General features: G+C 39.0%; 1 protein-coding gene and 1 pseudogene across 4 annotated transcripts; one reads left to right on the plus strand and one right to left on the minus strand.

Moving 5' to 3' along the window:
• Positions 1 to 1618: 1618 nt before the first annotated feature.
• Positions 1619 to 40455, minus strand: DHRS3 (dehydrogenase/reductase 3). 4 transcript variants are annotated; one of them, XM_050909315.1, is made up of 7 exons: positions 40422 to 40455; positions 28567 to 29055; positions 6258 to 6401; positions 5856 to 5975; positions 4861 to 5099; positions 3700 to 3825; positions 1619 to 2477 (listed from the first exon to the last, which is right to left on the minus strand). In XM_050909315.1, the coding sequence occupies exons 2-7, from the start codon at positions 28759 to 28761 to the stop codon at positions 2393 to 2395; spliced, it is 909 nt and encodes a 302-aa protein (XP_050765272.1). In that variant the 5' UTR covers positions 28762 to 29055; positions 40422 to 40455; the 3' UTR covers positions 1619 to 2392. The 4 variants fall into 4 exon arrangements, with proteins under 4 accessions (XP_050765272.1, XP_050765275.1, XP_050765274.1 ...); XM_050909318.1 differs by lacking the exons at positions 28567 to 29055; positions 40422 to 40455 and adding an exon at positions 8993 to 9011; XM_050909317.1 differs by lacking the exons at positions 28567 to 29055; positions 40422 to 40455 and adding an exon at positions 7440 to 7554.
• Positions 38004 to 46640, plus strand: LOC127024922 (arylacetamide deacetylase-like 4; annotated as a pseudogene).
• Positions 46641 to 50684: the final 4044 nt, after the last annotated feature.

Here is a 50684-nt window from a genome sequence, read left to right on the forward strand (position 1 = left end):
GGATGTTATCAATGAATAGAATCTCAGCATAAAGGTTTAAATTAAGGGGAACACTGCAGGGTGCCCTCTTTCACCAGTTCTGTTTGGTCTTGCATCTACAAGCCTGGCGTGCCTGACTGTGATTAATGAGAAACTAGAAAGGATTAGAGTGCATAAGAGGAGGTACATATAATCATCTCTTCCCCTCCCAAGCGTCTCTTGATAAATGTGGTACCTTCAGCACTCCTGGCAGATCCTGGAAGGGTTCTCCCCTCATTGCACTTGTGTTTTCAATGAACTGGGTTTCTTCTCAAAAAACTGACAAAAAATAAAGCTGAAAGCATCTATTAGGGTGGGCGTCAAAATCAGAGATCAAAGTTTCTTTTCATCCTCTCCAGAGAGCCTCAGACATCTAGGAATTCAAAACAAAACTCCATTGTAAGAAACCTTTTCAAAGCTGGCACAGTGCTACAGCTTATATGTTCTGCACTCAGAAGGAAAGCACTGACCCAGATAGGAGAGCTCCTCAAAATACCCGTGCAGGCAGAGGGGCTTGCATCCATGGCACTTTTGGCAATATCTTCCTCTTGAACTGCTCAAGAAGAGATATATCTACTGATTTGCAGTAAGGTTCAGGCCTTCAGATTTTAACATTCACGTCATTGCACCTAAGTAGTTGGTCTCCATTCTACATGGCAGAACCAAAGGAATATTTCAAATGCAGCTCACAGCTTTTCTGCTGTAACTCAGATCTCTTTTAGGAAATGATATGTGTCGGCATATGGTTTTTTTCCTCTTCTAAATTTTTGTATAGAACTTCTTGGTTTATGAACAAATACTGCTTTTCCTTTCTATAGCATGTTCCATTTGAATTTGCTGAGCTTTTGACAAATATTTAGGTAGTCAAACTTACAACTTTTGAGGTAGGGAAACACTAGAAATATCTGCTTTGCAGGTCAGGGTGCACCTTGAAATCATGCAGGTTGCCCCAGGTCACACAGAACATCCATGGAAAAGCTCGAAATTCAAGTCAGGAGCCCTAAATTCACTCCTTTACTTAAACCATGTGGCCTTCATTGAGGCGCTTCATTCGGGTGTTCCCCAGTTAGGCTTGCTACTTTCCTGTATTGCAATTATATTAATTCTTCTTTTAGTAGTGTTCCAATACGTTTCAACTACATTACTATGCCTAGTGCCACACACTGCATCTGGCATAGGAATGCAGTGTTGCTCTTACTAGGCTGTCAAAGAGAATATATCATTACAAAAATAAATAATGTCTAGCTGCTTCTGGCATTTCAGTCCAAGCAGTATTTATCACTTTTGGCTGATCAGTGCCTGATTCAATGCCCCTAAAAAACAATGGGTATATTCCCAGTTGAATTCAACGTGCATTTAATCAGGTCTTTGCTAACTGTGCTTCCAAACTTCACATTTCGTGAGCACTACAGTACTGTCTCTTCTATTTTTAGAGCATTATTCCACTTACTTCACTGTGCAGATTGATACAATGGATTTTCCTCTGCATGGATTATGTCAGTGAACGTATGTTTGTACAAGCAGGCTCTAGTTTTAGTTCTAGATTTAGTTCATCCCGAATGTGATGCTGCCTACATGCGTGGCAATCTGGGATTAATGCTGAAAATATATATATATTTTATCATAAATGAACAAAAATATTCAGAAAGACAAATTTCATATATGAGTTCAGTGACAGAAAGAATCTTCCACTATTCAAACTGTCTGCTCTTCTGACTGAGCATTCCTCTCCAGCCTTCACAGGTGAAGTAAGACAGCTTTCTTGGGCCTAGCACAGTCCTTCCAGACAGAAGTCCTGGGTGGCCTTTAACAAAGAAACTATTGCTCCACAGTTTGCTCCTTCCCTGATGTGAGTTGGGAACAGCTTCATCAAGGGATGTAAAGTGAAGAAAGGGAAGGAAGCTTCCATTAAATGTCCATAACTTTTAGTTCTTCAAAGTATTTTTTAAGTTCCCCATTCAAAAAGCTGAAATGAAACCAGTAGCAGTTTGCAATTGCAGTTCCTCTGAAGAGAGGGGGTAAAGTATGTATGGGGTGTGATGTGCTGCCTCTCAGCTGAGACAGCCTACAGACACTTTAGAACCAAAAATTACATCTTAAAACTATGAGTAGATTTAACAATTGAACTCTAAAGAATTAAACATCATATAAGCATTTCACGCTTTTTGTTTTTCTTTCCAAGGGTCCATAGTCTAGTCATTCAATCCTGTGCAAAGGTCATGTTACTATGGATATGACCTGCAAGAAATGTGTTGCCTCAGAGCAGCGCAAGTCATGTGAACAGGCGAAAAGCCAAGCCTGCTGATTCACAGTCTTGTCAGGATTTTCATGCTTGTGTTGGTTTCACTGAAGAATAGTCCTTGCACCATCAAGTCTATGTTCGTCCTTTAAAAGTGTTCATGCAGGTGTAGCTCCCAGAAAACTTGTGGATTTCTTCAAGTGCTGCCTGAGGGAGAATGCTGCAGGAGAAGCAGAAAGTAAATAAGCAGACCAGACAAACCTCTTAGTCTATTCTAATAAGAGGATGTGTAAATATGTATTTATGTACACACATACGTAAGTATACTTATTCTCAAAAATCAGCTAGTGGGAGCACACAGACAAAACACGTGTCAGTATCCTGCTGTAAGTAGGCCTAAAGGGAAAAAGTTACATCAAGTTGCTCTTTCTCTACAGAAATATTTATCCAAAAAGGACTGTAAAAACTGTAACTTGGAAGATGCCATCATGTTTTATTCCTCCCAAATATTGTGCAGAATCTTGTACTCTGAAATACACACATTTAAACTGAGTTCTCTGGTTAGCTTGCCATCTATTTGTGCTAGGCATGTGGCCTCCTTATCATAAAGTATGGATATAGATCTAATTTCCTGACAGCTACTGTGATGGAAAATAAATGGTTAGTTCTTACAATAAAGGAAAAGGAGAACAGCCCTTTTTCAGTCTGTAGAATTTCTGGGAACTTTTGAGAGTATCCCAAATTTTACATTCAGAGCAAAGCATTTATTGTGAATTATTTTTTCGTGTTTGAAATGCATTATTGTAATTATTTTCCACAGAAATCTCATGGCCTTGTTTCAGTTCCTGATGGAAGCAGGTTTTCCAAAGGCTTTAGTGCAAAGTCTCATGGAAACACAATTTTAAATGTCCTTTCTCTTTAGTTGTTTCAGGATACAAAGTTATGACTTTCTTTCCTTAGGGACTTTAAAATTCCTGCCCTAATCACACACAAAAATATTTTTTCAATAGTTTCATTGCTTTAACACAAGGAATGCTCTCTAAATACAGCTGCGATGTATATACCTTATTGTACAGAAATCCTTTACAATATAAAGCCTGAAGTCCAAAGAGCGGCTTACTAAATCAAAATCAACTACATGCATATGTTAATTGTTAAGAAATTTCCTAGATACAAATACCAGTTAGACCTCAGGAATCCAAATTTTGGGAGTGAAACTGGTTTCATAAAGGGGTTATACCCAGAGGAAACATCTACAGAGGGAATCTCAGAAAGTTTTCTCCCTTTTGCTTCTATGACTTTAATGGGAAGGGATGAACCAATCTGATCCTGGATATCAGCTTACAGCCAGACTGAGGTTTGCCTTGGTGGACAGACACAGAGGACTGTAAGCCAGTCATGCCTAACTGGCTAGGCTATTGCTGGGCGAAGGGAATACTTACCTTTTCAGGATGACAAGAACATGCATTGTCCATGGAAGGAGCAGGAAGGCTTGATTCATCTGAACAGCTTCTACTGTCCTCCTAGCCACTGTCTCTGGCTTGAGAGGAGGAAAAAGATTAGGGAACCTGAATAAATAAAGTAAAAAAATAAAATAATTATTTGTTGACCAAACTCCTTCTTTAAGATATCACTGTCCAAGTCCTGTTACTCACTAAGCTATCGCTGGTTACTGGCATTCAAACATGCCCCAAAGCAGGCTGGAAGAAGCAGAAAGTTCCAGTTCCAGCCAGAAAGCTGGAAAGCAGAAAGCCCAGTTCCAACCAGTACTACTGGGTTAGCTAAACGGTTAAGAATGTACATATTGGTGCCTTTAGGGAGAAGTGGCAGCGTGTATTCAGAACCTCGATTCAGGGATTTCCTTAAACAGTATGCAAACCAATACCAAAATGCTGTCTTTTCAGTGTTGGTGGTTTTCCTCTTCCTCTCTGTTACTCTTTGCTTGATTCAAATTCTTGACAGGTGAAAGAAAAATATTTTCCCCTGTTGCTTTTAATACCAAACATAAGGCTTTTCCCAGCTCCAGCAAGAGCTTGACACTGCATATTTTCTTGACTAAGAGAGCACAAACTATATTAATAGGTTATTTGGTCCATTGTAAAAGATTAATTTGGTCAGCTGTTAGTCTTTGAATTTAGCTTGTTCTCTTAGAGGTAAAAAGGAGGTACTGATAGGCCTACTTCAGTAAGTGGCTGTCATTCCTTTCAGTGGGCAAGAATGAAGTATTTCAACGAGTAAAGAAGGAATTTGTACTGTTAATTCTCAAGTAATTTGTAGACTGCTCCTTTTGAAAGACCTCAATTTTCAGATTGCCTCCCCTCCCTTTCTGGTAGCTGCATATGGCCCAAGTACACTCAGGGAAAAATAGCTTTCAGTTTTCTCTGTAGAAGCAAATGTCTCACTCAGTACAGGCAGGCTGTATGAATATGTGAGCAAACTGAGGGAACCAGTCTGATGAGTCCCAGGTGGCCTAGAGTGACCCTCTGTTCCCAGGCAGCCAAATGAGACATCAAATTCTCTTTACTAAATGAAGCATTAATTAGGAGTGTATTCTGATGATTCATTTAAAATGAGATGCTTTATTCTAGTTCCCCTGGACTGACCTGATTCTCATGCCCTGAAACATCTCTGTGCTCGTGTGGAAGGGCAGGACTGTTGTGGCATTCACTCCAGGACAGTCTAGCAGCCCCAAGGTCAGGCTCTCCATAAAGGCAAAGGACGAGGCTTTGGAGGTGCAATAGTCAATGGCACCAGGGATGGCTGACAAGGCCAGGACAGAGTTCAGGCAAACAATGTGTCCATTCTGCAACTCCAGCATCCTTGGCAGGAATGCTTTGGCGGTCTGAAGAACAACAGTGTTTTTTTTTAAAAAAAAAAAAAAAAAAGAAAGGTTTGCTCAGCAGAGATACAACAAAAACAATAGTCACTGAAAAAAATAAGGTGACACAGAGACAACAAGCCCAATTGTGCTGTTCATTATGCTAGGAAAGGAGTGGGAGAGTACCTTGTTGCTTTGTCGTTTTCTGAAAGATTCTAAACAGGCAAAGTTTGTGTAGAAACAAAACAAAATCTTTCCTAGCACATAAGTAAGCAGTACCCACAGATAAAGGCCATGAACAGAATGCTTTGTATGTTTAAGAACTTGTAGAGGATAAAGTCTTCAACAAAGTGATGAAATCACAAGAAGCTCTTTTTTTATTACTATTATCTAATTCAAAATTGAATGAGTTTCATACTAGCTTCCTTTCCTGAGCAATGTAGTCTTATGCCCCTCTGATGTCCCACACACATCACTGTACAGAAAACCATCCCCTGTGAGCTCAGGCTTTCTCAAAAGACATCAAATGTTTTACTGGAAATCACAGAACGGGGATACAAGAGCATCAAATACTGTGTTACTACGGGAAGAATTAAATTTTTTTAGACTTCTTTCCTCTGGCCTTTGCCCCTCACATTGTTTTTTCTGTCTCCTTTTCATGTCAGACAGATTTTACCAAGCATCATTTAGAAAGACCTAGTAGCAGCCAAGTGTTACTGGCTGTAATCTGTCACTCTCATTCCCAATTCTGAATACATGTGATACAAGAGCTTATCTTACCCAGAACTGTCCTAGGGTGTTTATATGTTGTGATTTGAGCAGTGCATCATCATCGCTGTCCATCAGGCTCTTACCATGGACCACAGCAGCATTGTTCACCAGGATAGTGATATCACCCACCTGCAAAAAAAGCAAACGACTTGTTAGAACTAATATCCCTCCTCACGAATCAGCAGTCACCATTATATCTGAGTATCTATTATTGCCTAAATACACTATTATTTTCATAGCTTTTGACATTCTTGCCTATGGGCCTTGTAATCCTTCTGGATCACTTAAAACAGGTAGCTAGACTTTGTACGACATAATGTGAATGGTCCCAATTTGCCAATATTTTTTTTCTCATCAAATATGAGTCGTTACTAAATTCTGCCCACAAACAGTGTTTCCACAGACACTAACCTTTTCCCGCACAGCTTTGGCTTGCCGATAGACCTCCTCTCGATTTCCTACATCACAAATGAAATAATGGCATTCTGTCCCCATCATCCTGATTTCCTCTGTGGTCTCCTTCAGGCATTTCTCAGTTCGACCCCACAGGATGATCTGCAGCAAGAAACTTTTGTTAGAGTCAAACTGCTTCTGCTTCAAATCTAAAATAATTAAAACATGCTTCTAACTTCAACAATTTGATGAATATCTTTGATGTGTTTTCACTGCCAGCCCTGTTGCATTGTTTCATTTAAGACTAACAATGATTTTCTATTACATGGGGATGGGACTTGAGTATCGTGGTGGTAGCTGTATCCCACTGCTGATACTCTATTTACAGGTTCTTTACAAGCAACACAATAGCTAACACAAAAAGTCAGGTCTTTAGCCTAACATGACAAATATATGAAACACTTGGCAAATTTTCTGTATCGTGAAATTTCAAATCTATCCCTCCTTTTGCTATACACACACAGAGAAAGATAAATTTATTCTAAAATCACAGACCTTCCTGTATATCTGGTATGTCATCTACTTCTTGTTCTACATTTGGAGATAGTATCTGCTCTGCAGTAAAACATATTTTTTCAGCATATCATATGTAACTATTTGCAGTGGTGTTTGCAGGCTGGTGTCCTAGGTGCATTTCAAACAAGAGGTTCATCCTAATACAGACATTTAAAGTGAGACATTTCAAGCATGAATCTTTTTTTGCAGCTAATACGTGCAAGATTTCACTTGCGACTCCTATTTAACACAGTAAAAATGATACAATACTTCTTGTACAAAGAACAGTTCTGAGTATCTGTGGAAACAAAACACTCAAATCATATAGTATGGATTTGATATATAATGAAGACATAACCAGCGCAACCCTATCTGTATTTCTACACCATCATGGAGGTCAGATATAGAAATAACTTGAAAAGTTACCAGGTTCATTAACTTCCATTGTGGGGCTTTATCCAGTATGATTTTTCCTAGTGAGACAACAATATTAGTCTCAAGTATGATGGTGCTTCCACCACTGTCTTTCAAACATTAATCTACAGCTAAACAGATTTAACCAAAATATTTTTTTCTTACTATATAATCTTATTTTCTATTTCTTTTAAGGCTACTGGAAGGAATATAATTTCATCTCTCTGTTACCTAAGACATCTATGTATGAATCAATCTATCCTTTCTGCTCTTCAAGCTAAGTCTTCTCAGCATTCATCATGTTATAAACGGTGAGTCACTTGCCATTCTGCAAAAAATAAATTACTGAATGGAGTATGTTACTGAAATCAGCTGACTGTTCTGTGAGTCAAACGGCAAGATCCAAAAGAGAAAGAAGAAAAGGTTGCTACTGCTCACAATTGCACGTGTGACCATTGATAATGCAAAGTTACTATTTAGTACTAAAAAATAAATGAGGACATTCACATAGTCAAAAGCAGGTTTACTCTGATCAGGGGACTGGGAAAATGGGCTTTGAAAATGGAAACAGCTTTGTTGCTCTCAGAACGGTGCTATTTCCAAGCAGTGGGCTGATCACCTGTGATCCAGGATTACACTTGCTTCCCATACCACTGTGTATTGAGTATGAATCTGACTGGTATATTGATTTTTTAATGGTTAAAAATAAACACACTTAAACTTTAAAGATTTTAATAATCTTTCAGTTTTCCAAAAGTTGAAAGAACAGGGGAAAAAAGTCTAAATCATATCACTCAATTAACTTAGTAACAGCAAGATAAACATAAAAATTTATGACCTGTGGTATTCCCTCCCCACAACAAACCTCTTGCAGAGAGCTTTAACATGCTTATTTTTAAGGACTAGTTAAGCTTATCTCATAACTGGTACTAAAACTAATCTCTGGCAGGGTCAAAGAGCTCTTCCAGTGCGACTAAGCAAGGCTAAAATGCAGAAGTACCTGGGTCCTCAACCATTTCCTAAATGAGTTAAATTTACAATTAATCCCATTTATAAATCACTGGCACATCTGTCAACATAAACACACACAGACTGATAGACTTATATTCTCAAAATCACCAAAGGACTAATGAGTTGGTTAACCAGAAACTTCAGAGCACATATAAATATGCCAGAGCCATTTCATGGGAAATCTTATCTCAGGGGAAGTAATTTTCAAGGAAAAAGCTACGACCAGACTTAAAAACTGTAAGAAAGCATATGGCTAAAAATGTGGCTTGCGTATTGGCCTGTCTTCGAAAGTCTCAGCATATCACCCTTGGCGATCAGGCTTTGGCATCTACACAAAGCTTGTAAAACTGATGGCTCTTTACTCGCTTCTGAACTCAGAGCTAGACTGGGTGATGTTTCTTATGCCTACTCTGCAGACTTTAAGGAAAATCAAGAGCATGTGAGAAATTTCACAAGCTTTCAGGAAATATTTACAAAATACTGTTCAACTATAAGCATACACACTTACTTGCTCTCTCTTTCACAACCTACAACTCTGTGGAAAGGGGAGAAAAAAACACTACAAAATGTCAACCGTCAGCATCAAGTTTGATGCCCACAGAGTTTGCATTGATGTGAACTTCAACCTCTTAGCAGGACTGGATCAGTCAAATGCAAACACTAAAAAATTAACTGACAAGTTCAAGAGTGATGGAAGGTAGGAGAGGAAGAGGAGAGAAAGAGAAATAAGGTGTCAGACAAGGGGAGTAAGGCAAGAAACTGACCTCACATACCTAGCACGCCAGGGTTTCACACTGCTATTGCAAAATAAAAAGTAGATCCCTCACTCTTCACTTTAATCTGTTTCAAACATCCATACAGCCTCCTATTCCCAAGAGTTGCCACTGATGCATTGAACGTCAGGAAATATACATGGAAGAACAGTTAAGCAAAGGACGACCTGTCAAAGGAACATCTGTCTGTGATGCAACTCTTGGACATAACATTTTTTATGCCCCAACAGTTACTTTGGGACCTTTAATATCCTACAGGCAAGTCTTGCAAGGTGACCCCGTTAAAATCTGGGCCATCTGGGGAAGACAGAATTTGCTGGTTATCCTGCTGACAGCATTAACTTCAGTACTGATTTTTTTCCATGGGAAGTTTTCGTGTCCTTGATACTGTTCACACTCAGGTGAAGGCTTCAGCCTGCATAAGAGAAAAGCAGTAAATAAAAGACCATTCTTTTGTGAGAGGTGAAAGTTCCCTAACGACACAGTGGGAAGCGAGGTTTCCTGCCGTCATTTCTGCTACTTTTTACAGATGGATAAAACTCAAAACTCAATACAACATGCTTTTGGTCCAAATTCAAGCTTGACTGCTCCTACAAGATCATATGAGACTTTCAATTTCTCTCTTACATCTGGCCAAATTAAATTGGCACGGCCTTCCCTCTGGCCTCCTAGGATGTCAGATCTTACAAAGAGACAAGACTTTTAGTTGCTGCATTAGCCTCACAGTTGAGGCTTCTGTTGCTCCTGAACTCTACCTTTACAGAGGGCTTTGGCTTAGTGTTTCTATGTAGGCAATACTTCTCTCTTCTTTTCTTGCTTGCAGCAGTTTCACCAATGTTGTTCTAGGTCCTTACTCTACTACTGTCTCCTGAGATTTTCTACAAACCTACTCATCAGTCCTCTGCTCTCCCGAAGTCACCTCCTTCTGCAACATCTGCAATTTGACAATTTGCTGCTTGGCACTCATATGGTTGTGTTATGTGCAACATTCTCACTAAACCATTCAACTAGACAGCTCAAGAGTCAGGGATAATCATGCATGTTCTCCATGCTCCTGAACAAAAACTTTTGCTCACTGTTGAACTGATGAATGCTTGTGGGCCTGGGCCTGTGTTTTGCTGATGCCCGGTGAGCTCCAGTTAGCCTAAAGCTGCGCAGTTGGCACTTCACTTCCCTTTACATGCAAGCAAGCACGTAAGGAACTCTCATTTTATTCTTTGCCTAGTCAACATCAAGAAAGGCATCGTTTAGCTTTATCCTGCCCTAATTAGGATTTGAGGGCTCTGCATTTGTAAGGAGTCTAGATCTGCAGTTTAGGAAATGGTCCATTTTATTAGGAAGCACAATTTTCAAAATGTAGACAGGGGTCTCAGAGTCTGGTCTGTGTCCCCTTTCCTTTTTAAGTTTAATTCTAAATTGGCAGTAAGTGTGTCCCAACTGGAGGCTAAGTCCTGGAGAGAATGACTCTTACAGACACAGAAGTTCCTGTCTGGGACAGAGGAAAATGCAGAGGAATAAAGGAGAAAAGAGACACGGTGTTTCTTATTACACAGCCTGTCAGGATGTTGCACAGCCACCCATTCACAGTAATTTAATGGTGGATAGAGGAATATTTAATTTGTGTTTTGGATAAGTTCTTGGACAGACAATTTTCCGTCCTGGAAAGAATCCAGCCCCTATTTCTTCTCCCCCTTCATCTCTCGTCATCCTCTCCTGCCTGCCCCTCCCTACTGCACTAGACACGCTCTCCTTTCAAAAAGTTACTGACCAGAAAATTGCGGAGGGCAACAGCCCAGTGAGGCGGCTAATCCCCGCTGCGGCAGGCCCGCTCCTGGAGGCTTCCTGCCCTGTGGTTACCTCTGGGTGACCCCAGTGGTTGGCAGTCAGGGAGGCAGGTGGAATGTTAAAGCAATCGCTTATGCTCCAGGCTGCTAGCGAGAGGCGATGAGAGTCCGGCGGCAGCAGGGTAGGAGTCTTCCTACCATTGGACATAGGAAAGAATAGATTTATGATGACAGAGGAACTTAACACGCCCTCCTCTTAATTAACTTTAAAGTAGGCAAAGGCTGTGACATCACAGCTTGGTGCAGATTTTCCCAGGACTTATTCAGCAGCAGATTTTTGCAAAACAAACCTTATCTCTAGATCTTCTCCCCTCTGGCAAGTCACAGAACTCCTTATCTGGCCTTAGGAAAATCATTTCAGCTAGAGCGGCAGGCTCAGTAGACACTGCATCCTCCACTCCCAGAGGACTCGTTTAACTCTGGACTTAATCTGCTAATGAGACATGCCCTGAGGTCGGAGGGGAGTCAAAAGGAAGGTTTTAGCTGCTGTTGTACTAAGGCAAGACTTTCTAACAGAGGCCTGCACTGGCTACTTGCCGAAAGCCCCAAACCTCACTGCAGGTTTAAATCCTGATTTTCACTGTAACACAAGTGAGTAAGAGTTAGGCTTTTGACCGCCACAAAATCAGATAAAGCCACTAATTTATATAAACTGGTCTAGATTGAGGCTGCTACCAACCATAATACACACACATGATCTATGTTTCTAGAGTCTTAGGTGTATTATTGGTGCAGGAGATGAGGTTGGAGCTAATTTTACATCATTTACAAGGCTATTTAACTTGTTTGGCCCAATTTTATTGCTAGCACAATTCAAGAACAGCAGCAAAGGAATGTTGTCCTTTTACGTCATCAATTAATTTGGCACTGTATCTTCAGCAAACCCACTATGCTAGACTTTGTCCCTCCGGTGAACTAGATGAGTATTGGAAAGGTGTCCCACAACAAAAGCATTTCTCAGATTGAACATGTGCCATTTCTTGACACTCCCCTTGGATTATCTGGGTTGTATTTTAGTACACAATTGTTCACTCTTAGTCTTTTCCAACACAACAATGTGCATTGTGATTAGCAGATACAACTTCCATTCCAAAAGTTTCTGCATTTTACAATTCATGAAGCAATTCTGTGTACCAATCTGAAGACACTGAAAGATTAAAGTGTTGCAGAGAGACACGAAAAGTGCCCTTCCTGCCTGATCTCATTATTGCTGCCTCCACAAATCAACCACAACTCCTCGCCACAGATCAGCAGAGATAGGAAGTAGCTGGTAGGTCAACACATTTCATTCCCCCTTTCAACCTCCTTCCTAGTCCAGTGAAACAAAAGTTGCTCTGTTTGAGTTGGTATCTGTAATTGCACAGACTGCTACCTTTGTTCAAACAGAGAAAGCCTTTCTGCACCCAATACTGAAAGTTCCTGCATACTTTTAGGAAGTACAAAGTGTAGATAATCCACTGAAGTATGTCAGTCTTATCCCCATATATTTACAAAGCCTAGTAGTACTAACTCACAGTTGGTCCTCCGAAGAAATGCATTTCAGTGTATCCCATAATCCTGGCAGAGTTTTGCGTATCATGAGAACAGGAGGCTAAATCCTACAGCCTCAAAAGTGTTCATGGATTTTGCTTGTCAATGGCATAAGGGTTTTCTCCTCCACCCCTTCCCCTGTCTTGCCCCCAGGGCAAAGTCAGACAAGTTCTTTCAGGAGTTCTTCATGGGAGAGGCATGCTAAAGACAGATTACTGGAAGAGTGAAAGGTGTGGCCGTTCAGTGTGAAAAGCCAATCTTTGCTTTAGAAAGGAAAAAAGAACCTTTTGATGCCTGAAGTAGGTCAAAATACTTAACCCAGCCCCTTAGTGACACTTATATAAAAGTAAGCAAACAAAGCAGGCCAGTGGCAAAATTTTCTCAGTTCCCACAGTGGAAAGTGAGTATCAAAGCTGCAAGGGACAACTATAAGATTACAGGTAAGCATGGGAGAATCAAGAGAGTAAGCCCATTTACCTATTTTACACACAAGCTTTTCTAGATTAGTATTTAGAAGTTGTAAAGACATTAGACTGTAAGAATTTAATTTAAACTTAATCCTGCCACCATGGTAAACACAAAACACAGACTTTATAATAAACTGGTTTGAGTTAAGGCCAGGAGTAATATACAGTAATGAGATTAAAAGTTAGGTTTAAAGTGACTTCAGAAGGAGACTAAAAGTGAATTCCAATTCCTTTAGTCTATAGTCAGAACTTTTATTACTTTATATGTTGACTTTGCACTCAATGGGTTAACATTATTCACCTAAACCACAGTCAATTCAAATTGTACCTCAGTCACCCCTTTTTTCCTCTGAAGGAAACAAAACAACACCTAAAAAATCATAAAGAAGTATGTAAACACCTGTCTTCTATTCAATAGAGGCCTTCCTTGGACAGAAAATTTGTAATTTTCTGTCTGCACACAGGCATTTAAGACCAGCTCCCTCTAAAGAAGTGAACAAATGCCTACTGTTCTCACAGTCAGGACTATTTAAGGACAGGTGGCCCCATGCTGACTTTTTTCCAGTGGTTTTTCCAATTGCTTTCGTCTGCAACATGAACTGCGACTCCAGACTGCCTTGGGAGCAACACTTTTCAGCTCTGTTGTACAGAACAGTTGAGGAAGGGGAAGGGTTAGGGTTGTTTCCAAGAAGAGGTCACGCAGGAGTCAGCCTTTACAATCCTATTAACGCTGGGACAGGGTCAAATGGAGTGCACGTTCCAACAAAAGCACCAAGTGGCCACAAGCTGTCACCCTGCAAAGGTTCATGGAAGCATTTGTGGGGGAAAAAACGACAGATTTTTAATGGTGAATGTCTGCCACACCATGTGTTAGAACCGGCCTCTGCTCCAGGGAATCAAAGCACACAAATATCCAGCAATAAAATTCTCTGGCTGAAAAGCAGAGAGAAGTGGCATATCTGGGGGGTGGGGAGAAGGGTAAGTTTTTTTAAAGTTATGTATTTGAGGTAAGGCTTTGTAGATATCTACCAACAGAAATATAATACTCCATCCTGTAAAAATAACTAGTGTACCACTGCCTCCATTTGCTTGGCATGCCATCCCTATAATCCAGATTCATATAAAAACGTCCACAGAGATCTCAGGAAATTGTGGGGAGGGTAAATATGCAGGTGCAGAAAGTCCTTTTGTACTGCAAGCACAGCAGACAGGATGAAGGGATAGAATAACATTTCAAAGGGAAAAAAGAAATTACTGGATCTGCTTGACAGAAATGCCATGGTCCAACAGAGCATTTCAACATAGTTGAAGGTTTGCTGTTTGCATGCCTTCCTTCCAAAATTATTATTTTTACTTATTGCATATACCTCTCAGGGTAAAGAGTTCTTAACATGTGGCAGGTTAAATGTTCATGTAATATAGTTAAACATTTACTATGACAGAAAGTTATGTTGACACTCAACGGTAAGAGTGTTTGTTTTTGTAAAGCTAAAAACAATCAGAAGTTTAGATTACAGGGTAATGTTGGAAGGAAGGGACATGTGAAATGAAAAACGTGGATCCAACACAGTATTATTTCCATCACCTGACTGGGTGAACGTAACTCCTAAAATTGGCTGGGTCAACCAACAGTTAACTGAAAAGTCTGCTACTTCCTAACTAACAAAGTGGAAAAATCAGACCTAACATAAATCTATGGAAAAGAAGAATTAAAGAGCTACAAACTGGGTGCCAATAGAACTGGATTATTTTTTAGTGTTTGCCTTTATATTTATGAGATGAATTCTGTAACAGAGTGCTTAATCTTGAAATGCTGAGCGGTTTTAACTTCTAGTGGAGAAGGCTGGCCACTGCATCACCACCTTTGAGACAGCACTCAGAGACTCCTAGGGCTAGACCCCTGTATAGCTTACAAAAGTATCAATTATGCTGGATTACCAGTTTAGAGTAAAAAATTGTCAGCTTTAATTCAGAACATCTTCAGTTTTGCTTTAAGCTAAATCATTATGAGTACTTCATCAGCACTTTACTTATTTTGGGGAATATATAAAATTCCACTACAAGCTCTATAAAAAACAATAACTACAATTTTATCAATCAGATGCTATACTCAAAGGTAACCTAATTAGCCTTCTGATGCTGGACTGGTTCTGAACTTTGGCAGTAATCTATGATCACTGCTATATGAACTGGAGCTAAGTTTACTCCACATTGTTAATGCAGATCTGTGATATGTCATTATAGTCCTGTTACCAGTCAAGGGGACTTCACATTTTGCTGTACTGTCACATTAGCAGAATCAAAAAATAAGGTGGACAAAATGGTAAATATATTAGAAGCTCTGAGGAATGAGGAAAGCCACAAGGAATGTTTACAAGCCAGAGGAAGACACAGGCAGAGGGACAACCCCAACTCTTGTAGGAACATCACAGAAAAAGAAGACAAGGGGAAGTGTTTAAATTTGTTAAACTGGAAGGCGGCTCGCAACAAAAACAGACATGGAAACCTAAGGATGAATAACGTTTCTAACGCTGTCATTACAAACTACCCTCCAGAAAGGCCTAAAATATGCTCCAGATCATCCACGTGCATAATATGATGCAGCTCTTGACTGAAAAAATAATTTCTCCCATGAGGCTACTGAAGAAGTACTGAGAGTTAAAATAGCCTACATTGAATTCGTATATAAACTGAATGCTAGCAACAGCTCCAGACAAGCTCTCCTACAAGCCTCCTTGCTTTGCCTCCAGAAAGAGAATTGCTACCATTTTAAAACCATCTAAAGTTGTCAAAAGGAGCTTTTCTTGTAAGTATTTTAGTCAAAGAAATAAAGGATACTGCTTAGAAGAAAGCTTCAATATTTAAATGCTTAACTGGTTTCCTATCTTTTTATGTACATTTCAAAATGTCATTTTTTGATCGTGGCTGTTGCTATGCAACAGGGCAGAATTTCTAAAATCTATTCATCTGTTGTACAAATGACAGTTTTCAGGACATATTTAACTCTCTCAGCCTTTAAGTGAAAGGAGGAGGATGGGAATCGGAGGATTGTAAGCTCCCAGAGCATGCATCCCCCAAAGGGGTACAGCATGGCTAAAAAGGGTCTTTCACTGGTTATACCAATTTTTTCAATACACTGTTAAGATGAAGTAGCTACCCTGCTTATAAAAAATGTGAAAAACAGCACAGCTCTAGTTAAATAAAACGGTATCTAAATGTAGAAACAAAAGTTATGATCATTACTTTTATCCAGAAATGATCAAAGCAATTCTAATCAGATTCTGCTACAATGATACTTATTTAAACTAGAGGGGCTGGTCAGGCAATCACAAATCAAGCTCTAGCACATTAGTAAGTTACAGCTCCCTGGAAGTTACCATCCTTTGGATGTGACTGCCTATCACATCCATGCTTTTTAGGCCACTGCAATGCAAAATGAAGTTAATTCACTTCAACATGAACAGAAAATCAATTAAGCTATCACAGAACATGAGATAAGCTTTACTTTCCAGTAAAATAAACTATATAAAGTAACCTGGTCAGTAACTAAGATTTAGCTGAGGGGGCAGTAATATAATATTGAGGCACAATAATTCCTTAATGTGTTCAAAGTCAGTAGCAAGCACAGCTCTATGCCATAAGGGTTTTCTACCTACCAGTAGACTGCAGAGCATTGGCGATCTGTAAACTACTTCTATGAAGTGTGTGACATTTAGCCCTAAAAACCAGGCCCATTTTTGGCTGACTCACATTCACTGTAGAACAATCTTTGCTTCCACTGAAAAATATTCATAGGTACACAAAAAGACAAAACCAATTGAACTAACTGACATGATTTGCAGGAGTGCTGACTGACAGCAATCTCCACATGCATCAGTGGGAAATCTGTAATGTATTGTCATCATTGAAGTTGCACTTAGAAGCCTAGATCCTGAAACAAATAATGCGACTTGGCCTAAATCTGTGACTCAAAAGCAAACCAAAAGTATTTTAACTCTTTTTACTGATTCTAGTGGCTAAAGAAGCCATTCTGACTTCATGTGTTGCAGAACAGTTCATCCCAATTATACTGACTCCCTTTGAGATGGATCTTTTTTTCAATCTATAACCAGCATTCTCATTATTTAGGTGCACTAACAATTTCAATGACAACATGAAATACTGTTCTCGTAATATAATTTCAATAGTTAAGAATTTTCTATCTTTTATTTTCCCTTTTAACTCAGTCAGGAAGAGAAACTAAAATCACTTTATAGAAGATGCTTTTCTAAATTACTGATTTTGCAAAAATGCTGGACTAAAATAAGATAATGACAGTGGTCAAACCCATCAGCATAGCACTTCCTCTGTGTGAGCCGTAAACAAGTGTAATGATGTCATTAGGAGCTGGCTGACCCGCTGATGAACTCTGGGCTGTAAAGGAGATGCAAGGTGCCAGATCACTACGCACACGCACTTACCCACACACATACACACACGTGTGCATACATACACACACGTCCTTACAGCACAAAAGGTGTCATAGAGCGATCTGCAACAGTTGCACATCATCATCTAGGGCAATGAAACCCTGAAAAAACCCTTTGATGGCTAAACGTTTTGCTTTTAAAGAGGCAAACCTCTTGCTTCCATAAAGCACACATTCAAATATAAACACAACATAGACAATAGTCTCTAAGGGGCCTGGATTAAAATCAAATAACAAGCAACACAAAGAACACTCTACAGCATTGCACAATCAGCATATCTCAAACCCAGAATCAAACAACTCAGTTCAGTGAGACAGGACTCCCGTGTTTCCCAAGAGTCTTGGAAATGTTCTTACATCATTTCTGACAGCTCACTGTGGTCAGAGCCAGCCCTGTTCTATTACCACTTTGGGAAAGAAGTACTTGTACCAGCTGGATGTCTTTAATATTCTACTTGGAAGCACGACCTCTTCTCTTTAAGGCAGTAAGCTGAGTTTTGTCCTCACTGGTAGGTTTTTTTTTAGGAGGTAGGGCACAGGGAATTTGAGTTTGTAGGCAACATAAAACCAAGTTGCTGAAAGTGGATGTCAGGATTTCCCATTCCCTCTCCAAACCACCACAGCCAAGTCTGGCCCAGCGAATGATCTGGCGAGACAAGGTGTCTCTGTTTACTACCAGCAAGGAGATTAAAATGACAGATCTAAGACAAACACTAATTTAATCTTCATGTAGAAAATTATCTGATTGTCCACTGTTATTGTTGATCCGTTCTTTTTAAGGGCATGGAAAGGTGAACTGCGCAGTGTCTTTACAACAACATCTTCCATTCCCATTAATTTATTTTAAGTGTAGTATATTGGAGGTTTTTCTTAAGGTCCAGTTAAAAGATTATCTAACAATTTCTGCTTTCAGTTAAAGTGGTGCAAGTTTGTCCACTCCTCAGATATGAAGAAAATCTTGAAAATGTATCTTGGGTCCACTCAGTGATTCAAAGGACAAACAGAATGAAAAGTTATAATTACTTAAAATATCATGCTTTTTTGAGTGGTAACTCCCGATTTCTTAACGTAGGCCTAGGTATACAGGAGACATTTGCTGCTCAGTGAAGCTTCTAAGAAACACTGAAATAAGGTTTTGTTCAGTGTCTGAAGTTTTCACTTTCTGACACAAGTCAGCACTCATAGAAACTTAGGAGCAGTTTCAGTCCAGGACTTACTGGGAAAGAGAACATACCTAAAAGGCAAACACTACCTATTGATACAACTGGTGCAAGCTGATATCTGGGCTGACCAAGAGAAGGAACGCTGACTGAATGAGAAGTCAAGCTTGAACTCCATTTGCACCTATTTTAAATGGATGTTTCATTTAGATAAGGGATAAAATATATTAGCCAGGTCATACCAACTGCCACCCCACCTTTATATAGACTCTTTCTAACCTGTGGCTAAAAATATGTCATACTACAGGATAATCACAGCCTAGAATCTTTCCAGGCATCATTTTTATACCACGTCAAAGTATGTATAATTTCATGTTGTTTAAATGTACTCAGAGGTACAACTGCCACTGAGAGCCACATTTATCTCACAGTCGCATATGTAACACATAACTGATTTCAGCAGAGCTGCATTTGTGCTTTCAAACACTATTTTATTGCCGTAAATGGAGCACTGACACATTTGCTCAGGCAGTGTTAGACAACAGAAATCCCTATGTTAATCAAAACAAGTAAGCTCTGTAGCACTGTATTCAATAAATTGTAATTAAGAAGGTGGCAACATAAGCGTGGCTGCCCACAAAATCCTTTTGTAATTATGCATAGTTTATGGCTAAGCTAATAGGATGAACAATTTAAATTAGTTACAAACTCTGCCAAGGTACCCATCTATTCCCAAGCCTATTAATTAGAATCAATTTAATCCCCACTGGGATAAAGGTCAAACAACATGTATTTGACCCTTTTCTACTGGCGTCAGTGTTATCAGCCAATGGATCTGGCAGTGCCTGGGTCTGACTTGTTTGACTCTTCAGCATGTTGACATGACGCTTTGAAGAACAGAGTCTGGGCCCAGCTAAAAAGATCTCTCTAATAATTTCTGCTTTATATTCCTGATAAGCACACAGGTTTAAAAATTCCAGAGTTTGTTCTCTCTCGGTGGTCAGCTCTTGAGACTGTTCTTCTCTGTCTTTAAGATTTTTCCTTTTCAGACTCCCTTTCCTACACAATACCTTAAAGCAGCAATGGTATTAGATTTGTATCTTCAATTCAGTCCAGAAATCAAAGTGAAAAATGAACATTAAAAACTAACCGATATTTGTTAATGGATTTTAAAACAAACACTCAAAATCAATAATCATTTGCTGACATTTCCAAACTGTCCAGAAGGAAAGATACTGAATTTCTACACACTTGTCCAATTCTATGGGAAGGAAATAAAGAGAACTGTTGTCTTTTTTTGTTCTCCCCATAGTTCTTGTATAAGTAACTGGCTACTTCTGTGGAGCTCATCATCATCCTCTATTTGTCCTAGTTCTCTTCTTGGAAAAATTGTCATAATACTTTCATACCTCTCAGGTTACTGTAAGGCTAAGTTCCTGGTCTTGGCTATGGTAGTATGAAGTAAAATCAGCTAGTTCTTGATATACTAACTTTGTGTATGTTCTCTTTGAATGTTGCCGATCTGTTTGAGGAATGTAATTCAGTCTATTCAGAGTTTTCGAAGTTCCTCCTTCATATTTTTACTATCCACTGCATAGTATCACCCTATCAAGACAGCTTTAAATAAACCTTTGATTCCTTCTAAACTTTTTAGTCAGAATGCTTAGAAATGCATGCAGGGCTTATGGTCCCTCTTAAAGCAAATTGCTGTGCCAGACTAATTAGACATTAGCTCAACAGCATGTTTAATTCATTTTATAATGCAGTAAAAACTACCTATATATGTCAGTGCTTGAGATTAAAATAGTTCTACAAACCTGAGACAACTTTTTCCTAGCCTGTGCCAGACTCATGACATAAATGCAACAGAAATACACAGCAGCACATTTACAAGTCACTGTAGGTGATGAAACCATGCAAATAAAATAGGGATGAATCACTTCAGATAAGTAAGGTGAAACATCATAGACCAAAACCATCTTGTGAGCCATGAAATTCAGAAAAGCAACCTTTTTCCTTTCTTTGGTACAAATAAGACTAAGATCACAGAAACACAGAATGGTTGAGGCTGGATGGGACCTCTGGAGGTCATCTGGGCCAACCCCCCTGCTCAAGATCATATACCTAGTCTACTGCTTTGACCAGGTCAACTCTCATTTTGAATTTCGCTGCCTCCTCTTCAAGCTTTCCAGATCTAAGCTTCTGTATTCACTTTCAAGGCCGCTATCCCCACGTTACTGATCACCTTTCATTTCGCATCAGATCTCCTATTGCAGCCTTTACCTCCCAGCATTAATTTTTCAAAAAAACCTTTGTGTTTTCTGCCACACTGTCTGCACCTCTGTAAACGTTCCCCAAAACTCTTTAGTGTTGCTCTTCAAATCCCACCTTTAAACCTCCATTGCTGTGATGCCTTTCCAAAAACTTAAAAATGGCTAAATGAGTGGTGCTGAAATCACTTGCTTTACAATCCCCATCAGGACAGACTTCTGTGTTTGTATTCAGCTATTGCCTTCTGTTTGACATCTACTTTGTAAACCCTGAAGTAGGCATTGTCTTTTTCTGTTGTCCTTATACAGCACATTTAGCATCTTTATGCTAAATAATTTATGGTGCATGAGTGGGTTTCTGAGGCACTACAACAACATTAATATATAACCTCATCTTTAAAACTTACCTGAAGATTTCTTACAGCATTGACACAGTCCTTGTATTTTGTGGGAAGCCTCATTTAACTGTCTTGATGCCAGTCTTTAAGCATTTTAAAAAGTGCTGGATTTTGGTGTGCCAACACAGCACAGTCTCACTGGGACAATATTTTCACATGACATCACTGTATCCTGATGTGAGATGACAAGCCTGTTACTCTGCAAGTTCCACTTCTTGTTAACATTATTTATTCTCCTTACAACATAGTCAGTAACAAAAGACAGGTATGTTCTGAATTATAAGCTAAAACAGCTCCAGCCGGAATGCTGCTTCACAGACATCAACAGATCTGATATCTGATAAATTCTGGCTGTGCTTGCCAACCAGAGACACTTATTCAGCATGTTATTCAAACTGCTGGCCTTGGCACTAGCACACATAACAGGCTTAATGCCATCTAACCCTGGGACTTGAAACAAGGGTTCCTCTGCCCATCCTTAAATTCAGTCAACAAGGAAGTGAGCTGCCAACAGGAAACCATTAAATAAAGTTGCTGTCAGTATATAATCTTTATAGAAAGAAAGCCTTTCTAGAGACTGTAAAGCGACTCAATCAAATCTATGCTCTCATAGTTTACCAAAAGTTCAAAATTAATATATTATTTTGCATGACATGAAAAAACATTCACTCCCCAATTCTTTTCACATACTTCTGGTTACTGGTAAGTTATGACACACTCTAATAGTATGCTGTAAGATTAAATGTTTAAATTTAAATAAGATTAAAGTAACCATCATTAAAAATATGCCTGAAACTGTTCAGTTCCTATGGTTTTTTTTTTTCAACCACACACACAACAGGAGAGATTAATTACCTAGAACCTGATATTTGCACTATGGGTAAATATTCTCATTATACTAAAACATCTACAACATAGAAAATGCAAAATTTCCTTTTAGATTACATTATCTTTTTCACTTTGAGACATGTCAGATTGCCTTTTCAAAATGGCTAGTTACTTATTTGCATTTCTAAATTACTACAGAGAAATCCATGGACTATATGTCATTCTGGTATCTTCACAGGGCATAAAAAGCATTCAGGATGTGGACAGATGCTCTCTCGACAACATTGTCTTAGTACTGGAATCTAAAAATATATATGTAAATTTTACACTGAGCCTTTTTAAAATTATTATACACCAGGCCAACTCAACATCTGTTTGTGCAGTACATTTGCAGACTGCACTTGCATTGGGTAAAGTACATCAGAACTGTGTCCATTTCTTTTATAAACATAATTTTAAAGGCTTTATGATTTCATTATGTTAGATCATGGTGCCTGTTAAAAACAAGTACATGGCGATTAATCATATTCTATGGAAAACCAGTTCCTCTCAGCTCTGAAATTATGTGATTTTAAATGGGCTCTTTTCCTTATATCAGAACTAATCTCTTCTGGGGTGGCCAGATCAGGTCTATTCATGTTCTGAACTCAAAATGAATTGCAAGATACATGTCAGAAATCAGTTATTACTTGCAGAATACAACTGTCTTCTTGATGACTGGCCCAGCCGCAGTGGATTTAAAACCTGACAGACAGCAAGCAGAATGACTTACTGAGTTTACTTCAAGTATGCTATCTCATCCCTTCCCCACTCCTCCAGCACATCAGAAATTATATGCCTTTGTACATGACAAAAGAAATGTTTTTGGGTTTGGAACACTACAGCCCATCTGGATGGAACTCCGTGGCAGATTAAAATTCCTGGCATTAAGAATTTGATGTCAGGTTCTTCTTTAGGCAAGAGCTAACTCTCAAATACAGTTTAGTAAGAGTACTCTACAGGTTCCAAAAGTGAAATCAGAGGTGAATGTTTGAGAATGACCAATATTTTAAAAGACATTTTAGATTAAGAACTCTTACTGAAATCCATGTGAGACACTAATAGCTTTTGTCCTACACCGTAAGAAAGGTCACAGCTCTGAATGACTTTCAGCATCAGTCTCAGTATTCTGCCCTCATTTCAGGAGACTAGTATTAATTTCATTTCCAGCTTTAGTCACAATGCAGTTAATCTTTTATCATATAGCATTGGTATATGTTAGAAAGAAGTTTTTGAAAGGTATATACTAATCCATACAAACCAGGACAATAATATGTCACCAATATCTTGCAGACTTGCAGACATAATTGTCTAGACTCCAGTGCTGACAGAGAGAGGTCATGGCTATCAAGTGGTACATTCCATGCAAGAGCGAAGTTTCCGTTTCTTGTTTTTGTTGGTGATACTAGCTCCTTGCCATCTAGTAAGGGCTCTTGTCTGTCCTGATATTCCAGACTGCTTACCTCATCCGCTGCGCAAGCATGCAAACCCTTTGAGTCGCATAGTCTCCTGCAACACAGGAAGTGAATGTCCAGAGGACAAAACGGTGAAAGGAGAGATCTTTCAGTGTATTTACGAGGTTATTTCTTGCACAGTGATGAATGTGAAGAACTCTCAACAAGGTTAATAGGAACTGTTCAACTCTTCTCTGCAGTACTGTCACACTAACACAAGGCCAGGGCTGCCCCTAACCCATTTGGTGTTTTGGAGACATCTCTCATGCCAAAACACCCCTGATTCCCTAGAAGCCCTCTTGTTCATTCATCAATAGCTACAGTTACCAAAAACGCAAACATATCACAGCTGGAGAGGAAAAAAAAAAAAAAGAAAAAAACCCAACAAAATAGGAGAACAAAATACACATACTTTGAAAGAAACTCAGATCACAGAAATGATCACAAAGGAACAATAGAAAAGCACAGCTGTGTAAGATCCCTTGTAGATATGCTACTGAAGATCCACACTGCTGATTTCTGAGCCCAGAGCCCTCAGTGTAAATAAAAAACCCAATCAAAATCAATGGCTTTTGACCAGTCTCCCAACAGGAAAGGCCTAAGAAACTCTTCCAAAGTCATTGTCAGATAACCTTGAATACTAAAATTCATACTAGAGTTGGGGAATCTATTTCTATCCTATAATTATATCTGAAAAGTAACTGAAAAGTTACTTTTATTAGGTTTTGGTGACTTTTAATAATCCAGAATGCCTAAGAACCAAGCACCTCTTTCCTGTTCAATCAGACCTCAGATTAAATAATCTGTGAACAAAGTAAGTTAAAATTACAAGGAAAATTTTTAGATATCAAGGAAATGCCCTAAAAGAAAACCTAACAAAAAGCAAGACATACAAATGACCTATGAATCAAAACTTCATCACTGGAGATCATCAAAACCATGGCTGACAACTCTCTGGCGAAGGCACTATAACAGAAAATGCTGTAGGAAAAGCAAATAGCTTAGAGGAAACCAGAAGCATTTTCCAACTCTAACCACCAGTGAATGAACCCATTCAGCCCCTACACCCCCCTGACTACTCACATCTGTAAAGGGCTGTTATTCCATGCAAGAAATGTTGTTCAAAGGGGCCAGTCTTCCCAATATTAACTCGATTATACAGTATATTCTTTGCAAAACACCATTAGGCTTTGGAAGTGGATTTTTATTTCATAGGCATTAAATCATAAACTCATAAAAATCTCTCCTTCTCCCGTTTCATTAATGCAGATATACTCTGCCATTTTGGCTAACCACAGAATATCAAAAGCTAAGAGCCTTAACAAAGCTACCGATGTGTGAGACTGAGGCAGAAGGCATGCTCTATTGGTCAAATACTTTTAAGGTGTAGTCAAAATTCTCAAGAGTTAAAGCCAACAATAGTGAAAATTTTGAATTTTGCAAGCAACCAAGAAGGAACTAAAGCAAAAAAGTATGTCTCTCCAGCAATTCAGCCGCAGCAAAGTAACTCCTCAGCCGGCACTTCTGAATCTGGACACATCTCTGGGAAACAGCATGAAAGTTAAATTACAATACTTGAGTACTTCCGGAGAAAATTCAATGCTATTCATCCCTCATAATAACACTAACATGTCCCGTATCATCTGTAAACCACTCTTTCTCTGCATACAGCAAATTTACATGCTTTTGGTTTTTTCCAGAAGTGCTACAGGAAGCATTTAAATACACAGTGCCTCCCATGACCAAGTAGTTTTTGAAAACTTCTACCCGAAAGTAAAAATGGAGTATGGATCCTTTGATCTCTTAGTATACACCTGAACAGGGATGATATAATGATTAAAGTCTTTCATTGCCTAAAAATCGCTGGTAGTCTTAATTGAAAAAACCAGAAGATACACACTTCCGAAACTGAAAATACAACCGGCACCACTTTGTCCCGTTATTGGCCATGTCATCAGAGAGGCCAATGAACAACCATGAGAAAAGAAACATCACCTTAGAAGGAAATGTCTCCTAGTCATTTATCTGTCCAAGTCATATTTGAGGCACAATGGCAGAGCAATCGACTTAAAAGAATGGGGGTAGAGACTGGGAATCAGAATGGATTTACATGATCATGCCGAAGAGACTTCCATTCTGTTGGGTTGAGAATTTCAGTCTCCATGCTCATCTATCAAGCAGAAGACACTGTATTTCCATTTGCATAAACTCTTTTTTGATTTATTTCTTGCCATCTTCATAGCTTTAAATGCAAGATCAAATTTTACAGTAAAAAAGTTGCAGATGGGACAATTTGTAACCTTAGTGAGATACAACACTTGTCATCGTACGTGAAACTGCTCAGATACATCTCATTTGTGATTAACAAAACCAGCCTCTGAAAATAGAGTGTAAGATGAAATCCAATCCAGTCTAATTATCAGAGGAAATTTCATATGCTAACAGTCTCAACTAACCTATCTTTCAGAAGATTCTAATTTCAAAAATATGGTTATATATCGCCGCCTACCTCCAAAACTCCGCCACTATGTCTGTGTGCGCAAGCGCTGTGATGACTTTTTCAAGATATACTGCACACCCACTATTAGAATCTGAATCTATACGTTACTGTTTCCATTCACCTCTATGTAACACTGTGCTTGGCCTCAGAATTTCACGCCTTTGGTGGAAGTGTTTTTCTAAACTTGGAATATTGTGACTATGCCACCTGATAATCAGAATCTGTTATAAATTATTAATTATGATCAATAATTCAAGCTTTGCATATAATTGTAGAACAGTTAACTGCATAAGAAGTTAACTGCATAAAAACAGAATAGTTAATTTTCACAAGCCTTATTGAAAGATGACTTGCTAGCCACTTCAAGTCTTTTTCATTTCTTTTTGATTGTCTAAGGCAAAGCATAAAATCGAAGAGTAGTGCCAAACAGACGTCTTGCATTCTACATGGAGACTGCATTAAATTCACAAAGTTAGGGTTGAGCACAGAAGGCAGGAAAGAAATTAAATCTCAGAGCAAAGGGAATGGAAACTACCACATCTAGGTAAAATTGTCATTAAAAATGCTAAGGAAGAAAAGAATAAGCCTACTTTAGTGTTGCAGGGAAAATGTGCCACTACCAAAGGCAGAAAGGCAGTGCCGCTACCAGAGAGGATCAAAACTTGCTGAGTGCCATATTTGACTTACTGGATAGCCATGATATAGCTGAAAGGAGATTCTAATTCAAATTCAGTAAAAGCAAAAACTGAAACACCTTGATGACAGCCATGAAAAAACCCGTAAGGCAAAACCCCCCGAAGTTCTATACAATAACTAGCAACCACACAGCATTTCACAACATCACACGAGACAAACACAAAGGTTCCCAACAACTATTCTCATTTATTCTTCCCTTCTAAGATACATAGAGATTTTATAGATAAGACATACAAATGAACTACAGTCTATATCTGTTTACAGTAATTTCACCCTCAGCTCTATATCTTAAATAGCTCCCTCTCCTTTTGGCCCATGTCACCCGGTTCATTAGGGCCATTGTTCAGCTTCTAGCTCAACTGCAGCTAAGCAGCTCTTGAATTAGCTGTAGAAATGGTGGTACTTTAATACCAGAGCTTAGCATAGCAACCAGCCGGACTAAATAAATAAATAATGAAGCATGGTATTCTAACAGATAATATAAATACACTTTCAGCAAATTGCTTGGGTCCAAAGGTCAGTCAACTTGTTTGCTCTGTCTCTAAGAATTTGTAAATCTCAACACGATGTTTAAACACAAGCATATACAAACATCAAAGTTCAATGCTGACATATTTTACACCTCAAAATTGTATGCCAGAATAGCTCTATACCACACATAGAAAACTGTAATGCATGTGTAAGGAAGTGACAAAACACTATCTCAAACTAAATGCAAATTTTTCTTTAAATATCCTCTCATTCTGCATTTTTCTTCTTTATTCTCTATTTACTCTCATTCATCCTCTCTCACACAGAGAAGTATTTATGCAGCTGCCTAATTTCATGATTCTTCCCTTTCATTACCCATAAAGGGGGAGATGAAACTTTTAAATCTCAAGCCTCGTTTCAGGGTATGTGTGTTTTTTGTATTCCTGATTGATTCACACATATGGAGATACCTGTACTTACGAAAACACAACGTTTCAAGGTAAACCACCAGTTCCTGAGCTAGAGAATGGACACACCAGCTACACTGGCATTTCTAGGCTGTTGTGCAGACAGACCAGTCTCTCAGCCTCTCTCTCTTTCCCTTTTTCCTAAAGGAAATGTGCAAACAGTCTCACAGCTCCTACTCACGTTGTGCTTTTCTTCCTTGCTGGGTTCTCATTCTTCTTACCTTTGAACAGCTCTGGGCTGGCCAAAAGCAAAATACAAGGGAGTTCAGAAAGCACACGAAATGAATTTTGCAAATGGAAAACCATTGGGGTGAAACTGAACTCTTCTCTCCACTTTCCCGAGAGAATGCGTTATTATTAAGACTGAGAGCCAGAGCCCTCCTGCACACACCATTTGCCCCTTTCCGAGTCAAGCCCCTCTCCTCTGGGGTGACACGCGTGGCAGCGGCAGTCTGGCTGTGCCTAAGGAGAGCTAAAGATGTGCTCAGCCTGAAAGGCTGGACCCGGCAGTCAGCTGCCCCCCTCTCTGTTTGTACACAGTCCCAGCAACCAGGACCGCCAGGAAGCAGCCTAGTAAACAGAAAAGCAAGTGAGCACTAGCTTCACGCATGGGAATCACATAGCTCTTCTCTCCCTGCCACAGAAAACGTAGGCTGGAGCGAAAACCTCTCCCTTGTCAGCAAAGGAGAATTCACGAGGGGGCCCTTTTCTCACCGTCACGTTTTCTTAGATGAGATGGGGAGAGACAGGATGCAGGGAAGGAGGAGTGGGCAACTTCTGAAATGTAAGTCAAAGCAATGGCTCAGCACGCCAGGGTCTTGTGAAATTAGTGCCCCTTCTCCCCTCTCACCTTTTCAAAGTGATCCCATCAATCCCACCTAGAGGTGAGGGAAAAGGCTGTTAAGTCTCCGAGTCGGAGGACTCCCCAGTAGAGCAGCAGGTGGGAGCTTCCTCCCCCCCTCCCCTTCATGCCGATGCTCACCTTTCTGGCTCCTCGTTTAGCAAACTCCCTGGCCAGATGGCGGCCGATGCCTCTGCCCCCTCCGGTGATGAGCACATTCTCCCCGGACAGGTCTCGGAGCTTGGGCGGCAGCACCATGCACACGGCAGCTTTCACCACCAAATAAACCATCTGCACGGGGAAAAGCAGCAAAGCGCCCAGCCACTTCCAAATCATCCTCTTGTTCCAGGCAAGTCAGGAAGGCAAAATTCTCTTCCAACCCTTCACAAAACCAAGTTAACAGAGAAAGAAAACCAATACCCTTCATGCACCCCCAGATGGGTAACAAGTCTTCAACCCCCTTCCAAAACTTGGGGGCAAGAGATTCTTGGACTGGAAAAATCCTTCTCTCCCCCTAAAAAAATTGGGGTAGGAGTAAAGTAGTGCAGAAGACCAAGTCACTCCCCTGTTTCTTGATCGGTGTCCTCTGGGATTGTCACATGCAGGTAAAATGGTTTCCTTGCTTTTTAACTGGAAGACAGTTTTTTAAATTAAAAGAGAAAGAGAAAAAAGTAAAATTAAAAGTAACAATACATCCCTCCGCTTCAACGACCGACAAAAAAATCCAGTATCCAAATGGAAGTTTTTTATACTCGGAAAAATAAAATAAAGCAGCCTATGTCTCCAAATTTCAGCCTGCAGTGCCTTCCAGGCAGCTTATTTCTATTCTTAGACTCAGGAAATTGCTTAAATAAGACAGAATTACCAGGACCTTCTTTTTAAGAAAGGCTCTATTCAGGGTAAGGTTGTTGGTTTTAATATCTATAAATATCTGTAGACGTTCTGTCCTGAGCCGGTTGCAAAGGTTGAGCTGATAACCGCCTCTCTCTGCCCCCTCTCCTGTTTTTTTTCACTTGGAGTATCTGTGATCACAGAGCAGGAATTATGCCGTACACTATTTCAGCTCTGGCTCTTACTCATTTCTCCCTATTGCTCTCTCTGCCTATCACAGCCGCGGCGCTGGGGAGTTTTTATACCCCATTAAGCCTGATTGACAGTTAAAGTGTTGGGGAGATTTCACTACTGTTTCTGTGAGTGGCTGGCTTTGCTCTCCCCTCCCCCAGAGCTATCTCGGAGCCACTGCACATAAACTCACACATGCACGCAGGCTGAGGCGTACGCTCGCTTCTGAGCTGCAGCGTGCAAGTCGGGGCTTGCTGCATGCCACGTTGGGCTTGCAGCTGTAACTGAAGTACACTGTAACCGAGCCAGGCAACCCCTGCCTCCTCCCTAACGTACACACACCAGAAAGAAGGTGCTGTGGTCTGACTTGAGCTCAGGAAAAAGCAGTTCCAGGAACAGTCAGGGTTAAGGCTGAGTTCAAGGGAGCCATCTCTGCCTTACCGAGCTCTGGCAGAGAACTGCTTGCCCAAGATAAGCTGGTGTGGACGGGAAAACTTCTTTCAGCCCTAGATTGCCAAGCTGAATCCAGCCTAGGCTGATAATCATCAAAATCTGTTACCATTGGACCAATGTTTTTATGGACAACACGACAACTCACGGATTTTCCAAGCTGGAAGATGCTTGCATTGCTGAAAACTGGTGATTTAGTAGCGGGGCAATAAAAAAGGCAGGCTCTGAATGAAGCAGGGAGACTCACTTTCTCACAACAAAGGGTGTTCTTTTTTCTCTCCTTTTCCAAGACTTTTTTGTCCAGTTATTGAGGGCATAGTTGCAACACAAGAAGGTCTCCATAGCACTTTAAACTATGTTGTAACAGGAGAAAGGGCAAAGTGTATTGCAGCTAGGTCCCTCAGCTTGGTTGTTTGCACTGTTAAGCATTAGGCAGGTAAGTTATGTTTTCACTTGTACCGATTAAGCATTTCTGAGGAGGATCTAACTGCACATTTGAACTGAGAGCTGTTCATGCACAGTTAGTAGTTGTGGCAGCAGTCGGAAATAACCTAATATGCAAAGCTTTGAGGATGTCAAAAGATGCTCAGGGATGTCAAACCCCACACTGCTGTCTTCACAGCTGAGCTGGAAAGAACTTCGTTTTATAGATCATTAAGAATGGGCCAAAATGAAGCCAATCCCACATGTTAATTCAGGAGGTGTGGATCTATATCCACTATCCTGGGAAGCCATCTAGTGGTAAAAACTAGAATTACTGAAAAATGACAAATACGAAAGACATTCTCGAACTTCTTTACATCTATAGTTACTAAAGCACCACTGCAATGGAAGTGTACGAGTCTAAGCATCTATACATAGTTAGCCAAGTTATATTACACAACGAATAGAAGTGAGTTAGGAAGCTGAATCCCTTTGAAAATAAATTCAGTTTTATGCTTTGGAATCAAACATATTTTTGAAAACAGGCGTTGTTCAAAGTGGCCATATGGTAACAGAGTGTTCAGGGGTTATTTCTTTGCAAAAAGAAGAGCAACGGAGTTTCTGGTGCCACCCACATTTAAAACCTATATCACACATAGTTTTTTAAACACAAAATATGAACAATATCTAAACCCTTGAATTTCAGCTCTGCTAAAAGTTCCACAAAAGTTTTCAGAAAAAAAGAAAATAGAATTTAGAGAGAAACTTGCAGAGTTCTTACCTTTAAATGCCAGGTTACCTCATATGAAATAAGCCATATGACTATCACTGCATCATCATACAGTGTCAGGAGAGAGGTTTTTGGAGAGAAGATGAAGCATTCTAACTGGAAACTGGAAGTCTGTACATATTGTCAGAATCAGGTGGTACTCCCTAACTTAGCTACATCTGAAATAACCAGAGCTCAGAGAATTTCCATTGCCGCTTGGCAGCATTTAGCACCTCTGTGTGTTTTTACAGTAATACTTTCAGAAATAGAGCTAGGGGAGGCACCTGGCATTACAATTTTCCTCTCAGTCCAAAAACTCTGAAGGGGAGAGAGAAATTACACAGAGAGCCTAGTGTCTGGTTTAAACAAGAATGACTCAGTGTCTGGACTGGTAACAAATATAACAACTTTCTGGTATGGAAATAAGGAGCAGTGTTGAAAATGAAAGGATACGAAGTTCATCAAAGTAAATTTGATTTTTTTGGTTCCTGAGTTCAGTCTCTTTATGCATAAATCACCACAGACACATTTAAAGTAGAAAAGTCAGCAATATTACACAGTTAACCTGTTCAGATTAAAACCAAAATTAATTATTAATTTTAAACATTTGCAGGTCCTTTGAAGCCTGTGGGAATGGAGTAATCTTGTGAATATTGTTTTCATATATCTGTTTCCAGCTTGAATAATATTCTAAAATGTATTGGAAGTGGGGGGTTTTCATTCATTATTTCAGTTTATTGAACTATGTGGAAAGTTGCTACCAAATTTAGAGTGGGAGTAAAAAGACAGTTCTAGATATTTTAACTTTTCCTAACCTGCTCTTCAAATTTCATGAAAGTATGAACTATTTTACTTCTTTACTACTTTACTTTAGATTTACCTTGAAGCAGTGAAAACCAGTAGTTACTACATTGTATAAATGTACAAAAGCAAGAAGCAAAAGGAGACTTATAGTAAAACTGAAGTTACTGCATCTCGCCTGTAAAAAATGATGAAAAATACATGCAAGTTATTTTAAAATTCACCTAATTCAGCCAAAAAGTCAAATAGCTTTAAATTCTACACATACTATATAGAACACTGAGAACAGCTGAGGTTTGTCCCTTTTAGTTGCAGTTCCACTCTGAAAAGTGGCAAAAAAGTAGTATTCTGGGATTTCATATGATTGTTGTATAGTAACCATTGCGCTCTTTTTTGGCAACAGGTCTTTTTCCAAACTGTCACCTTTACAAAACCAACACGTGCTTTTGTTCAAAAAGTTCATCTCTGTTAGTGAAACCCCCTAAACTATACCTTCATGTCGGTTTGATTATCCAAACTGCTTTCAGTAAATGTCTATAGGTGCAAACAGACACTTAGTACATACCTTTGTGGATGGTAACAAGGACCTGTCACATCACAGCAGTTATTCCTAATTATAAGTTAAAAGTTGTCCCAAAGTGAATCCCTTCCACGTTTCTACTCAGAAGTCCTTAACCAGTGCACTGGAGCATTCAATAAGCAGGCCCGTTAATTTTGTAAAATTGCATCAGGTGCTAATGCTATCACTGAGTTGCCAAATTACTTTTGCATTTTGGATAGTTGCACAGCACTGAACTATTTGTTTCCTATACAGACACTCACAACAAAGTATAAATTGCAAAAAAACCCAACAACTTGGCTTAAGCCATTTTCATGGCACTTTAAACTATGTTTTATTCCAGTTTGCAAGAAGAGCAAGAAGGTAGTCATATAATACATCTCAGTGGTAACTCATTCAGTTTTGGCTTCTGCTTGTCCGTTTAAATTTCTGGGTTTGCACTTCTTAACAGAAGTGTAAAGGAAGACGGCTTTAATACAGTTTTACAAATCTATTCTGCATTAATAGGTTTAAATTTAGATCATCCCTGAATGACCTATTCCTGGGACCATAGCTCAAAAGATGTGGTTATGCTTTCTGAATATTTAACCACAATCGTGCCTAACTGTAATAGATCAGCTTAAAACTAAACCTGTTGTTCATATTTAGGCTCACTAACGTAAAGGTAGGTTAGGAAGGCCTATAGTAACTGAAACCCAGCTTTTGGATTGTAATTAGTGTAGATTACTCATACTCTCAATGAGACTCATAGAAACCTACTTTTTCTTACTTGCCCTGTCTTGAAGGAAAAACCAGCAGTGAAAAAGCAACATTTACCTCCAAAACAAGTTGATACACTCTCTATACACATTACTTGCATAACAAAGGCCCATTTTTCCAGAACAATGTTACATGCTGAATGCTTAGATCTTCATGTTGCACCTATATATATTGGCAGAACTCTAAATTTATTCATAGAACCTTTGCAGCCAAGTTCCTAGCAAACTTGGAAGTCTGTCTGTGCAAATGAAGTTGCTAAACTGCAAGAACTTTTGAAAGGAAAAGGAGCTGGAAATCAAAAGCACGCTCAAGGCATGTCTGAAAACCATTTGGGCTAACAATTCTGTGTTTTCAACTTAAAAAAACCCACCCAAATATATACAGTACATTGGTAAGCAGATGTGAAAAAACTGGGAACACAGAACAGCACTGTTACACAATGGAAAGTCTGTGTTACTAGGGTGTCAAGTAATACCAGTTTTTTACATGAGTGCAGGGTTCTTGACCACGGACAATCTATCACGATCATAGATTAAAACTAAACCTCCTTTAAGAAAGGAAAACCTTTTGCCAAGCTGATCTGGTTTTTGTTACATGAAGTACTGCTGTCAGATTTGGATAAATCGAGAGCTAAATTTTTGTGCTTCTTGATTTCATTCTTCCCTTGAGTTCACATTTTCCATTTGAAATGTGTCCCAGTGGTTCTATGATTTCACACTGTCCTTCTATATGCTATTAAGTATTAAGAGTCTGATACTGTTGCCTTGTAAGTGGAGTTTTGCCATGGACTAAGCTCAAAGGGACCAGGTTTCTGTTTAACTTCCAGCCTTGACAGAAAACAGTCTGTGTCCAGCCTTGTGTGAAAAGCTACATTTGGATGTCTTACTGCTTTCCCAGGGTCTCACAACAAATCAGTATCATGAATAAAGATATAACAAATGTCTTTCTGAGTAATTCTAAATTCTAGATGACATCCCTTTCTAGATTCAATATGTGTAAAAACAATTGTCTTTATAAGCAGAAGTACAGTGTTTTCAAAGTGCATGTAGGTGCTACCTGCAATTCAGACAAAGGGATGCAACATCAAGAATGTGGTATTTCTTTCAATTGCTTAGTCAATTTTAGTACATGTTAGATTTTGTCATTTGTACTAACTGCCCTTCTTTTTTCTCACCTATCTTTAATTAGAAGCCAAATCTGTCTCAATCTGTTAGCCTGCTTCTTATTGGAAGAGAGAACGGTGAAAAAATACCACATGTAAACAGGAATGGAGTGACTACATTTTGTTAAACTGATTGACTCATCTGATGTTCTCTTCAGTACATTTACCTCACTTTTACGCCAGTCAATATTTACCATTCCTTCTGACTAATTGCTCAGTCCTGACAAAACTTCTAAGACACACAAGGAACTAGAGAAGCAGAAGAATTAAGTCCGTAAGGCCCTCAAAATTAGAGAAGCTTATTGTTTCAAGAGTCTGAACTGAAATCCTACTAAACCAACGTGATATGGATTTTGACAAAAGCAAAACAGTAGGCTGTGCCTGTAGTAAGTTTGCACTGAAAGCTTGTTAACTAGCTTAGGAAAAAATCTCTAGATAAAATGTTCCCTGAATGCTTTCTGACAATGTCTTTTTAAAAGAATTCATTACATGCAGCTATAATTTCTTTTCAGAGCTAGTGGTTCACTAGTATATACAGAGGTGAAATAATTCAAGTCCTCTGTCATAAGCTTCTTCAAACTTGACAATTCTAGAAAGGAAGCCAAAAAGAGGAGGAATGGTAGGAAGAGAATGCTGTTGTCAAAGGCAAACTTTTTTGGTTGGAAGGCTAGGGTGGATCAGCTTTAGGTGTATGAATTGATGTGGGGGAATAAGATCACATTATAAATTGATGATGGGAAAATAAGATCTCTGGAGAGATTCTGTTGAGCTAAGAGAAGGCACAAGAGGGATATTGGGTTCTTCATTCAAACAGAACCCACAGCATTCTTGATGATGGTCTGAGCAAGGATAAGGTTTGGATTTTTAATAATTTATCTGGATATTTCTAGAACTTTACCCACTGTTAGCAGAAAGTCAGTTTGCTCATTCTTGGTGAATCACTGCCGTTAGTTTGCTCATTCTTGGTGAATCACTGCCGTTATCCCTACAAATTGGTATCATTAATCTTTTTAAGGGAAGAGCAGTTCTGGAGGAGGACACGGGAGCAAATGATACATGGGGTAAACAACACAGGGCTTCCAAAGGCCAAATGATCCTTTAACTCATTTGTGGGGACTGCTGCCTTTTAAAAAGTTATTTTATCTTTCCTGATATGCACAATGGCACAGGGCAGTGAGGATCAGCTGATTCTTTGGAGGAAGAAAGATCCCTTATAACAGTAGCATGCATAAATCCAGATGTTTCCTAGAAGCTGACCTGTAAAATAATTAACAGATATGCTTTTTCAGAACACTTATCACTGCCCTCCAATTAAACTTTGTCCAACACTATCTGATTAAAAAAAAAATCCTCTAAACCAACCAAACAACCCCAAAGTCCAAGAACCCCTCCTCATAGGACTCCTACCTCCCCTCCAATCTCTCATTAGACGCTTGGTTGCTGGTCTGAAAGTCTTGATATCATGGGAAGAAACACATGTATATTGGGAGCTCGTAGGTGATCTGGCAGAAGGTAATTGGTATTTCGACATCCAGCTTTTATGAGGGGAAATCTCGATATTCCATGATCTCCTCAGATGATAATATCAGTGGGGTGTTTAAATCCACCACAAAGAGAATTAAAAATTAATAAAGAAGAAATGTCTTTGAACTTTCACTTGTCATATTTAAAAGTATGTTTATATGGGGACACTCAGAACTTAAAACCTATTAATTTTAGGATGGATTAGTAAAACTCATTAAACCTCAACCTAGATAGTCCTTCTCAGAATATAAAAGTAGCCTTAATTTTTGCTTTAATTTATGTTGTTTTTTTTTTTTTTTTTTAAATCACTCCAGTTAGTGTACCCCCACAGGTCTGGATTGAGTAAGAAGTTGGGAGGGGCTCAGTTAAGTGTCCTGCACCTCACAGTGATGGAAGAGATTGATTATTCCCCAGCTTAGTCAAATAATTTGACTAAGGCATTGGAAAGATGCCTACTATGATCACAAGTTCCAGGTCTGCTGAGTTAAGCCGAGAGTTCCATGTTATAACTTACATGGATTTCATGGTTTTCTTACCCTTAACACCTATTATTTATTTATTTATTTATTTAAATGTTAAACCACATAATTCGATCAGTTGTACTTGCTGACTTCCACTGAAGTTAACGATTAGACCTATTCTCTTAAGAATCCAGTCTGGTCACTCTTATCATCTGGTACTTTATCTCTTACGATTCATGTTGTTTACTCTCATTTCACACAGCTAGATATTTGTTTACTCTATTGACTAATTCACGTTAAAGTTTCTTGCTCTTTCCGGTAATTCACATTTTGCATAAATGGGATTTTTCTAAGCAGATATATTTCATCTGCTTCTTTTAAGAGTATAAGAGAAGCTAGAAAAGACTCACCTTGTTTTAGTCTAGATCCCACTTTCTGAGGAAATACCACTACAGGTTTGTTAGCCAAATGCAGAATCTTATGGCTCATAAAAAGGAGTATTTCTCTTCTATGACCACGATTACAAGCTTTTATAAGGGTTTTAAAATGGCATATCTGGGAGATTAGGGGGGATAAAGAAATACTTCAGAGTGTTCAGGGGATAAGCACAGGTTGTACTGATTATGTCAAGCTGAGCTGATGTTTTTTCGCTGTTTACTTTTACCCAAACAAGTTTTGTCCAGTCACATGGTGGACAGAAATACATGGAGTTGCACCTGGTCACTCATTCCTTCACTATCATCACCTCTATTGGTACAAGCATTTGGCTAGCCGTATGGTTTAATCACAGCCTAAATTACAACAAAGGATAACGTAGAGTTGTCTTGGCAAAAAATAGCAAACTATGAAGTTGTAAAGACATCAAAATCCTTCTTCAGAATGAATGAGAACAGAGGTTTAGGGCCAAAGTTCTCCGAGTCAAGGGGAAGCTTCCCTCTGATATCACTGGACCATTGGTGAGCCCAGAGACCCTTGCTGCACACTCAGGTAGGGAGCTTCCAAATAACTGATAGCTCTATATAAATCTCTAAAAGCAAAATTCCTTTAGATGTACTTCAGAATGTCTGTTCTAAGTGTTCTGGCCAGCTGTCTGCCTCAGCAATATAGGAGGGAAAAAACAGATCAGCACTAAGGAAAAAGCCTTAGAATCACACTTCAGACCTATTCCAAGAGCAGAACCATTACAGTTCCTGAACATGGAGACTGGAGTTCAGCATTGCCAGTCTTCCATGGGTTCTTAAGTAAAGGTAGTATCTTTCATTACACTAACTAGTATACTTGCAAGAAATCACATATAGCTTTTCAGGCCCATAAAGCAGAACACAATTAAACCAGATAAAAAATAAAGTTCATTTGCAATTTTGGAACACACAAAATAATGACATTTCCTGGATGTGAGTCTTCTATGTATTAACTTTGACCATGCTAAATGAAGTTGCAATCGCTGGATGTTTGTATGCTTCTAGCATCTGGCAGCCGTATCTGTAGGAGGAGGGTGGAGGAATTTTGGTATGCAAATTACTTCTCTGTGAAGTCAGTCTGGAGGATATAAATATTGACAGAATCATGTCAACCAGTTCTCTAACACATTATTCCCACCAAAGAAAAATGGAATCCTTTTATGCTCTGGCTTTCATAGCAGGAATTCTAGTTGCTTTTGTATTACTAGTTTTAATTGCGACTTACCATGACTCCTTCAAGGCAGAGATTCCTCCTGATGTTGACCAGCCACCAAAGCTCTGCTTATATCATTGCATATATACTTTGATGGAAATTCTGGTGAGTTTATCATGCGCTGTGATATTGTGATTTTCAGGAAAGGAAAAACTTGAGCAGAACTATGAAGATACGCATATAAATATTGCAACTATGTGTAATGGGAACCACACAGTAACACAGATTTAAAGATGAAGGCCAAAGTTTGATTTGGTATTCTATTACTGTATATAAAAGCAGCCAGTATGAGGTGAGTTCTTTTAAATACTGATATGCATTCTTATGCCGCAACTGTAATTCGATTGCTTTCTATAATGAAATGATTGGTCCTGTGGATGAAAGGAGGGCTGTGGATATCATTTACATGAATAATAATAACCAAACCTTCTGTATCTCAATGCACTTTGATATATTTAAGGTAATTTCCTAAATTTTGAACTATCTGCAGTAATTTTCTTACCTGTGATTCTGTTCTTATTTCTGCAGTGACTGAATTACTGTGTCTTAGTTAAATGTCATAGAATCATGTAGGTTGGAAGGCACCTCCAGAAGTCATCTAATCTAACCTCCTGGCCAAAGCAGGTTCAGCTAGACCTGTTATCACTTATTATTTAAGTACTTGTAAGCCAGACTCCCTGTGCTGTGTGCTTTGCCATCAGAGAAAGAAACAGCTTTTGCCCAAAAAGCTTTCAAAGAAGGCAACAGGAGTATGTAAGAGCAGCCTAAGCCCTGTCACGTCTGGCACATAACACATCAAAAGAAAGCCTGCAGGAAAACCACAGAGTGGTTTCGTTAATGTTTGTACGGAGCTCATCTCAAGTAAAGGTATTCTCTAATCCCCTAGTTACACATAATGAGCGTAGTAACTAAGGCTCACATCCTGAAAGGTGATTTGGGGCACTATAACCTATTAAAGACTTATGTGGGTTCCTTGAACTTACATTGCAGCATTCACCAAATCCAGTAATTGTCCCTGGTTCTCCAACGGCCTAGGCCCCATGTACCTTTCTGCATTGTCTGGCATGAAAGAAGAGTCTGTTGTCCTTATGTATCTCACACTGCTTTTCAGGTTAAGCTATATGTAAACTTAATATAATAACATGAACATAATATAATAATATGACCGTATGTTAAGTTCTTTATGTTTCTATACTTGGATGAAAAGATTCTTTCAGACGATTCTTTTTACCCACTTTTACAGCTTCTAAGTGGCTGTTACGCAATAGTACATATTCTGTCTTCACTGATAATATGTTCCAGAAATTTCAGCTTCCTTTTTCTGGATAGTTTTAAAGATGCATTTCACCATTTGCTGTGCATTGAATCCATTCAATACCTAATTTTCTTTTGAAAACCTTTAGATATCTGCTGGTACTTTTGGTGAACTTCTAGGTTTATGTCTATACTCACAGAAGTAGTCCTTATGTGAGGACTTCACAAGTTTCTTATAAAGTGCATGATGCTTTGTGCATTGCACATGTGCAATGAACATATCCTGCTCATTCTGATGAATGTCGCTCTTCTTGTGCCAGTGATGTGTCTGTTTGTACTGTATGTTGCAGTAAAGACCTCTTTTTTCTGCAATACAGTACAGTCTTTTCCTCTTTTCTTCCACCTTACTTGTGATGTCTTAGAAAAGCTGCATCAACAGTTAAATGTGTACCTTCTACAGCATAGGTGTCATACATATGATGCTCCTGCTGCATCTATCCACATACTCTGTCATAAAGAAATCAATGACAATCCCAAATGGAAGAGATGAGAGAAAGCCTTCTAGCTCACATCCTAGCTTTTGTTTTAATCTATTCATACAGATCTGCATTTAGACTAACTGTGCATACTGCACTGTGATATAAAGCTTTGATGATAATTATTTTGGCTGGCAAAGCATAACACTTCAAAGTGACTGACAGAAAGACTGTCTAACATAGTCTTAAAGTCCATGAAGCTCAAACTGAGTGGTTTTTGCTAGTTGGTATATGATTTCATAACTATTTTTAAAGTAAAAATCTGGTCCCCATATGATCTTCCACATAAAAAGCCAGTTTGTGCCAGAATTTAGATGTTCCAGCAAGCAGTTTTTCAAAGACCCTATTTCACAAGAAAATGTATGCTGACATGCTGATCTGGGTCCTCTTTTTCTTACACATATACACATTTTAGAAACTGGCTTACATAATATGTTTCACCTACTAACACTGATCACATTTGTCTAGGAATAGTCACACCTTTTATTTTTTTAGTGTATTGTTATTAGTTCTGAAGTCTTTTGTAATTATTGATCAAGAAGTTTTTCAACAGAATACATACCAAATTCCCCATTCTCCTTCATGACAGTGTCTTCCCTGAATTTGAAGATGCCTCTGTGATGTCAGGAGCTCCTAAGATAAGGAAAGGAAAGAGGATATTTAGAATGCTCTGATACCAAGTTTATCATATATACTACTATCTTTCATCTGAAAGCTCTGTAAAAACTCAGGGATGTTAGAAAGTACAGATGAGATTAAATAAACATGGTACGGCAATTCTGCCAACTTTAACCATTCAAAAATCATAACTGACAAAAAGACTGCCTTAAGAGTCATGAGAGTTGTTGAAAATCGCTGTTTGGGGAAGGTTAGATTGACCCTGTGGTTTCTGCCACGATTGCCTTGGGTCTTATATTCATTTTCCCCTTTGCCTTGATACCTAAAAATGTGTGTTTTCAAATGTAAGGCAAGAACTATATCTATCCATTTGTCTCTAGGAACTGGGACTTAAAACACCCCACGCACTGCTGGCAGTTGTAGCACAGTGATATGAAAAAACTCCAGACCATCTCTGGGTTCCCATCTTTGTTTCTAAATGATTTTCTCTCTCTTCCATGGCTCATGGTCTTTCTTTTATTACTCCTCACCCAACTTGTTTATTGCAGCCTGGTCTAGATTACTAGGAAGAAAGAATCTGTGTTGTTTGAGAAAGGCCTTGGTGAGTGTCCCAGTTTTGGCTGGGATAGAGTTAATTTTCTTCTTAGTAGCTGGTACAGTGCTGTGTTTTGGATTTAGTGTGAGAATACTGTTGATAACACGCTGATGTTTCAGTTGTTGCTAAGTAGCGCTTATCCTAAGTCAAGGATTTTTCAGTTTCCCATGCTCTGCCAGCAAGCAGGTGTGCAAGAAGCTGGGAAGGAGCACGGCCAGGACAGCTGACGCGAACTAGCCAAAGGCATACTCCATACCATAGAACGTCATGCCCAGTATATAAATGGGGGGGAGTTGGCAGGGAGGCGCGAATTGCTGCTCGGGCATCGGTCAGCAGGTGGGGAGCCATTGCATTGTGCATCACTTGTCTTTTCTTGGGTGTTATTTCTTTTTTTTTTTAATATTCCTTTTCATTACAATTATTGTTATTGTATTATTATTATTCTTAGTTAGTAGTGTATTTTATTTTACTTTAGTTATTAAACTGTTCTTATCTCAACCCAAGAGTTTTACTTTTTTTTTTTTTTCCCTCCTCCCCACCCCACTGGGAGGGGGGAAGGGCAAGCGGCTGCGTGGTGCTTAGCTGCTGGCTGGGGTTAAACCACGACAGTGAGTAACCGGGTGTTGCAACCCACTTGAACTACGTGACATTTGGCTTCATATGTACATGATAGCTGGGATCATGCACCTAAGAAAGTTCTGCCTCCTTGTCTTACTCTGGCATTCTTTCACAGAAAAATTATTATTTAAGGCCAGTATTTGAATTGTCTCTGAGACAGACAGAGCAGATCTAAATTAAAGGCCAGATACACAAGGTTGGAAAGAACAATTTACAAAAGCATGGCTGGCCATTAGTTTATAAGGCATTTATACAGCAGTGTACATGGAGACTTCTGTTGCTCAGAAGAGAACAACACAATTTGCAAATTGCTTGTGATTATTGTCATCATTCCAGAAGAATGAATTATAATAGTCCTAAGGGCAATTAAGTCACCATTTAATGGGAAGGGAAATGTTGTCCCCAGCAGGAAATGCATCTGTTACGACACGTGTTCAAAATAACGGAGAATTCCAGTGTGATCTTCCCACTATCTGAATTATCAGCAGTTGACCAGCCTTAGACAAGAAAATGTTTTGACACATTTAACAAATCTTCCCTGTGGTCAGAATATTTGTTTTCCCTGATTAGATGTAAGAAACTGACTGCAGAGCCATTTCATGAATACCTTTGAGATCTTGATAAAGGCAACAGTTTCACTGACGGAGATATGATTCAGTACCATTTTCACCAGTTCTTCATTTAGGTCAGCAGCCCTTCATTATTGATTATAGGCACTAATGATTTTCTTGTTTTCACTGAAAGCTTATTCTCACTGACCCTGTGGCATGGAGATGATCCAAGACCAGTAAGTTACCGAATCTTGCACACAAACTGGCATGAGTATTTTTCTCCCAGTATACTAAATGCTGTCATGCTAGGGACACTTTCATTTCACCTAACCTTAAATACTTTAACTGAAGCATCTGAAGTACACAGCCTCCCTTTATAATCAAGGGAGATGAACAGACATCTCCAGAGCATGATTTAACACACCTGAAATTGGAACTGGCCTCAAGAAATACCTCTTTCTCTTCATTGATTAGAAAAGGAGCCTCAGGCCTCATGACTCCTAACATCCATACCTAAGCAAATGCCTGATGCTACTTGTGGTAAATCCAGAACACAGAAATTAGAAGGTACTAATATAATACATTTCATGGAACAAGTATTACAACATTCTTTCAGAAATAATGGTACCTCAAATCATGAAGATGTGTATTTTCACTTTCATAACTGAAATCACAAAGCCACTAGAGTTGTTTGTGGTAATCCTATAAAATAGCAAATAACCAATACAATTATCCTAAATATAGTATAGAAAAAGGTAGCTTGTGGCCTTTATAGAGTAGGAAGACTTGAATTCCCTATACTAACTTCTCATTTTTCCTGTTGTATCTATCTAGGCAAACAACTTAGAAAGTTTGGGTATCTTTGAGGAGCACGTACTTGTGAGGTTGATTATTGATGGACTGCCGGCATGCAGGGATTCAAAGCTCTTCATAAAGGATCTGCATTTTGATGAGGTGCCAGTGAGGATTTACCTCCCAAGAGTACCATCTGCAAGCAAACGGAGAGGAGTCATCTCCTTCCATGAAGGATGCGGGATATTTGGAAGCATCAGTAAGGAACTGAAAGAGAAAATATGATTATTTAGGATTGTTAACCATGTATTTTTAAAAACTCTCCTGAACCTAAGAAGTGACTGAAGTTTAGTTTGAGAGATTGAGAGATAGAATGCTCTTAATGTTTATTTTAAACTCTCTAATCTGCCCTTATTTAGTATCTAAATTATTTTTTATAGGATATAGCACTCTTTACGACGTATCTATTCCTTACAGTAAGTGGTGCTGCTAAAGAAATAAATTCTTTTTTTGCCTGAAAACCTGACAGGATCTCAGCTGTTTTATCCCTTACAACCACTCTAAGCAATTGTGCATAATAATCACAGAATGGCTTGGGTTGGAAGGGATCTTAAAGATCATCTAGTCTAGCCCCTCTGCCATGGGCAGGGACATCTTTCACTAGATCAGGTTGCTCAAAGCCCCATCCAACCTGACTTTGAACACTTCCAATGACGGGGCATCCTGTTCTGGGCAACCTGTTCTATTGTCTCACCACCCTCACAATAAAAAATGTCTTCCTTATATCCAATCTAATTCTACCCTCTCTCAGTTTAAAACCATTGCCCCTTGTCTAATAGAACTAATCATAATAATAATTTCTTATTTTCCTTACAGATCAACAATCTCCCTAAATGTATGAACTTCCCAGTGTGTCCTGATGATCAAAAGTCTAGATTATTTTTACCCTAGAGAAAATTTGGGTAGCTCACTAAATAGGCAAAGGGCCCACACTCGATCATGGCAATACGTCATAAAAACATAAGGGATGATATTGCTTCAAGTATTCTAAGATATTAATTACATTAACAACATCTGTTCTTCAGGAAGTCACGAAAGAATATGCCAGTACACAGCCAGAAAATCTGATTCAGTGGTTGTGTCTGTTGGGTAAGTGAGCTCCACCCAATGTTACTCCCAGAATTAGATAGTTCCGCTGCTTTCCCCCCTACTTCCCCCACGCCCTGAACAATGCCCATTCTGTACTTACATTTCTTTGAATATAAGAAAAGAAACTAAGCTCTAGTGTTGTCTACCCCTATGTTGTTGATATGTGTGAGCCATGTGCCATGAGATGACAGTGAGAAACGCCTGATACAGGTTTATAAAGTTACAGAAGTAATATGTATGCCAGCTATTTTCAGAAGAACAAAGAGATTTGTTTGTTTTACCTTGTTATCACCACAAAAATCATTGCCTGTGTTCAATAATAAGGAATTATAAGCTGTTTTCCCAGTTTCAGGTTTTAATATTTAGGGGGCTTTGGGGATGATTTAAAAAAGTAAATAATAAGTCTAAAATTTAGTATTTTTTTTTAAAACTGCATGGACCACTGCTTCCTTTTAAAGATGTTTTGCTTATGGAAAATAGCTGATGGTATGAAGAAACTTTAGTTCCCAACAAATTCTTCCATGAAAAAATTCATTACTAAAGAATTTATTAAGTTGGGAGGAATTGGTTTTGAGAATGAATTGTATATTCCATATCTCATCTGGGTAAGTCACGATGCGTTTAAAGTGACTCTGAAATAAGATACTGATATCCTTTTATTCCCTGGTTATTAGGATGTTTACTTTATGAATCCATAGAACTAATTTCACAGAATAGTGAAAAACCAGAAAAGCAGATGCAGCATGCCCCAGCAAACAGTGAAGGGTTAAGAGAGAAAGCCTGCACTGTTACCTTTGTAGTATTTATCTTTTCCTTATTAAACTTAATCTTCTCCAGAAAGCCCTAAGACCAGAAAGCCCAGGAATACAGAGAATAAAGAACCACGGCTGTTAAAAATGTAGTCTCAAAGTAGTCTTCTATGTCACTGGAATCAAATTACAACACTTTAACTTGACTGGGTATCTGACTGTTATGCCTGCCTTGCTTTTCATCATATGAAAGTAAGTTCTTAGTTAAGAAATAAACAGAGATTGTTACTTTAACATCAGTCCTCTGTAATTCACTTGTTCCAATTAATAAAATAAATGAAAGAATTGTCTACAGGAAGCTATTTTGTCACCACAGTACATTTACTGTATGGTGTTTTATAATATAATATATTATTAAATTATTCTTTTTATATTAAAATGTAATAATAATATACAGTACCGTACTAATACATAATAATACAATAATCGGTGTCCCCAGTGTAAAAAGCTCAGGAGCCAGAACTTGGTTGGATCTTGTGGGTAAGCAGGATTAACTCATAGCTATACATACATGGAAGGTCAGTCCAAACGAGAGAATTGCAGACTTCCCTGCTGGCATGAACTTTGATCCCAGGCAGGTGCACTCAGATCAGGAATTGAGTAAATGTGTGGCTTTGTGTAATGTGGCTGATTGGACTGCACTACTCAAGCCCTCATGCTCGTAAATTATGCTAGAATAAACCCCAATGATCAATGGTCTCTGTATTTTGACAGAAATGGGAGGGGAAGCTGTTCTGGTTTGCTTCAGCATGCAAAACTTCAAACTAAATAAGTAATACTGGTTTTGGTGAGTTTTTGCAAATGCATGGGATGTATTTAAGATGACACATTCAAGCAATTTACAAATGTACGTATTTGTAATAATAGCTGTCTTGTACAGTTCAGGTATCATTTATCTCCTGAGCATAAGTATCCAGCCCAAACTTTGGACTGTCTCACTGCTACTGTACACTTTTTGAAGACTGCAGAAAACTATGGGGTGGATCCTGATGGGATTATTGTTTGCGGGGATAGTACAGGGGGCACTTTTACTGCTAGTGTTTGCCAAGAACTGGTAAATAGAAGAGATATCCCAAAGATACGTGCCCAGGTACTGATCTATCCATTTCTCCAAGCATTGAACTTTAATCTGTCATCTCAACAGAAAAATGCTTTCATTGCCTTCTTGTGAATGTACAGTCCGTTTTATTCTGAAGTACTTGAATAAGAATTGCTCATTGAAGGAAGCTATTTTGGCAGGTTCTCATGTTCCCGAGAGTATGAATTTGAAATATAGGAAATAGATAAATCCAGATCTTTTCCCGACGATATTTAAACTGGGCTGCAAACCACTGTTACCTACCTCATTTTTACCTCAAGTCCATGAAGAAACAAAAGAACTGTTTGAGACAAGACTTTCCCCACTGTTAGCAGAAGATGCTGTTGTTTGCTGCCTACCTGATACTTGTATAATTACCTGTGAGCATGTTGTACTCAGCGATGATGGATTGTTGTACAAGAAACAGTTAGAGGACAACGTAAAAGTGACCTGGCACCACATGGAAGAAGGCTTCCACTGTGCACTGGGATTTTTTGGTTATGGTATTTTCTCTTTCCCATCATCAAGTAAAATTGAGAACCACACTGTAAACTTTATAAAAGGCTATTAAAATGTTTTCTTGAATACAGTGAACTGGTATGCAGACAGGGTGTATTTCAATTAACTATATACTACCTATTTGTACATTAGAATCTCGGCAAGAAATAATAAGTTAAGATTAGCATGGTCTGCTGAATTCTGATTTTCAATTGCCATTACTTGGGAACATGATGTATTTTTCATCTTTTTTTTTTTAAACCCTTTAATTGGTATGCTTGTTTTGCTGTTCTCTTCCTACATTGTAAGAATTTTTGTTCTCTTCTTACGTCAAAGAATAAAAACTCACCATAGCAAAAAACATTTTAAAGCATGCAATATATGAGTAATCAGCAATGTGCATACGCATATCCACATAATACACACAAAATCAGCATGACAGCACAGATAAAAAGCCCCCCCAATGTCTCTGGAGATTGAAGATACTTTCAGTACTTCTGAGATGAGTAGTAGTCATCACCAGACTACGTGTATATGCAAGCAGTAGCTTTGGATTTGGTTGTAAAATCTGAAGGAGGGAATTGGGTGTACTTACAAATCTGATTTTAAAGGGAAATGGCTGACACAGAAGGGAGGTACAGAAACGTGAGGTGTACGAGATGGCTACCTGTAAGTATCTGAGACTGCCAACACAGATGCAGTGAGGGAGAATCGCACAAACATAACTGAATGTCCTCTAAACTATATTCTATAAAGTTCTCGTATGAGAAGCATTTGGTTGTACTCAGGGAAGACACAGACATAGTGTTTTTTGCCTTTTTGTAATTAGATAAATAATCAACTCGTTTACTTGGAATTCGGGGAGAGTATATAAACAGCATGGAAGCTGCCAAAATAATTTCTGCAAATATCCAAAACATGAAGATAAAAAAAAAAATCTCAGCTCAATTGTTACATTGCTTATTAGGACAGATCCACCTTTGCTAAACACAGATGCCAAGGTAATTGCCATTGCATGTCAAAATAGGTGGCCACACAATGCCTAGGAATTGTAAAATATTTCATCATTGTTATGCAGCCACCTTGCACTTGTAATATCTATGCACACGCAAGTGTGGAAAGAAGTTAGTACGTATCTTCGTTCTCTGCCAGCCAAACTGTGAGTAGGAAGAAAATGGTGGCTTGAATTCTTCGCGTTGTCACCATATTAATTAAATATGGAGACAAGCTAGCAGTTACAAATCTGTGGAGCTACAAGTTGTTACTTGTGAATTCTTGTTCTCCAGTCCCTCTCAGCAAAATGAAATTATGTTTCTTCATGCTCTGTAGACACAACACATATTTTCTTTCATTTTTCCTATTGCAGGTATTAGCAATTTACTCTTCAAGGAGAGAAATTCTTCCAGGAGTAAATAACATGATAAAGTTCCAAATGTTCCACTCTTTGAGGATTACAGGATTTGCCTTGGTTATGCAACCTGATGTGAGACGGGGGATTCATTTTGGTTTCTGATCTCAAGATGAAGGTTGGCTTACCAGCTTACATGTTGGTAGCTGAAGCTAGGCCAGCAGAGTCGGTATCTGCTGTAAAAGCTATGCAAAAAGCCGGATAATATTTGAGCAGTTAATCCATGTCTGTTCAGCCACGGCTGTACTGTTATCTGTACATGAGCAAGCTGGCTTAAAGTTAGTTTGGGTATGACTTCATGAACTTCAGTTAAACCTGTGAGAGTCATTGGGCTTATCTTTATTTAAGATCATTTTTATTCATGTATCGCTCTTCTTTGCATCTTCCACACCAGGCTTGTTCTTTTGATGATTCTTTGCAGGTACAGAGATGGTTGGAAGTGCCAGAACTAAGGATGTCCATACAATTCCACCTTGTATGTTTTAAGTTATGAGATGATCACGTATGGTCACATACTGTTTTACACACATCTATTCAGTGCAGCATGTATTTTACTCCTTGTCAGTTCAGCAATCCAATACTTGTTTTCTTTCCGTTATTCAATCTCTGGACTTACACCTCAGTTATAGGCCAATGTCCAAACTCCACACTGATCTACTCCTGAGATTTTTCCACGGTTCTTTATCTGTAGGTCTTAATTTACTACAAATATGAATAAATTTATCTTTATAATATGTCAGCAGAATTATTAGCTCTCTTGAACACATGCATTTTAATCTGTATTGAGGGTTATAACCACGGTAGTGCAGATGGATAAGCAGAGAACAGCCAGTGCTGAACAATGTATTCCTTTTTTAGTAGCAACTCCCATATTTTCTAAAGTTTAGAAAGTCCCAAGATCTAATTGTCTCCATGGAACTTCCTGTCCTCTAATTTATTTTAATTAATTACAGATCTGCTATGTGTCTTGCATTGCTAAGATAGAACGTTTGTTCATTTGAAGACATTTTATAGTTTCCAAAGCGTGGAATTATTTTTCAAGTACTTAAAACACAATCAACAACAAACTTGCAATGCACCTACAGAATTATGCACACCAATGTGTTTCCACAAAGAATTATGCATACAGAGAAATATACGTAGATACAAGTATGCGCACACAAGTTATTGCACAAAATAAGCCCTTAACAGATCTTGTCAGTGCTTTGCATACAAGCTTACAGCTAATGGCAGTCAGAGCATGTTGGTGAGGACTTGACTAGGCTAGTTCAGTTTTCAAGTTCAGATTTCAAGCACCAGATGGCTCTCACGCTCTGCAGAACTCAAAAGGAGCTTCTTGGGTCAAGCAGCACCTTCTCTCAGGAACGTTTCCCAGTATCGGAGTACAGGCATCCATTCACACTTAGTGTGTCTGAGTCTAAGCAGGTGAGTACCTAGTTGCCACCTAATCAGCACCATGATTCAAAGGCAGGCAGAGAGTTCTTGGGACCGCCTGAAGACTACGTGAGGGAATATTTCATATCTGTTGCAACTGGCTCAGTCTCTGTCTCCCCTAGCATGTGCAGCTATACAACAGAGAAAAAGCTTAAGGATGCCAGCCCAGTATTGACAAGACTTCAGGCACTGACATTTAGCTCTTCACTGGAAATTAATAAGAAAGGGAGTTCCTGGGGTAGGAGAAAATGGGATTTTGCCCTCAGGGGCCAATTCCTCTGGTCTATCTCACCGGAGCAAGAGATAAGGTTAAAAAATCAGAAGCTGGAGAGACTGTACATTTGAAAGATTGTTTAGGGACTGGTTCTCCATCCTGGGACTCAAGCAAGCCTGTAAATTGCTGAGTCTACGCTTATAAAACATTAAGTATTACCCTGTGTACCTGCAATGCCCAAAGAAAAAAAACAGTTTATTACTTCAGGAACCAACTAGTTTGTTTCTTCTACAGCTGATACCAGACTCCAGCATACCCAGTCTTTGTGTGGAGCCTCTGGGGTTGGTGGGGGTGCTGTGATGTCTGGACCTAGTGAACATGCCCGAAAGAGTCCAAGACCTACCAGCTGTTGGTAAACTAGCTACCATAAGGACTGGCACCAAAAAGATTTAGAAAACAGATGAACAATAGGTGGTAAGAACCTTAGTCCAAAGGATCTGTCACAACTGTCAGAAGACTTCTTAGATCCCCAGAAGGGCCAAATTTGATAAGCATACTTAGACCACACCTAACTGTCCCACCCATTGGGACAGCACAGTTTAGCACAAAGCTGATTAATTACTTACACTATTAAATGCTAAAGAAGGGAGCTGCAACCATGTTTTCTGTAACAGTACTTCCTAATGATCTTGTCGAGCTATAAAAAAGCTGAACCCTATATGCACCTCGGTCCTGATGGGTTTGAATTCACCGTTTCCATTTCCCAAGAGAGTGTCCCAATCACCAGGCAATGTGCCTTTCACCAACACCCCTTATCAAGCTGGGCAACTGTATCAAGTGCCACAAGGAAGAATAAACAGAAAGGAACCTGATTTTATACTTAGCATGTAAACAACCTTCTGGCAAGGGACGGAGAGGTAACGGGGACATTGGGAAATGAAAGTCTGCAAAGAGTTGTTGGATAAAATGAGAAACAGTTTGGGCAGAGGGAGCAGAACACAGAATCAGCTGCTTCTCAGAGAGCGTATCACCAGACTTTAAAATGAAGTTCCTTCCTGTTT

Source organism: Gymnogyps californianus, chromosome 21 (genome assembly GCF_018139145.2).
Source record: "Gymnogyps californianus isolate 813 chromosome 21, ASM1813914v2, whole genome shotgun sequence".
NCBI lineage: Eukaryota > Metazoa > Chordata > Aves > Accipitriformes > Cathartidae > Gymnogyps > Gymnogyps californianus.

What these genes read in the sequence shown, in the direction of transcription:
- DHRS3 (XM_050909315.1), bottom strand. Translation starts at nt 28,761, where the DNA reads ATGATTTGGAAGTGGCTGGGCGCTTTGCTGCTTTTCCCCGTGCAGATG. An exon ending in CTAAACGAGGAGCCAGAAAG is followed by an intron (nt 6,402 to 28,566) that starts GTGAGCATCGGC and finishes TTCTTGCTGCAG; the next exon opens with ATCATCCTGTGGGGTCGAAC. An exon ending in TTTCAGGGCATGAGAATCAG is followed by an intron (nt 3,826 to 4,860) that starts GTCAGTCCAGGG and finishes TTATTTATTCAG; the next exon opens with GTTCCCTAATCTTTTTCCTC.